We start from the raw sequence: 72089 nt of genomic DNA, 5'->3' as shown, positions 1-72089 counted from the left end.
TTGAGAAAGAAGCATTCAAAGAAATAAGACAAAACCATCATGTTTCTGAATCAGTGAAGCAAATCTGGCCTCTGAGCACAGCTGCTTTTTGTTTTTTCTAATCTTGGGTCATTCAGATTACCACATTTACCACTTGATCCACATGTGAAGGAAGTGCTTGGATTTAAGTTGATTTAGCCCAATTGAAGCCGATGGGATTAAACTGACAGAGTGCCAAGCACTAGTTTAATTGGGCTGTGGACTGTGTAGAAATCACTCATTCTGACTGCAGATAGAAAATCTATTGTATTAATAGGCGCAGTTTACTTGAAGAACCCTTATGTTGTTCAGCAGCAAGACGGATATGCCCTTGCAAGTTCAATCAAGGATTCTTATTACGTCAAAATGTGTAGACCCTGAGTTCATTGGGTATGATTCATGGCTTATAAGTGAGACTGATAAATGAAGTGCAAAATTAATGTCTGACATGCTTTCTTGGGAAACACAATGTTCTTCCAGAGTGGGATGAGGCTGGTAATGAAATAAATCTTTTACAGGACCAATTGTTGAGCTTCACTGTTTCTATTCATTTTGCGGCTTACAACTCCTGCAGAAACAGCAATGCAAATAATGGCGGTTTTACAGCGACAGTGCTCTCTATACCCCCAACTTGTGTCTTGCATAAAATCGTGAAATCAAGGAACAGTGTAAAAAAATGTCAGAGGTACAAAGTTGCAGTCTTCCCGGACAACATTAATGACTCCACCAGCATGATATTTACTAAAGTACTTTACAACTGAAATAATTTTCTCCCCGGATGCGTAAGAAGAAAGGGCAACTCCTCCTGAATAAGAACAGGGCTACATCTAGGCCTGCATCTTAATAGTCAGTTAAATGTGTCCAGCAAGTCCCCAAACAGGGCTCAAAGATAACGGCCCTCCCCTGAGGTTTCCCCTCCAGCAATGGGCAGCAACGGGGTGGGGGGAGCCCCCCTCCAGTTGAACCATAATCCCCATATCCTCAGCTTTCATCAAACCATTCTACTTTTCAGCAGTTCAGATTTATGATACGGAGCCAGTCCTATGGTACAGATGCAAATTGCTGCAGCCCACTTTTTGCACCCTTGCAGATAGGGCTGCTTCCTCCAACTATTGCTCCAACTATCTGAGAATTATATGGGCTATTGAGGCCCATGGGTCCTTGCCAGTGTCCAGTTTATACATTGTTGACAAATGATGGGAAGGATTGCTAATTCCACGTTGGGCGCAGATGTGTGGTGGAATGTGGGGTATACAAGCCCATCTGTATGGATTCCATGACTTGATTCTATTTCACGATCGCAATGCTCTGATTAACTTGGATGTTAGTTAATGTTGCCCTCCATGTTGCTTTCATGCATAATTCAGCTTTCTAATTTTGATGCCCGCCTAACCTCCACCCTCCCCCCCCCCCCGGCTCTTTTATTGAAGCAGGAGAGAAACAAATCTTTAATTAAAATTGCGATTGGAAGAGCTGCCGAGCTTGGCAGAGGCAAAAGCCCCTCGATTTCAGGTTGATGGTATCACATTAAAAACAAAGCAGGTCATGCGTGCCACAGCTGAAGCCACAGCTAGTCTTCGGCAAAAACTGCTGTGAGTCATGTTTGTACTGACAGTGAGCAGTGTAATGTATTAATTGAATCTCTCACCAATTTAACTTTCAATTGACAAGCTAGTCTGCTTGAATAAAATTATGTAATAGGAAGGGGAGGGCAAAAAACGGCTGACATTAACACTTCACTGATAATCTACCACACACACATACACGAGAAAAATCTTGCCCATTTTGGCTAATAATAAACCTGCATCATGGCTGTTGACAGGAGTGAGATCCTGTCAGCTCAGAGATCTGCAATGGCTGCTGATTTGTTATCAGGCCAAGTTCAAGATGTTACTGTTAGGATAGAAAGCCCTTAACGGCTTGGGCTGATTACCTGAAGTTTACCAGCTTACCCCATTCCTGCAGCTCCTACACACTGGAACTCACTACCCAGGTGCTTTCACTGTATTCTTTTCGACGCCAACTAAAAACATTTTTACATGTCTTTTAACCTGTAATGGTAGCTCATAATGTATCTTTCTTAACTGTTGATTTTATTCATATTTTGATTATTTTTTTGAAAATCTGTTTTTAACTTGGATTTTTATTGACAATTTGTATCTTACATTACTTGCAAACTGCTTAGAGGTTTTATTTACAATTAAGCAGTGTATAGTTGTTGTTGTGTTGTTAAATGCAACAAATCAACCAAATAGTCACAGAAGGCTGAGAACTTGAGCCACGAAGAAGAAGAAGAAGAAGAAGAAGAAGAAGAAGAAGAAGAAGAAGAAGAAGAGGAGGAGGAGGAGGAGGAGGAGGAGGAAGAGGAGTTTGGATTTGATATCCCACTTTATCACTACCCGATGGAGTCTCAAAGTGGCTAACATTCTCCTTTTCCTTCCTCCCCCACAACAAACACTCTGTGAGGTGAGTGGGACTGAGAGACTTCAGAGAAGTGTGACTAGCCCAAGGTCACCCAGCAGCTGCATGTGGAGGAGCGGGGAATCGAACCTGGTTCACCAGATTACGAGTCTACCACTCTTAACCACTACACCACACTGGCTCGAGACTTTGAAGCGGAGGACATGGATGGAGCAGATCCAATGGTCCTCTCCCTTAACATTAGAAATGGAGATCTATGCACCACGGCTCTCGGTGTGGGCTCCACACTTTGCAGAACTTCACGAGCTAGACAGGGGACCAAGTAGGGAATGTGGATGCCAGCTTTTGCCCTTTTGTAGTTTTTCTGCACATCTGCGAAGTCTCAATTATGAAATCATGTAGAAACAGATCAAAGCCCTGGTGGGCATAGGGGTGGCGATTAGTCGGCTCCCTACTCTACCTCCAGCTTAGAACTTGGACACAGGATGTCTGTGTGCACATACAGAGTCAAAACTGTTATGTACAGCAATCACCAGCAGGGCTTGGACTAGATAAACTTCAAGGACCCTATTAGTCTAATGCTTGCGTGTGTGTGGAAAATCGCCACATATTTTAATACAGTGACCCTGGCCGAAGTGAATCAGCTCTTTACTGACCCTTGCCCCACCCCCAGCTTGTAGCCAGGTAAGCCCGCCCACCCTCAATGCACGTAAGGAAAAAAATTAATGTTGATTTTTTTCCCATTTACAATACTGTCATATTTATTTTATAGTACAGTACAGTACATTGATTATTGCCTTCATTTTATGGATCTATGGTCTTGTTAGTAAAATCCGTGTTAAATTGCTGTTTTAGGGGGTGTTTTTCATTGCCTATAACGGATCAATTCACTTTTCCATTACTTTCTATGGAAATGTGTGCCTCTACTTATGTACGTTTCTAGTTATGACCTGACCTCCGGAACAGATTATGGTTGTAAGTAGAGGTTCCACTGTATAGCCAAAATGGTGCCCTATAGATGTTGTGAACTACAACTCCCATCACCCCTGACCTTTGTCGATGCGAGTTGAGCCTGATGGGAATTGTGGTCTGCAGCTTCTTGGGGTCACCATGCTGGCTACCCCTATCTTTGAGGGATATCATCTTCCAGAGCCCCCTGGAAACAAACGACTCCAAAGCCCTCTTAATACATCACACTCCTGTTGGGCACTCACATGTTAAAAGGAGGAATGGGGTGGCTACTACCCTTTCTCTCACTATCCATGCATCAAATGCAGCTGCTTTTGTGTACAGAATCCTTTGAGCACATCCACACTTGGCAGGCTTTGAGTTGACAGTTGACTCACTTTTTCCTGTGCTTTCTGTGCAGACAAGCAGCAAATGCAGAGAAGGAAGGAAGAATACATGACAAGATGTGGCAGAAAGAAACTTATCGGGCTGCAGTAATTTACCCGTGTGCCTGTAAACAACTGAGGCGGTCGCCCCCTGCTTTTAATCCAGCCTTGTGTGCAACTGTCAGATGTCAGAAAATTGAAATTTGCAGAGAATGTGAGATGGTATTGAATGCATGATTATATCAACAATCTGGAAATCTTAACAGAATTTCAACTCTGATACTAGTTGCATTCTTTTTAATTTTCCTAAAATTCTTGCATCTTTAACACAGGAGCGCAACTTGAGATGTGGTGGTGGTGGCACATTATATAACAAAATTATTCCATCCAAGTTACAGCAAAGCAGCTGCATGCTAAATTGATTTAGGCTTGAGGATGTCACTGATCCTGGTTTTTTTAGTCACATAAAAATTATTCGGCTGTAAAAGACCCTTCAGCTTTTGACATTTACAGCATCTATCTGTATGTCCAGTATATTTCTTATAAATTTCCTTAGGTCATAATGACTTGCAGCCCAATTCTATGCTTGTCTGCTCAAAAGTAGCTCCTGTATTGTTCAATAGTGTTTACTCCTGGGTATACGTGTATGTTGAGGAGTGAACCCTTAGAACCCTTTAATGGCATCCAAGTGCAATCCATGGTTATCCCATAATTTTATATAGCACATGTTAAAGCTATTAATTCTCCCAGCGCAAATACCATGCCACTTAGCTCAAAGCGACGAGCCAAATATTTGTGCAACCATTTGTAAGTAATATATGCACAACACGTAACATATTGACTCTCTTTTATTTAACAAGGGCAATTTTAAAAGGAACAATGTCAATCCCGCTAAGGTTTTAATGTACATTAACTTGTTTCATTTAACTGGAATTAGCCCTAAGGATTCTATGCTGTTTATACGGATATCAGAAGAGCTAGACCAAATAACATAATTTTTTTTATCAACCTCCAGTCTTGTGACTGTGTACAGGAAATAGTCAAGTGTTTTCACACCCACAAGAAGTGTGACTTGGCTCTGCTGTAAAACTGAACTGTGAGGAGTGAGGTGTGGCTTCTTGCGCTGAGAACTCCACCCCAGAAACCTCTGGGCAGCATTTCAGTGGCCTGAACAAGGCAGCCCAAATCAACAGCGGAATTATATCACCAGGACAAATTGCCATTGCTAAAACATACCCCGAAGGGCACAAGGAAGTCACGTCAAGGATGATAACTTTAAACTTAACCCTTTGGGCATGGCACAAAGAAAGTTGTACTGCCTTCTAGCTAGTGTCAAGCAAATCTGCAAAGTAAACAGGTGTGTCTGTGGAAGAAAAGGTTGCTAAAGCTGGTGGCCAGTCTCACCAGAGGCTATGTGGCAGTTAGCAGTCCTTGGGTGTTTCAGACAAAGGAAGAATGCAACACAAGTCTTCAAATATTGGGGTGGGGGGAGTGGAACTTGCCCATTAATACATTGACGTGGCTTGATGTACCAGGTTCTTGTCCCTAGTCTTTAGTCTTCCTGTTCTCTTACAGTGCTGTCCTATACTAAGTCTCACTGAGTTCATTTTGGCTTTCTCCCAGGTAGGTGGCTATAGGATAAAAACGATCCCCTCCATTTCTTGTACCTGTATCTGCGACTGTCAGCAGGTTCTCTGCAACTCCCTGCGTTTCTCGTTTTCTTCATTTAAACACTGGGAACAAACAATAAAGTCATTAATAAAGATCATAAAGAACTTCTGTTTTAAGAAGATACCCCCACCCCACCGCCATGACGATGTTTAACTGGGACCAAAAGATCAATGCTGAACCCATACACATCCCTAAGCAACATGGCAGAATGTCTGGCAGTGGTAAAATGTGCGGCTCCAAAGCAGATTTAAATCAAGCAGTCTGAGTGGAAGGCTGAAACGGGAAAGCACAAAGCCCACTTAGTAGCCCCCCTCCTCACCTTGCAATCAGCATGGTCTGGAAAGGCCTTTGGAGTTTGTCTGCCCAGTTTTTTAAAGCGTATGGCCACTTTTTACATTTCAGCCACCAGGTGGAGATGCTTTTCATTCATTCTCTGTGCCACCTGGCAGGCCCTTCAGATCAATAATGCACAGGAAGTTATATTATTAAAAGCAGTTGAAAGCTGTGCTTTCGTTTCAGCATTGCATTTTTTAAATATTTTGCTTTTAAGTTGTATGCTGAAAGTTTTGTGCATGCATATTGTGCTAAATGTCAGGACATTTACTTTTGAGTGAGATGTGGGATGGTATGAAAGTTCACTATCAGCCCTGCTGCAGTGGTCCGAATGGAATAGTCTTGGGGATAAGGAAAATAGCCAGTGGGGGGAAGAGTTGGAGGCTGCAAGCATGGAAGTTGTCTTGTTTTACTGGGTGCTCTCTCTGTACCCATTTTTAAAACCTCCACATCATGAGCTTCCTACGTGGAATGATTGAGGCTTCTTTTACTATGCAGCTCCAAATTGCCATAAGGAAAGACATACGGAGGAATTGTGAGTGCCACTCAACCTGCACAGTGTAAGCTCTATTAGCAATACAGTAGTACCTCGGGTTACGAACTTAATTGTTCCAGAGGTCTGTTCTTAACCTGAGGTGCGCTTTTGCTAATGGGGCTTCCTGCTGCCGCTGTGCCACTAGCGCACAAATTCCGTTCTCATACTGGGGCAAAGTTTGTAACCTGAGGTACAACTTCTGGGTTAGCAGAGTTTGTAACCTGCAGTGTTTGTAACCCGAGGTACCACTGTAATGCTCACTACAGTGTACCTCGGTTTATGAACACAATTAGTTCCAGAAGTCTGTTCATAAACTGAAGCGTTCATAAACAGAAGCGAACTGTCCCATTGAAAGTAATGGAAAGTGGATTAACCTGTTCCAGACGGTCCGCGGAGTACTTAAACTGAAGCGTTCATAAACTGAAGCGAACTTTCCCATTGAAAGTAATGGAAAGTGGATTAATCCGTTCCAGACGGGTCCGCGGAGTACTCAACCTGAAGCGTACTTAACCCGAAGCATGGGTGTAATTGGTTCCGGAAGTCTGTTCATAAACTGAAGCGTTCATAAACTGAAGCGAACTTTCCCATTGAAAGTAATGGAAAGTGGATTAACCTGTTCCAGACGGTCCGTGGAGTACTTAAACTGAAGTGTTCATAAACTGAAGCGAACTTTCCCATTGAAAGTAATGGAAAGTGGATTAATCTGTTCCAGATGGGTCCGCAGCATTTGTAAACCGAAAATTCATAAACCGAGGTGTTCATAAACCGAGGTTCCACTGTACATAGAGCCATCTAAAGTTGTCTTTTTAATATAATGTGGCAGCTATAATGTGTAAACCAAAACCAAGACTCTCCAAAGATGCCTAAACGATTGCCTCAGAAGCTACATGAAGCATGTTGGAGTACCTGCATACCCCCCAACATACCCCCCAACATTTATCCAATGAAAATAGGGATGGATATCCTATTCCTTAACAACAACACATATGAAAACAGTAAAACATTTAAAAACTTCCCTATACAGGGCTGCCTTCAGATGTCTTCTAAAAGTTGTATAGTCACTTAGTTTTGTGTTTTGTTTTGTTTTTTGCTTGGGGGTCACATAGCTCCATACCCTCCAACATTTCTCCAATGAAAATAGAGAAGTCCTAGGGAAAATTGGGACAAATATCGACATCCTGGGCATCAGTGAACTAAAATGGAAGGGAATGGGCGAATTCAGTTCGGATGACTATCATATCTACTACTGTGGGCAAGAATCCTGTAGCAGAAATGGAGTGGCCCTCATAGTCAACAAAAGAGTGGCAAAAGCTGTAATGGGATGCAATCTCAAAAATGACAGAATGATCTCGATACGAATCCAAGGCAGACCTTTTAACATCACAGTAATCCAAGTTTATGCACCAACTACCGGTGCTGAAGAAAGTGAAATTGACCAATTCTATGAAGACCTACAACACCTTCTAGAAATGACACCAAAGAAGGATGTTCTTCTCATTACAGGGGACTGGAATGCTAAAGTAGGGAATCAAGAGATAAAAGGAACAACTGGCAAGTTTGGCCTTGGAGTTCAAAATGAAGCAGGGCAAAGGCTAATAGAGTTCTGTCAAGAGAACAAGCTGGTCATCACAAACACTCTATTCCAACAACACAAGAGACGACTCTACACATGGATATCACCAAATGGACAGCATCGAAATCAGATTGATTATATTCTCTGCAGCCAAAGATGGAGAAGCTCCATACAGTCAGCAAAAACAAGACCTGGAGCTGACTGTAACTCAGATCATCAGCTTCTTATAGCAAAATTCCAGCTTAAACTGAAGAAAGTAGGAAAAACCACTGGGCCAGTAAGATACAATCTGAATCAAATCCCTTATGAATACACAGTGGAAGTGAGGAACAGGTTTAAGGATTTAGATTTGGTGGACAGAGTGCCTGAAGAACTATGGATGGAGGCTCGTAACATTATACAGGAGGCAGCAATGAAAACCATCCCAAGGAAAAGGAAATGCAAGAAAGCAAAATGGCTGTCCAACGAGGCCTTACAAATAGCGGAGGAGAGGAGGCAAGCAAAATGCAAGGGAGATAGGGAAAGATACAGGAAACTGAATGCAGATTTCCAAAAAACAGCAAGGAGAGACAAGAGGGTCTTCTTAAATGAGCAATGCAAAGAAATAGAGGAAAACAATAGAATGGGGAAAACCAGAGATCTGTTCAAGAAAATTGGAGATATGAAAGGAACATTTCGTACAAAGATTACCATAATCAAGGACAAAAGTGGTAAGGACCTAACAGAAGCAGAAGACATCAAGAAGAGGTGGCAAGAATACACAGAGGAATTATACCAGAAAGATATGGAGGTCTCGTACACCTCAGGTAGTGTGGTTGCTGACCTTGAGCCAGACATCTTGGAGAGTGAAGTCAAATGGGCCTTAGAAAGCATTGCTAATAACAAGGCCAGTGGAAGTGATGATATTCCAGCTGAACTGTTTAAAATTTTAAAAGATGATGCTGTTAAGGTGCTACACCCAATATGCCAGCAAGTTTGGAAAACTCAGCAATGGCCAGAGGATTGGAGAAGATCAGTCTACATCCCAATTCCAAAGAAGGGCAGTGCCAAAGAATGCTGCAACTACCGCACAATTGCGCTCATTTCACACGCTAGCAAGGTTATGCTTAAAATTCTACAAGGCAGGCTTAGGCAGTATGTGGACCGAGAACTCCCAGAAGTGCAAGCTGGATTTCGAAAGGGCAGAGGAACCAGAGACCAAATAGCAAACATGCGCTGGATTATGGAGAAAGCTAGAGAGTTCCAGAAAAACGTCTACTTCTGCTTCATTGACTATGCAAAAGCCTTTGACTGTGTCGACCACAGCAAACTATGGCAAGTTCTTAAAGAAATGGGAGTGCCTGATCACCTCATCTGTCTCCTGAGAAATCTCTATGTGGGACAAGAAGCTACAGTTAGAACTGGATATGGAACAACTGATTGGTTCAAAATTGGGAAAGGAGTACGACAAGGTTGTATATTGTCTCCCTGCTTATTTAACTTATATGCAGAATTCATCATGCGAAAGGCTGGACTAGATGAATCCCAAGCCGGAATTAAGATTGCTGGAAGAAATATCAACAACCTCAGATATGCAGATGACACAACCTTGATGGCAGAAAGCGAGGAGGAATTAAAGAACCTTTTAATGAGGGTGAAAGAGGAGAGCGCAAAATATGGTCTGAAGCTCAACATCAAAAAAACCAAGATCATGGCCACTGGTCCCATCACCTCCTGGCAAATAGAAGGGGAAGAAATGGAGGCAGTGAGAGATTTTACTTTCTTGGGCTCCTTGATCACTGCAGATGGTGACAGCAGTCACGAAATTAAAAGACGCCTGCTTCTTGGGAGAAAAGCAATGACAAACCTAGACAGCATCTTAAAAAGCAGAGACATCACCTTGCCGACAAAGGTCCGTATAGTTAAAGCTATGGTTTTCCCAGTAGTGATGTATGGAAGTGAGAGTTGGACCATAAAGAAGGCTGATCGCCGAAGAATTGATGCTTTTGAATTATGGTGCTGGAGGAGACTCTTGAGAGTCCCATGGACTGCAAGAAGATCAAACCTATCCATTCTTAAGGGAATCAGCCCTGAGTGCTCCCTGGAAGGACGGATCGTGAAGCTGAGGCTCCAATACTTTGGCCACCTCATGAGAAGAGAAGAATCCTTGGAAAAGACCCTGATGTTGGGAAAGATTGAGGGCACTAGGAGAAGGGGACGACAGAGGACAAGATGGTTGGACAGTGTTCTCGAAGCTACGAACATGAGTTTGACCAAACTGCGGGAGGCAGTGCAAGACAGGAGTGCCTGGCGTGCTATGGTCCATGGGGTCACGAAGAGTCGGACACGACTAAACGACTAAACAACAACAACAATCCAGGGCTCAGCAAACTTTTTCAGCAAGGGGCTGGTCCACTGTCTCTCAGACCTTGTGGGGGGATGGACTATAATTTGAAGGGGGGGGAATGAACAAATTCCTATGCCCCACAAATAACCCAGAGATGCATTTTAAATAAAAGCACACATTCTACTCATGTAAAAACATGCTGATTCCCGGACCATCTGTGGGCCGGATTTAGAAGGCGATTGGGCCGGATCCGGCCCCCGGGCCTTAGTTTGCCGATCCATGTGCTAATCTATATGTAATAATAATAATTTGTTGTTGTTTAGTCATTTAGTCGTGTCCGACTCTTCGTGACCCCATGGACCATAGCACGCCAGGCACTCCTGTCTTGCACTGCCTCCCGCAGTTTGGTCAAACTCATGTTCGTAGCTTCGAGAACACTGTCCAACCATCTTGTCCTCTGTCGTCCCCTTCTCCTAGTGCCCTCAATCTTTCCCAACATCAGGGTCTTTTCCAAGGATTCTTCTCTTCTCATGAGGTGGCCAAAGTATTGGAGCCTCAGCTTCACGATCTGTCCTTCCAGGGAGCACTCAGGGCTGATTTCCTTAAGAATGGATAGGTTTGATCTTCTAGCAGTCCATGGGACTCTCAAGAGTCTCCTCCAGCACCATAATTCAAAAGCATCAATTCTTCGGCGATCAGCCTTCTTTATGGTCCAGCTCTCACTTCCATACATCACTACTGGGAAAACCATAGCTTTAACTATACGGACCTTTGTCGGCAAGGTGATGTCTCTGCTTTTTAAGATGCTGTCTAGGTTTGTCATTGCTTTTCTCCCAAGAAGCAGGTGTCTTTTAATTTCGTGACTGCTGTCACCATCTGCAGTGATCAAGGAGCCCAAGAAAGTAAAATCTCTCACTGCCTCCATTTCTTCCCCTTCTATTTGCCAGGAGGTGATGGGACCGGTGGCCATGATCTTGGTTTTTTTGATGTTGAGCTTCAGACCATATTTTGCGCTCTCCTCTTTCACCCTCATTAAAAGGTTCTTTAATTCCTCCTCGCTTTCTGCCATCAAGGTTGTGTCATCTGCATATCTGAGGTTGTTGATATTTCTTCCGGCAATCTTAATTCCGGCTTGGGATTCATCTAGTCCAGCCTTTCGCATGATGAATTCTGCATATAAGTTAAATAAGCAGGGAGACAATATACAACCTTGTCGTACTCCTTTCCCAATTTTGAACCAATCAGTTGTTCCATATCCAGTTCTAACTGTAGCTTCTTGTCCCACATAGAGATTTCTCAGGAGACAGATGAGGTGATCAGGCACTCCCATTTCTTTAAGAACTTGCCATAGTTTGCTAATAATAATAATAATAATAATAATAATAATAATAATAATAATAGTATTTATACCCTGCCCATCTGCAAGGCAGTAAATGTTATCATTTAAATATGAGAAATACAATAAATTTCATCACATTGGGGAAGACTGTGACCAGTGTGCTGTCCTCGTGCTAATTTTCAGTGGGCAGCTTCAAGGTCTCTGGTCCCCTTCTAGTTCAGCTTCTTTATCTTTAAACTGAATTTGGAAGGGACAGCGCTTGAAACAGAGGAGCTGAAGAAAATAAAGTACAGCTCTTCAAATGCAGAACCTTTGGCCCTCCAGATGCTGCTGAACTAAACTCCCATCATTGCTGGCTATTAGCTATGCTTCCTCGGGTGAAAAAGAGTTATAGTTCAGTAATATCTGGAGGCCAGAGGTTTCCCATACCTGAAACATGACAATCCTCTGTAGTACACACGACTGCCCCCCACACATCTGAACAGAAAACAAAGTCACCAAGTATCTGTCACTGCTTCGTAGTCAGGGGTTGTCAACTTGAATAAAATATTGGGGGGCCCACTATTTGAACGGCAATGCCCATCAACTGGGGGGGGGGCTCATATAATTTATGGGAGGGGCTGGATCCTATGACACCAGGGTTGATTCGGCTGATAGAGGAAGATTTTGTTCCTCATTTTACCAGCTGCCATTTGATGTGATGTTTTACCTTACTTGTTGAACTTTACCGATACAAAATTAAATCAACTCTTGTGTAGGATACATTCTTTAGTATCCTTGCTAAGCTTGTACTGCTTACAAAGCAATCCATTTAAATTTAACAATTGGGGGGGATATTCACATCTTTTTCAATAACAATCATTTGTGAACTGGAATTTGCTTTCATTCTGTTATCACCTGTCTATAAAGAATCAAGCCCCCAAGGAAATAGACTATACAGGCGGTGGTGTGAAAAGAGACTTATTTGAGTTGGATTGCATCTGAAAGGAAATGATTACTGAACTCTGGTTTGGAAATGACGCTGATATCTGAGGGCAGTTTTTTCACCTAGACATTGTGCGAAGATGCTGAACAAGGAATAATGGCTTCACCGGCTGCAAAGGCTGGACATGAAATAAGTCCGATTGTGCTGAAAAGGTAGCGAGTGAGGAGGGAGTGCGGAAAAATAAAGCTAGTAGCTCAGTATGAACTAAAGTTGTTCCCTGCTTCATTGTCACTGAACAGGAATCCGTATCCTTCTAGCTGCTTTTCACGAGGCTCAGCTAGTTCAATAGTGCCTTTTTTCTGACAATGTAATACAGTCAGATTCTTAGACATTGGTTTAGTCTGGTGAAATACCAATGCAAGTAAAGTGGTTGTTATTGCAAAAAATAAATAAAAAATCACTTCACACATGCACACATCTGATTTCAAATCAATGATTTCAAAATCAAGTGATGAAACAGGCTTCCCAGATAGAGACATAAAGGGTCCATTTTTTTTAATATGTTGAGGGGTTGAATCTGATAATGCTTGATGTGTATTACGCATGTATGTCAATCATCTGCTAGTCTTTTCAGTCTTTGCATTCGTTGTATAAAACTGAGGCCTGGATTTTGTCTATTACTTCCTCTTCACTAGGGTGAGCAACAAACATATTTCTAATATTGCCAGAAGAACTGATAAAGAAAAAATGATTGTTCTGATATGGTTTATGATTCATCTTCTTCTTTGGTGATCACTCGTAGCTGAGTAACATTGTATTCTATGAACACGGTCATAACCGTGAGTCTATAAGTGACTGGGGAGGCCAATTCTGGATCCACACATCCTTCCACAGTGGGGACATAAGTTTCTGGGCGGGAGTTTATCATGGTGAGGGTTTGCGAAATGTGTCTTCCTCTTAGCACATTTCTCTCTTTCGTCCTGAGTTCGAGTGTCTTCAAAGTCCATGACACCTTTGGTAAAGGCTGTTCTCCGACTGGAATGCTCACAGGCCAGTGTTTCCCAATTGTTGGTGTTGGGGACATTTAAAAGTACCAGAAGGCATGCCTTCCATTCCAGGCCATTTTGTTGGCTTGTTTGCTACAAAGGTGTTTTTTAAAAAAATTCAACAAAAAATGGCAACCAATAAAAATGAGCACAAACTATGGTTAGCACTTGGTCAACTAGTGGTAAAGTTAGATCCTGTACAGCTGATCCATCCTAGGAACAAAACTGCTGAGCAGTCCTGAATTACCAAATAGGCAGATTAAGCACAGGCTTAGTAAAGCAGGGGCACAAAAAGAAAAAAATTCTTTAAAAAAAGGTATTTAACAAAACGCACTGAAGGAGTCATCATGCGGAAAATCAGAATTTTGATAAACTTCCTTACACTCCGCTCCAGCTCTTCTGCCATTTCCCTTTTCTGTCTTTATTTCTCCCCACCTGAAGCAGAGGGCACCCTACTAATGTAGATCAAAATAATGTGAGAAAATCAGAGTCTGTCATTTGTTGCACATGGCATACATGAACCTACATTTCAGCATACATGTAAGTCTTGTGTCATTTTGAAAAATAAAAAATTATTTTTCGATTTAGCATTGTTTTTATTTTGAATTACATATATTTTCAGTGCTTAGGGGCCTCAAAAGGTCTTGATCCAGCCCTGCTGCTGACTCATAATTCACATTGCAATGTCCTAGCATTATGTTCTGTCATGACCTACTTTTCTGGTAAAAAGCAAGCCTGAAGAGGCAGGGGGTTGGGAGTTGAGGAGGGAGAGGAGAAGTCCTTTACATAGCCTGAGATCCTTTGGGATTCTGCACTCCCTTTCCGTATATCAATACAGAGAGAAAAGAACCATATGGGCCCAAGCAAACAACATGTTTTTGCAGAATGCTAATTGTTGCAATGATGGCTTCTACAATCTCACTTGCAATTTACTTAATAAGATGCTGACAAAAGTATATGTTATTTCTGTTTCCTGACAGATGAAAGCACACATTTTTCAAGTTGTTAGGAGGAAACTGATTTTTGTAAAAGCAAAAGGTTTTTTTTAAAAGTAATTTGACAATTTGCAATTATTAAGTGATGGATGTTATTGCAAAAAAGAGAAGTATGTATGCAAACTTCATCTATAGTCTAGGTTGCTTCAGAACTGTGGATATTTGAGAAAGTACTTTTTTAAAAAAATGTTCAAATTCTGACAGAATTACTGTCTATCTAGACATTAAATTCACTCCTTTAGGCATGTTATAGTCTCTACAAAACTAGTTTTGTAGCACAAACAAGAAAGAGGCTTGTGACATCTTCCAGGGATCAGAAACCTGCGGCCTTCCAGATCTTGCTCGACTGCAACTTTCATCACCATTGGCTATGGCAGCTGAGGCTGATGTGAGTTCTAGTCCAACATCTGGAGGGCTTAGGTACCTCACCCTTGTTATTGCCAAACAAATTTCATTAGGGCATAAGGTTTTGTGGATTAGAGTCCACTTCCTTCAGATGAGGTGCCGGTTGGGTTAAAGCTTACATGATGTAAAGTTTACACGGTAAAAGCAGCACAGCCACCATTTACAGCAGCAGCATTAATTGCTGACAATGCAGACGTGTTAGGATTCCTAAATTAATTAACACCTGTAGCGAGGTGTGTATGTGTGTGCGTGTTGTTGTAGTTGTTTTAGGAAAACCCCAACCGCTGTTACCATGATTCACTTCAGAGGTGACAGAACTTGTGGCACAGAAGACAAATGTGTCTTGATCATAGTAATCAACTAGTGAAGGTCTAACTTTGGGGGTTCTAAGGTCATGTCAAAACAGCTCAGGGCATATCGCAGCTTGGATGACGACGAGAGATCAAGTGATGCATAAGAACATAAGAAGAGCCTGCTGGATCAGGCCTAAAGTCCGTCTAGAGCAGTATCCTGTTCTTACAGTGGCCAACCAGATGCATCTGGGAGCCTGCAGGCAGGACAAGAGCACGACAGCCCTCTCCTCCCTTGTGTTCCCCACCCACTAGTATTCAGGGCTATCCTGCCTCTAACAATGGAGGAAAAGTATCAACATAGAGAACCTTTTATTCTGCACATATGTCTAATTCTCTTCTGAAAACATCCAGGTGCGTGACTATTATTGAATTTTCTGGAAGCAAGTCCCATAGTTTAATGACACATTATGTGTCTTTATCCTGGCTTTCGACAGTTGAGATGTATTTAATTTTTTTAAAAAAATTATTTTGATGATTGTAAGTTGTTTTACAAGGCAGAGGGCCTTTTCAGTAGTGGCGCCTGCCTTGTGGACCGCCTTCCCATCAGATGTCAAGGAAATAAACAATGATCTGACTTTTAGAAGACTTCTGAAGGCAGCCCTGTATTGGGAAGTTTTTAATGTTTGATGTTTTATCGTGTTTTTAATATTTTGTTAGGAGCTGCCCAGAGTGGCTGGGGAAACCCAGCCAGATGGGCAGGGTAGAAATAATAAATTAATTCTTATTAATTGTTTTTTAACTGTTTTTCAATACTATAACCCACCCTGGGACCTTAAGAGTGAAGGTTGGGGGATAAATAAATGACGAATAACGACAATAACAAACTCATTTGTACAAAGGAAACCCTGGCCACTTGGCCTGGACTGCATTGTGCTCTGACTGCCTGAGTCTCTGAGGTAGCTTTGGCAATACGTATTTAACGCGCGGAAGAGAGAGACTTGTTTCGAAGCATAGCTGCCAAGTTATCCCTTTTTTACAGGGATTTTCCCTTATGCTGAATAGGCTTCCTCGCGAGAAAAGTGAAAACTTGGCAGCTATGTTTCGAAGTCGCGGGTGGGACCTAAGCTTCCCAACTGGAAGCTGTTGCTGCGAGGAGCGGAGCAAAGCAGCCGTCGTCCTCTATGGCTGCGAGGTGATGGGGGCAAAGGCTCCCCCGCGTGACGAGCTTGCAGCAAGCGGCGTGCGACTGCAGGGGGCGGCAGAGAGCAAGGGCGGAGCGAGCGGCGGCGCCCTTCCCGGCCGCCCTCTGTGACGTCAAAGGGGGGTCTCCAGGCAACCGGACTCCAAACAGCGCGCCGGCGCTTGCTCCGGCCTTGGGCAGCGCGGAGGGCGACCGGCCGGGCTCGGGCAGCAACACCAGCCCGAGGCGGCGGGCGGGACCGGGGCAGCCATGGCGCTACCGCTCCTGCCCGGGAACTCCTTCAACAAGAATGTAAGTGGGGGTCGGCACTCGGCGGCTCCCCAAGTTCATGTCTCCTGCGCCGCCCCCCGAAACGCTCATTGCCTTCCTCCTCGTGGGCGCCGCGCCTCCACGTGCTCGCGCTGATCTCCTCCCGAAATCCGTCTCAGGAGGACCCGCCACGGATGAAACCCGAGACATGATAACGACACCCACCCCCGCCCCCGCTGCACTTCATGGCAGAGCCGCTTTTCTTGTACTGTATTTCCTTTCTCGCATCATGAAGCTGGACCGGGAATGCCCCCCTCCCCTAAGCTCAAGTTTGGGGGCTTGTCATTTCAGCAGATAGGGTGGGGCTGGGTGGGGGCAGCACCAGGAGGTGAAAAGGATTGTGTGGTGGGGAGGAAGAGATATGAATCACTTACTTATCCCCTTCTCCTTTCACCCTCCCTGTGTGATTTGTGACATCACTTTTACATACGACCTCTACTTTCATACAGTATCTTTTATATGAGGAAATGGCTTATGTTGAGATAGATCTCCGTAGTTCATCTCCTGCTGTCTGTATTTGCTGGCTGCCTGTGGCTGTGCAGAGAGGTCTTTCCTTATCTCTTATACTTTATAACAGCTTTGGCTGCATAGGCAACACGCACTTTCAGCACTTGTTCACATCAAAGGAATGGTCATTTAAGGGCGCTGGAAATTGTGCCTTAGTGAGGGATAAACTGCAGCTCCTGATATTCTTTGGTGGGGAGTCATCTGCTTTAAATGCATGGCGGGTTTGCAGCCTTTTGCAAGCTCAGTCTTCAATATACCCCAAGCATCACCGGCCACTCTCACACTTCTGTATTCAACACAAAGGTACAGTACATGTATCAAAGGAACACTTCAGCAGGGGAAGCAGGTCCATTAGAGTGAATGAGGCACTGCCCCACCAACCTCAGCCTCCCTCCCTTTGTCTTCCTTTTTACTCAAAGCCAATCCAGGGGGTAGCACTGGCTCTCATGTTCCTCCTCCTTAGTACCAGTGTTTCCTCTGTAGAACTAACCAGGGAAAATGATGGGGGCAAAGCTATAATTTGTTGACTCTGTCACTGGCTCTGGCTCCACTCACTTTTTGTCTCCCGGCCTTCTGCCCTATCAGTCCCAATGGGTACCCGTTACTATTGGATAAATGTAAGGATTTTTGTGTCTCGAAAGCAGCATCGTTTGCATGGTCATAGAATCATAGAATTGTAGAGTTGGAAGGTATCCAGAGGGTCATCTAGTCCAACCCCCTGCAATGCTGGAATCTCAACTAAAACACCAATGACAGATGGCCATCCAACTTCTGCTTAAAAATCTCCAAAGAAGGAGAGTCCATCACATTCCAAGGCCATCTGTTCCACTGTCAAACAGCTCTTACTATCAGAAAGTTCTTTCTGATGTTTAGTCAGAATCTCTTTTCTTGTAACTTTAAGCCATTGGTTTGGGTCTTACCGCCTGAAGCAGGAGAAAACAAGCTTGCTTCATCTTCCATGTGACAGTCCTTTAGATATTTGAAGATGGCTATCATATCTATCACATTCTACCAGCTTCTCCACAATCATGGGGACTGTGTCAAAAGCCTTATCAAGATACAGTATATCCACAGCATTGCCCTGATCCACCAAGCTTGTAACCCTATAAAAAAAGAAAGAAATGAGATTCATCTGGCATGACTTGTTTTTTTGAAGCCCAATCTGGGTCTTAATAATGACAAAATCCTGTTGATTTCAGGGATCGCTGAAGTCAAAATCTTAGATATATTTAGGTGTGTTCCAAGAACATATTTATGAATGGATTTGTACTATTATTGGAAGAAGCATAAATCTGCAGGGACAATTTATCTGCAGGGATAATTTGTTAAATGACAGGTTCAGGAGTGAATCTTGCAGAATATGGGCTCAGCCACAATAAAATTATTTCAAGGGTTATCCAGTACAGTAGGGGCTGGATTAAAACCAGGCTTCTGCTTTGTTCTTTATTGAAGTGTATTCTATCACTCTGTTCTTGAAGTTCTTTGGAAGAAGTTTTAAAGGAAATGTTGCTTTTCTAGACTTTTTGTGAATACTGTAGTTTGTCTTGGTTATTAAAAATACTTGGTTTGCTCAGCAGAATGCAGAATGCATTGTAAGGAACTGTTAAGTGTTTACTTGTGTTTCCACAGGCACCTTGGTGATGGATTGTGCGCTAGGCAGCCACTTAACATTATTCCCTGCTGAATAGAAACTTCTTACGTCTTCTGTTTAGGCCAGGTTTGGGGCACTTTTAGATCCTGCCCCTTTGTACAGTAGCAACAAACACATCTGAGTATCGGATGCCTAAGCCAGACAAAACAGGACGATTGTCTTTGTGTTTTGTTAGTGAGTGCCCAGACTCAGAGACATCTGGCTAGCTTCTTTCTGTTGGAAGCAAAAGAGGAGGCTAAGCCTTAAAATGACCCTGAAAAATGATTCTTTATCAAATAATAATGTTTCTTCCCCCTGAGGAAGATTACCATTTACCAAAATGTGTCAGAGCATTTTATTGTTTCCCAAGGGGTATTATTATTTGATAGAGATTTATTTTCCAGGACCATTTTGAAGCTTTGCCTCTTCTTTTGTTGCCTCATGTCACTACTCCTTTAGTATCTGTTAGAAACAGAATGGTCTTGGGTCAGATCCCACAAAGCAATTCTTACATTTTCATAATAAACCAAAATTACTAGCAGTCTGTTAGACCAAAAGCTGATTTTGGCCAGTTTCATTGAGCATGAGAGCACTTATTCTTTTACAGTTCATTTTACAGCAGCCATTGACCTTGGTGGCCGCTTAGTGGCTGTTGGCCAGGCTGGCTGAGGCTGAGGGAAGATGGAGTCCAACAATGTGTGGAAGAAAGACGTATCTTTCCCCAAGGAGCAATGAATGCTGTATGACAACTCCATAGGTTTCTAATCAGAAGAGCACTAGCTTCATTTTCATAAGACACAACTCTACACCACTTCAACAACAAAGTGGTGGTAGATCTCATTTTAAGATTGCTACTTTCCTCAGTGAGTGTATTGCTTTTGTGAGTAGCGGGCATGCTGGTATGATAACATGATCAACTTGTGTCTCTGGATGTGCCAGTCTTTGTGCTGATTGTTGCTAATCCAGATGTAACAGCCAGGATCAGCACTGTTTAAAAATTCTGCCCCATGACGTTGCAACCATGATCTACACATTAAATCATTTTTGTTATTGGATGCTGCAGCTTGGTGTATGATGGCCATGTGTAAATGAAACAGCTTGTGCACACCCACTATCAGGATGGGGGGGTGATATGATGGGGGTGAGATTCTCATCCTCCTCACCTGCTGTCACCAGTCACTACTATCCATCTGTTACTACTTTCAAAAACAGAAGGCATAAGCTGCCCTTTCCTTCCTGATACTATCAGTTCCTTGCTTAGTTCTAGCCATTGGGGTAAGGTCAAGTGCCTGCTTAAGTCCCATTGTTTAAATGTGGCCCAGAGCTTTGTCAGGCTGGGCTGCCTGTATGCAGTACTAGCCTTCTTATGGGAAAGCATTGTGATGGATGTGATAGCTTTCAGAAATCATGAAGCATTATGCTGTCACAAACTTGAACCGAAAATTGGTTACTGAATCTGAGGAAAATTCCCATGTTCCAGAAGGAGGTGCATCGGCATTGTGACATCAAAACCAACATGCTTTATTTTGAGTGTTGTCTGTGCTGGCACTACAGCAAGACCAAGCTGAAAATAAAGCATGTTGGTTTTGATGGCACAAAACGCAAGCATCTCCTTATGGAGCATGGACACACGGCTCCTGCTCTTCTGCAATGCTCTTCTTTTCCTTTGTTTGTTATTCTGTCAGTATGTCTCCAAAAATATAAGCACACAGCTCTTTTTGATTTAACCCAGGCATAGGCAAACTCGGCCCTCCAGATGTTTTGGGACTACAACTCCCACCATCCCTAGCTAACAGGACCAGTGGTCAGGGATGATGGGAGTTGTAGTCCCAAAACATCTGGAGGGCTGAGTTTGCCTATACTGTACCTGATTTAACCCATCTCCACCCTGAGCTGCCCAACAAGCCTAACCTGCTGATGCATGTTCTGAAAAAAATAGCATTGATCATACTTCTCTGTAGTATTTAAGGTAAGGTAACAGCAAAATTTGGGGAGGCCCTTTGTCAATTTTAATAGTTCAGCTAAAGTCTGAAGGGAAAGTCTTAAGACTCCCTGCTGGAAACAGTGGTGGCGGTGGTGAAACTGACAAATAACTACTGTATGTTGTACTTTGAGGCTACATCCATCCATCATTTTATTTGTATGCTGCCATTCCATAGTTCAAACCATGCTCAAGGTGGCTTACAACATGAAAAAGATTACATAATTACGAACATAACCAAAGTAGTCAAACAATAAACAAAACATCAGAAAATACACAATCAAATTGAACAATTTCCACACAAATCATAAGAAGATTTAAAATAAATATACGGAAAGTTAAGATCAATAACAGGAACAACAACCCCCAAGGACTCGGCCTAAACAATATCCGTGTCCAAGAGTCTGTTCAGCAGCCTCAGCTTTTGCAGCTGGAGTTAGTCAGGGCCCTGCTCTCCTAGGCTAGGTGGAAAAGACTGCAAGGCAAGAAGCAGGTCTTCCAGGGCTCACAGCCAAAATGGCTAGCCAGATTCAGCTCTGGTACAAATCCCCCATTTGCAGTCATAAATAAGATGCCACTACTTTTTCCAGTTGTGATTTAGTTTTTGATGTCATGCAATTGTGCCCTACCCCATACACCCGATAATATGGAAGACTTTAATAATAGAGCTGAGTGCTTGTGTTTTGCTATCTTTGCTTTACTCAGAGGTATAGATTCCACGGCACTCCTGTTATTTCAGACCTACAAGCACAACAACACTCAGTGGTTCCATTCAATTCATTTCCACAGTTTTTCCTAAAGAGGGAAATCCCATTCATTTCATGGCATTCCATCTCAGTGCCACAGAAATCAGTGGAATTGTTTCGGCAGATATGCCCAGAAAAACTACTTCCAAGATGGACTCATTCTGTGTGTCACATCTGAGTCAAGAAAATGACCAAAAATTTAGATTGAAATTAAAATAGATTTAAAGCCATTTAATGATTATTTTATCATGATTAACATTGCTTCATGGATTCTGAATTGTGTAATTCAGAATCCATAGGCTTTTATTCTTGTAACTGCAATCTAAAAATGCCCTTTTGTGTTTTCTGAAAATATTATTTATTTCCTCTTGGTTGCAGCTAGGGAAAGACAAGTTCCATAAATCTCAACACTGGAGTTACTGCAATAAGGTTTCTATGTTGGTGGGAGAAGACAAACCTGGAATAGGAGGCGAACCTTTGCCTGGACAAAAGCTGAAACCAAAGTACAGTGTGTTTCCTAGAGGGGTTGGATGTGATGCGCCTTCGTGGGTAGCATTTGATAAACAGGTACAGTGAGACAGATTTGTTGGCTCACATTATTTGTATGTTTCCAGTGGCTTGTGTGTTCCTTCATCCCAGCATCCTTAGGTGAAATCTGAAATATGCATAGCACTTGGAAGGGTGATGTTCTGTACTATTGACATCTGACAGTTTCATGCTCTTGGATTGCACACACAAGGGACATTTTAGGGAACAGGGGACCTTTATTTCAAATTATTTATTTGATAAGATTTATATACTGCTTAATTGACTAAAACCTCTAAGCAGTTTACTCTCTTGAGCCAGGGATTCTATAGAATCATAGAACTGTAGAGTTGGAAGGGACCCTGAGGGTCATTTAGTCCAACCTCCTGCAATGCAGGAATCATTTGCCCAACGTGCAGCTTTGAACCCACAACCCTGAGATTAAGAGTCTCATGCTCTACTGGCTGAGCTATCCCAGCAAAGAGATGGGCTGCAGGTAGAGGGGTCTGGATTGCAATTTACCTGCCAGATCTTGTGCTGCAGGCTTCTAGCATCTTTGAACCACCAGAATGCCATTCCTGAAATTCATTTCGTCTCTGATACTGTGGCTTATTTTCAGAATTCAGAGGTTGCTTTTCATCTCATAATTGTCACCTTCAGAGAGAGGCATCTGTCTACGTAGAAAAACAATTCCAGAGAGTATTTGCCATATTATTGGCTGCTGTTTTATGTCATTCCCTGGGCACTTGCCTAATTCCAAAGAGCCCTGTACACCTCACCCTGCCTTGCAATATTTTACACAATAATTTATTCCAAGGAAAACAGAAAAATGAATGAATTCCATTTTTTCCAAAAGTTCTTTTTGTTCCATTTAATTCACTTCAGCCCTGAATTTACCCCTCCAGTTTGTAAAGAAATCAGAAGTTGAAGAGAATTAAGCATTTGCAATTTCAGATAAACTGATTATGTAAACACGGTGGCATAAATTTGCTGTAACACTGACCCTATGCTTTGTGAATGTGAAGCGCAGCAGCTGCTGGGCCACCCCATCTTGTGTACTAATATTAAGACACCACTAGTCTTGGAAACAGTCTGTAATGAATAACTGCACTGGGGTAGTGGAGCAGTCAAGAGCCTCAACTATGAACCTCACTTTAGTGTGAATGAATTTAGTGGATTTAGGCAAGCCACAGCCTCTCAGCCTCAGCCCATCTCCAGAATGAGGGCCATAATAGCGATATCCATTCCTATAGTATTTTTGAGGGGATTACTTAACAACAACTACTAAGACATCATATTCATGGTTTGAAGGAGGATTGGGAATGAGCTCTATGCTCATCTTCTCCCTGTGGTTTGTGCAAGTGCCCCAGTCCAGGATTGCTAACCAGGATCCAACTGGTTTGCAATGCTGGCTTTGAGGGCTCACTTAGACAACCATGATTTACTGTTACATCCAAGCCAGGGACACCACCACCACCACCACCACCACCATTTATTATGCTTCCCCAGCCACTCTGGGCGGCTTCCAACAAAATATTAAAATACAGTAATCCATCAAACATTAAAAGCTTCCCTAAACAGGGCTGCCTTCAGATGTCTTCTAAAAGTCTGGTAGTTGTTTTTCTCTTTGACATTTGGTGGGAGGGCGTTCCACAGGGCGGGTGCCACCACCGAAAAGGCCCTCTGCCTGGTTCCCTATAACTTGGCCCTCGGCTCTGGACCTCAGTGTCCGGGTAGAACGATGCGGGTGGAGACGCTCCTTCAGGTATACTGGACTGAAGGAAGGCTTCTGTGCTTCTGTTAAGCTATGCATACAAGGGGAGAAGGGAATGGGGAAAGGGAGATCACATGAGGAAAGTGCAAGACCTTGGGTTGAGTGCATGAACATGAGCGCATGAAGACTTATTTCTTATCCTCCAAATAATAGAGATGAAAGGCTTTGAACACTGAAAAAAATGTAATATGAGTGATGAATGTATTAGTATTATTTATTTATTGAATTTATATACTACCCTATACCTGGAGGTATGTAAATTGTTACATTTATTAAATATTGTTATTAATAACGTGTTTTCAAAAAACAAAAAAGGTTAAGTACTATAGGCATTGTGCTGTTATTCTTATGCCATCTAAAGGTACTTTCACTTCTAGGCTTGGTATTTCAGCATTATAAATTTGTGGTTTATGAAGTGGTTATGCATTGAAAGATTTGTATCTCTTTGTCCCTCTTTTGTAGACTTCCTGAAAATTTAAAATGAAGCTGAAGGAGAAGCATGTGCTCATATTTCATTTTAATAATACATAAAATGGTGTGTTTAGTTTTTCCATTGTGTAATGCTTGCTACAAGGCTATAATGCTTGCAGCGTGATCTACAAGGCAGTTCAGCCAACGTGCTTTGGATTTAAATCATATCCTATCCTGTGAAAACCAGTGAGGCACAATCAGCATAAATCCAAATACAATTACTTAACTGGGCTTGGGATTAGGATGTTAAATAGTTAAGTTGCATATGGGACAATTCATGCTTGAAAATGTTCCTCGTAAAATTTGTTCATCAAATTATACTGTCCAAGCAAGCCAAACATAATGCATTTTCCAGAGTGCCCCACAGGACTTGGCTAATTTCCATTCTCTCTCCCCGCCACCCAACATCTCTTCTTGATATACAACTTCTGTTAATTTTATTTAAAGAGAGAGAATAAACATTAACACAGAGACACTCCAAACACCAGGCAGCTGGTGATATTTTGTCACAAAAGTTATATGCGTACATGAAATAGGAATATTGCAGAAGTTCAGAGATCGGAATCGGAAGGTATAATCCGCAACATTCAGTTCTTTGCTAATTTGAAAATTCTTCTTGCCGAGGCTTATGGTTGTTCCCTTTTGATATTTGTAATGTTAGCCATATAATCAGTGTTTAATTATCTATGCACAGTCTATCTAATTAGGAGATTAAATCTGCTCATTAAGTGCAAATTCAGACGAGGCTTTACTCTGCATTAATAGCTTCTCTCACCCCCACAGCTGCTGTCACTCTATCTTGCTAGCAAGGCATACTTTGGCATTTTTTGCAGTAAGCCATGCTACAGGATTTCATCTTTCCTGCAACATGGATATGTTTACTCAGAAGTAAATACCTCTGTGTTTAAAGGGATTTACTCGCCAATAGGTGTCCATGGTTGGGGTCCCCTGTCTTAGGAGTATTTTAATAGATTTTCCAATGCACATTTTCAAAGCTGGAAAATAATCAGAGCTACACATCTCTGCAGTATCAGAGGAATCAGGCCTCACTGTGAAATTAACATCCCATAAACCTCCTGGGGAATTGCCAGAGTTCATACAGCACTATACTTCTATATCTCTGTCTTTTAGAAAGTTACTTTCCTACATTTATTTTTCAAAGCACAAATAGGAAGATGTAATGTTGATCACCATCCTTGGAGAGAATCACCCACTCTTCTGTACCCTGATGCTCTCCTTTATGGTCTGGATTCAGGAGTATGGCCCTGCCACACGTTGCTGTGGCTCAGTCTGTTAAATGGAGCCTCAGAGTCCCCCTTCAGACCCCCCTCACCTTCAGAGTCCTCCTGTTTTACGCATGTTATGTTTACACAGACGCATCCCTGTGACTTGCCCCACCCTGTTCCGACCCATTACCTATCCCGCCCCCTCCTCCCCCCACCCCCGGCTCATCCTTGTGATTGGGCCCACCCTGTCCCAACCCATGACCTATCCTGCCCCCTCCCCCCCACTCCCCAGCTCATCCCTGTGATTGGGCCCACCCTGTCCCAACCCATGACCTATCCTGCCCCCTCCCCCCCACTCCCCAGCTCATCCCTGTGATTGGGCCCACCCTGTCCTGACCCATGACCTAGCCCGCCCCCTCCCCCCGGGAAGCCCCCACCTCCACTCACTATTTTGTAATTTCTGTACAACTTTCACATACTTGCCAATCTTTTTCACAATATGTGTTAGCTTGCAACTGTTGTAATCCCATTGTAAGCTCCATTGAGTTCACTGGGACTTATGCCAGGTAATGTAAGAATGTGGCATTGAGGCTAGGGATAGGAGAATCTGTGGCTCACCAGATGCTGTTGGATTCCCAGCTGCCTCAGCCGGCCTCTGAACAGTTGCGGGTTCCCCATCCCTTGTTTCGACTATTTTCTCAAGTGATATTCTCAGGTCGTTGGTGCCATGTGTGAATGCTGTCAACGAGAAAAGCTGGGATACAGTACTTGATTGTACTTACAGGGATGTTGCAGAAATTGTCCAGATTTGCATTCATACACAAATGTGGGGCTTCTACCCTGTAACTACCCACCTCCCCAATCTCATATGCTCAATCATGGTGAATTAATGAGTGGTTTTTGGCTCAACGAAACATACACACACACAACATAATTAGTGCATGTTATGTTGATATTGTTGTTTCCAAATAACATCACTGACTATGACAACAAATCACCCATACTCAGCCAACTCTTTAATTATGCAAAGTTAACAAAAGAAACTGGTTTGTAACCCTCCTCTTTTTGAGTGGTAAATATAAGGCCTGATTAAATGTGATTTCTTATGTAATGAAAGCGTGATGAAGATGTGTAAATGTAAGTATGATGAGCAGTACAAAAACATAGCATAATTCGTTGCGGGGGGAGGGGGATAAGGACCAGCAAAGCCCTGCTTTCACATGCAGCATGGGAAAATAGAAGGGAAAAAATGAGTCTACACATTGGATGATGAGGTAGGGATTAGCACATCGCTACACCCTAATCAATGCAAGTTTTACAAATGTATTGGACTTCTCTAAGTAGAAAGCAATTCAAATCACATGTGCGACAGGATGACTCATACTGCAGTCCTATACGCAGAATTTAATTGGACTCACTTCTGATTAGACATATATAGGATTGCACTATCGTGGAAAGTTCAGATGTTGAAATCCAAATCTCTGTGCTTACATTTGCTCAATGCACTGCTTTGTTTAATTTACAGCTTTACATTACTTGTTTACAACCAGTGCTTGTTGATTTTAATTTGTGTTTTTGTATAGGTATTGTCTTTTGATGCTTATTTTGATGAAGAAGTTCCTGACAAAAATCAAGAGCTGTACAGAATAAGACATTGTAAAATATATTTTTATCTGGAAGATGACACAATTCAGGTGGTTGAGCCCCAAGTGATGAACAGTGGAATTCCACAAGGTATTTTTTTAGTTACAAACGCTCTCCTTGAAGCATCCCTCTTCATAAACTGTAATATTTGCCTGTCTGATACAGTTTGTTCTTTACATAGTATTATTATTGCTTACAAGCAAGAAACAGCTAAATGTTAAGAAGGTCAAGTTTAGGTTCAGCTACAACACAAGTTCCAGGGACTCAGGTTGAGGCCAGCTGTGAATCAGTAACCAGTTTGGTGTCTCCTAAACTTATTTGAATGAGATAGCATGGGCCACACATTTCATTTGCTTTTTGGGGGATCTTACCCAATCAGAACTGAGGCTCTTGATTGAAACTTTGCCAAAACCAGTGAGAGATTTATTTTTGTGTGTCTTTCCCAGTGGAGATATAAGGCTGCAATGTAGCACTATGGTTCTGTCAGTGTAAGGATTTTCCATGAGTGATAGAACCTTCTCTTCCCTCTCTGCACCCTCTACATTTGTTCCTGGGGTTTTCCCAACCCACCACAAAAGATTTTGGGGATGGTGCAGTGGGAGGAGGGGCGAATTTTTGTCACACTAATGGGAATCCTTGTACTGGCTTCCACTAGCGTAGGGGTTTAGATGAATACGGCCCCTTGTGGTGTGGTTTGGCCTCAACTCTAGGTGAGAGAGGTATGTCACCTTCAGCCTCTCTTTGTTTTTGTAGGAAACATTTGGGCAAAAAATAAAATATAAGCATATGAAGTAAGCTAGTTCAAACTGCAAAGTCAGCGTGGGACAGAAATGTATGTAACCTTGATCAAGAAGACTAAACCACCGGGCAGAATAAAAGCTTCAAGTACTAGTTCAAAACAACCGAGGATGCAGTTGTTTTGGGGAGAATGATCACATTGAAAGATAAATTCAAATCTCTGTTTGACACAATGCATTAACATAGTGGTAATAAGAAAGCTTCTGTGTTCAGGGATTTGACTGAATGGAGAAATTTTTGCATACGTATACTGTTTATTCTTGTTAACTGAACACTGGCCGGCTGATGTTTTCTGATATGGAAGGGTTATGTTTGTCCCTTAGGGTTAACGTTAGTTTCTGTTGTAGTCCAGATCCCACAATCCAGAGCACAGCTCAGAAGGGGCTGGCCAAGTTCTCCAAGGTCAGCCAGTGGAACAGGAGAAAGACGCTGCCTGCTGGCGGACTTCCCCAAGGCCAGCTGGACGGGAAAGGAAAGTGCAGTCAGGCACATAAGGCCTCAGTCACATCCTCCAGCTTCAATGAATCACTGATTGTCTCAAGGCATCGGATGTTCCCAAATGCTTTAGAAACTTGGCACTGTGTATACTCATGGTCTGGTTATCCTAGCTGGAAGAGGACGATAGGGCATAAAGGCTGTTGGGTGAACAGGAAACATGTTCTCAAAGACATTGTTGTTCCACTCTTTAGGAACTACTACTTCTCAGTGAATTTAGGTAGGGAATATAGCCTTCACTGACCTTGAGCTAGATGTTCTCTGCAAAATGTTCCGTGGTTTATTGTCAGGATGTATCTAAAGCCACAGATTGAAAACTGTGTTTGTGGTGTAGTGGGTTAAGAGTTTAGGGTTGTAACTTTTGGCCTAATTTGGCACTGAGAGCACTGAAAATTGCTGGAGGAGATACAGATGTAATGAAATAATTAATGGAAGAATTGTGAAAAGATGCAGACTTAATCTGTATAACAAGCATTAAAAGTAAGGTTTTCCCTAATGCTCAGATTTTGCTTATGGATGAAATTGTTTATGGAGCCCAGAGTTTTGTTCATCTGCTGCATATTATACACCAGGTTTTCCCCTGTTTGACCTGCTGTCAGTACTGTATAGTTATCAGTCACGTCTCTATTTAGATCATGTTTCTGGGTCAAAACATTGCCCTTTTCCATCTTTGCCTATTAGCACCAGTATATTTCTTTCCAGATTCAAGTGTATGCAATTTAATAGAGAAGAAATGCATGAGTATTTTATTATGTTTTAAAGTTTTATCCTTGTAAGATCCACCATTGATAATTGGTTCTGTTAAGGCTGTGATTTTATATTTTTCTATTTAATATTTTGTACATTGTTTGTTGGACAGCCTACCATAATAAGTACTTTGCTTTGATTTACTAACTGGTTCATCCATCCGTGTATATATAGTGGCAGCTGTAGAACTGCAGTCCTTTATTCATCCAGTTATTGTGGAGAGTCTAGGCAATGCCATCACTGTTAATTTCTGAATTCTTTTCTCATTCTTTTCTGATTTTTGTTGATTTTTCTGATGATTGCTACTTTAGCCCATCCTGTGGAAGAGCACTGTTGAGGTACCTTGTGGGAGGAGTGGCTTGTTGATTGCACAGTTGGTAATGCTCCAGCGCTTCTGCTTGCAGTACTGCTACCTGTTCTGTAACAGTCTTCCCCTGTTACCTTTTAATAAAGAGTTTTGCCAGTTAATGTGATCCTGTGCCGCCATGGTATCTTTGGGCACTGCTGAATACAGTGGGACTTACTTACGCACACACATGCATAGGAATGGGCTGTAAAAGCGGCTGGAAGGAGCGTTAGTCAGACACAACAGGAAAGGAGAGATCCATCCAGTGCCAAGGGAGACAACCCCACATGTGTACTATTGCTTATTTGAGAACGGAGGTACAATGGGATGGTAAGAAGACAGTATTGCTTACTAGACAGTTATTTTATAATCCATGGGACTTAGTTCCAAGTAAACATAGGGAAAGCTAGCCAGAACACCAGTGATTTTAATTGGTGTTTAGCTAAATTTGGAGGAAGAACATCTGCTTCAGAAATTTATAGGTTACACAAAGTACAGTGTACCTTCTTAAAAAAAATGTTCATCCAAAGGAAAAGTATTGATTTGTAGTCTTGCAGCAAGGACATCGCAAAGCAATTGGGTCTGAGTTGTGTTGAGTCCCCTGCTCTTCTCTGGAGCCAGGAGAGCCAGAATGATCCCCTTTGCTTATCCTGGCTCCTTTGTTGCAAAGCAATTCTTGGAAAAATGTGATGCAGATTGTAGAAGTGTAGAACAGCATTCTGCTACTAAATGTTAAAAATAGTTTAAAAGAATACAGTACTCAGAAAGTGCTTCCTTCATCTATTCCTTTTTAGCAGAAGGCATTTTCTCCTTCCTTTGCTATGTGGCTGGCCACTTCAGGTTTTAATACCACTTGAATTCCACTTCCAGATGATTGCATACTCACAACACCCCAACAGTGTTAAATGGAGTAGTAGGGATGGAACCATAGTGTACCCAGTCATAAGACAAGAATTATGATATCATGAACTTGATAGTTGAAAGACGCAGTCTGCAATCAGATCTATGCATTTCTCTGAGAAACAGCAGACAGATTTTAATCATGTTGATTGAGACACAGTAGAAAGATAGCATTTTGTACTAGATTCAGTTTTCTTGTTTTTATATTTTATGATCTCGCGGTACTAAGTATGTCAGTTGTAAAGATCTTGGGAAACCTTTGAATTTCAGGTGTGAATTCAGATGTGAATTCTATTGATATGGTGATATTCAGAACATAATTCATTGGTCTTGGGCAATAGTTTCTGATTTATGCAAGGTAAAATGTAAAATGTTAATTGGTTTCCCCCTGGTTCAGAGTAGGGAGTAAAGTTTGCAATAAATCTCACAGTCTCAGATGCAGAGCAAAGATACAGTCTGCAAGCTGTGAGTGGGAGGGGAGAGGGTTGCCCCCTCCCCAAAGTTCCTCCTGTTTTAATTGTGTATATAATGTATACTATTTAAATATGTTTTCCTTATGGAGTTCTTTCGAAATAGAGGGCAAAACTTTTCAGGAGTTCACAACTGAAAAGTGGTGTCTGATATTGCTGAGGCGTGTTTGGCAGGGCTATATTACCGGTACGCGTTTTTCTGCTTTGAAATGCAGAGTTGCCTTGAACAACTAGCTCAGGCTGAGTTTTATTTTGGTGTGTGATAGGCAGAAGCAGAAGAGGGGGCTTGCTTTCCCCACAGGCTCACAATCTGGAAGTTTGCTTGTTTTAGTCTGTGTCTGCATCTAGGGAGGAGATCTGTAAGGCCTTCAACAAGGCACCAACCTCACTCTAATGGGACTGATGATGACTGGCTAGAATTGGGCCAGATTCAACTACCAGATGTTTCTGGACTGGCTAGTTCCAGGTAACAGCTCAAATGGTTTCAGTTTCAGACCATGTCATCATCCACACTCTGCTCAGCAAGCAGCGGGTGCTACTCCCACTCCCAGAGGGGAGAGGTGTTGCCCTGAGGGGTATTGCAGTCTGATTAGTTGGTGATGTTGTCGGTGATTGACAATGCTTATTTAAAGCCTGTACAGTACCAAGTAGATCTTGGGGTACCCAACGGGGGGGGGGGAGCTTGTACAAGGTGTGTTTTCTGGGCTTAAGTTGGATGCTTAGTGTTTCCCATTTCCTGAGATGAATTTCAGGAGGAGCCGACTTGTGTTTTGCATAACTAGTTGGTCAGTGGTTTTTGCTGCCCTATGTGGTGGTGTTTATAGTCTAGTGGCAGTGAGTTCCACAGATGCTGTGCAGATGGTAGCTGGTTTGCTACAACAGCAGTCTAGTAATGCTGGTTAGCCTGAAGTCAACTTCCTGCAGAGTTAAAGGCAGGAGTGTTTCATATCCCTCTGGAGCAGTACAGTATAGGATGCAAGTGCGCAAGCTGTGCAGTCAAGTTTGAGTACAGTGCCCATAGCTGTTAAATCTCCAGGAACATAGGGAGTGATGTTTGTTATTTACAGAAGGGGATCTTGCTCTGTGCCAGTAGAGTGGACTCGGTATTCTGGGAGGAGAATTTCCAGAAGGGGAGCAAATTTCTTCATGATCATTCTTCTCACGCTAGTGAAGAAGCCAAGAGGTGTTCATCTCTTTTTCCCAAAAGGCAGAGTCCCTTTTCCCCAAAACATGAAGGGAGGAGGGAAGTCAGAGAGAAAGAGATGGAAAGATGGTGTTCTGTGTATCACAAGTTTCCATGTTTGCCTCACTAGGAAGAGAAGCTAGCAATTCTAACGTAACAGTTAGGAAAAGTAGCTGTGAAAAGGTTGTGCAGGTGTTTTCCTTGTTCTTTGACCATGGGCTGTGAACAGGTGTCTTTGGAGGTGGCTCTGAGGTTCTTTGGAGCCAGGTAGTTGTTCCACGTTGTCAGTGTCAGGAAGTTTGACCTGCAACTGTGTGTGCAGCCAGTGGTGTCAAGACCGAGGTGGATAGCTCAGAGCCACTGGATTTTGAGCTGTATCATTCTGGTATTGGAAGTTTCTCAATAGAGTAGACCAGATTAAGTTACTTTGTTAGGGTCTTGCGTAGGGTTTGTAAGTACTCGTATTGTAGTAGCCTGGAGGGGGCTGGAACATGTTTTTGTTATTTGTAGTGGTCATCCTCAAGACCAGAGGAGCTGAAGTGTTTCGTATATAGTGACTGGTCCAACTTGCCTGACTGGGAGTCAGTGTCTAGTATGGTGTTTCAGTTTGGCGATTCCTTGGTGTGGTGGAAGTCCAGGAAGCAAACTGATTGCTGCTGGTGTGTAACCAAATCTTAGTTTTTCAGAGACATGCTCAATTGGTTAAAATGCTGGGGTTTTGCAGTGCTTGATGTGTAAGTACTCCTTGCATGGTCATGGTCCCTACTGTTTCTGTAAAAATGAGAGCGGGTGTTGATATTCTCTCTCTGTGTGTGAGAATCATTTGTTCCAGAAACAGAGAAGGACAAAGGAGAAGTTTCAAGAAGCAGTAGAAGACTGAGATTGTTTTGTCTATGCAAGGACATTTTCTGTGGGAACTGTTCTTTGGACAGGTGCAGTGTGACAGGAACTGCTGATAACAATGATTCTGTGTAACTTGTTGTGAGTCTTGTGCCGCCTTGCGGTGAGAAAAGCAGAGATAGAGTCTTGGACTCTTGTTGGACTCTAAGCATGCCTTGACCACGGCAGTGGTGAATGTCTGTATCAACACACCTTTATGCCTGTCAGGTAAACCTTCTACACTTGACTGAATCTTTATGTCGCCCCTGAGTGTTCATTGCCTACTGTGTGTGCCTTCAACCCCAAAGACGCTTCCAAGGAAGGAGCTGCGTTGAGATGTAACTCTGCTGAGTATGGATACTGGCACACACAGGCAGTGAAAGTGATGCCAGACCCAATCCTTCTAAATCATCCAACAGAGCTTGATGAACTGATCCAACAATCACTAAGTCTAGCATCCCCAAACCCTTTTTCCAAGCACATGTAAAAGAAACAAAGAAGTGTGGAATTCACCAATAAATGCTATCAAATGTCTTGTATAGTGTCTGCCCCATGACAAACTGTTCTAAGGCATAGTCATTTAATGTCTCTAGAATATTTACCACTTTGTCCTGACTGGAACACACATGTACCCAATCTATGTGAGGGTAATTGAAGCCACCCATTACTGCAGCATTTTCCTCTTTTGGATGCCTCCCTTATTTCATTGTCCAGCTCAATATCACTCCGAGCATTTTGGTCAAGGGATGATAGCACACCACCAGGACTAAATTAATCTTGGGGCCCTGCATCACCAACCACAGTGATTTTATGGAGCAGTCTTCCCTTTTGGGGATTTCTAGCTTGTTGGATTCTATATTGTCTTTTGATGTACAGAACAACACTTACCGCCTGTATGCCCTCTTAGAATCATAGAATCATAGAGTTGGAAGAGACCACAAGGGCCATCCAGTCCAACCCCCTGCCAAGCAGGAAACTCTTCCTGTAGAGTTTGTATCCAGAGACAAGATGTCCCACCATTCTCTTCATTCCACCACCATATAAAAACTGTATTCTAAGACCAAGCATTCCAGTTCATCCATCTTGGCTTGGAGGCTTCTAGCATTAGCATATATACACTTACATATAGTATACTCTCCAAATGTCTTCGGTGCTTGCGTTTTCGGCTATTGAGCTTTGGCCTCTCCGAATTGCTAACACATGCCCTGTAATCTGAATGCCTAGCTCTACCCCTCTGCCATTTAAACTATCATAAAGTTTTCCACCTTCATCTTCATTCTAAACCACACCCTCCTCAGCTCCTGTTGGCTTTTCCCCTGCAAGCAGTTTAAAAGTTTCTCTGCAGCCTTTGTGCATATTTTCTCATTATTCTGAAACCTTTGTCTCATTGGCAAAAACCATGAAAGCTTTGTTTTGATATTTTTTATCAATTTTAAGTGTTGGAGGTTTATTAAAAAACAACAACCTTAATGGATAGTTCTCCCTAACAAGCAAGAGGGCCTTTTCAGTTAAGCTCCCCATCTGTAGAATGCTCTTCCCAGCGAGGTCCACCCAGCACCTTGGCTGACATATTTTTGGTGCCAGATTTTTTTAAAAATCACATTTTCCTCTGTGGTTTTTGATGGACTGTGATGATGACGTTGTAGTCAGTATGCTGTGAAAGCTTCCAGCGGCTTTTACAGAGTGGGATTGCTTTGTATATTTTTTTCTGAATTGTCATGTGTCAACAGTACAGTAATGTATTTATGTTTGTGGTTTTTAAATATGCTGTATGTTGTTGGAGACCAAATAAATAAATAAATAAATAAATAAATGCTCCCAAATACTCTTTAAAAATTATAACTTTCATAATCATTACGATGACTTATTCTCCATGTTGACTCCCTTCTCCACCCCTGCCCTGAATCTCCTCCCCTGCAATGTTAATATTTCAGACATAGGGCCATTTTTTCAGGGGTTGCAGTTATTCAAACATCAAGCTGTTCAAGTTGCATGTGGACGGTTGCATTTTATCTATGTGTGGTTTTAGTTATTGGATTTATATCACACCTTTTTACTCTTAAAAGGCAGCTTACAATACTATCTGAAAAAATCAGTTTAAATGCAGTTTAAAACCAAACTATACCTTTACAAGCTAAACTAAAAACATAGCACAGCATCGCAGTACATCAGCTACAGAGAATGTCAAAGGAATACTCTGCACAAAGAAAAACAGCATGTTAATAATGAACCTAGGCTAAATCCTCTCATATGCTAATTTTGTATGTTTTTTTCTTTTTTTAAGATGGAGAAGTTTTCAAATATGTGATTCTATACTTACTGTTTGAATTTTCTGGTGTAGCCTGAAAGAGATTCAGCAATTGATTCTGTCAAACTGCTCCTGTGATTTTGGCAGTTAGGATTAATTTCTTTTATTTGGCTGTGACTGCTGTTAGCTTTTGGTTCACAGTTCATTTCTTAGGAATGCACTGATGGATTTAAGTAAAAGTATATATTTATATTGCAGTATGTTGGAACACAAGTATTAAGAGAATGTTGTTTTTTCTTATCTTTTAAAAGTGCTATAACTTAATGATTTTTTAAAAAACGGTTTTGTTTTCTCATTTTAAAATTATTATTATTATTATTATTTTGGGGTCTCAATTTTTTCATATCAGTAACAGTATTTTCTGTATCAAGTAACTTTAGTGTAATGTTAGAGGTTGGAATATATGATATTAACTGCATTTCCTCTTCAATACAGGAACAATTCTTCGGCGCCATCGGGTTCCACTTCCGCCTCCTAATGAAGATCAGTTCTATACTATAGATAATTTCAACATCGATACAGATCTAATCTTTTATGGTCGAAGATATAGGATTATAGACTGTGATCAGTTCACCAAAAACTTTTTGAGGAAAATGGGAGTCAGATTGAACCCTTCAGTAAACTGTCCAGATGATCCCTATACCAAAGAACGTCAGAAGGTTAGCTGTAGCAGTGCTGGTTAAGTACATGCTTGGTTGCATTGTCCAAATAATCAGAATGTTTCTTTATAGCATGCATATGATAAAACCCTTTCTCGTACAGGCGACAGGATGCTGTCAGTGGCTCCCAGCTGGTTGCCCAGGAAAGTATAAAGACAATGAAAAGTTTCTTACCATCCTTTTTTATTTCAATCTTTACAGAGAGAGGCTATAGAACCCAGTTTCTTGGATAATGTCGTTGTCCTGAGTGAATCTCTACCCCCCCCGTCTCTCCCACTTCCTCATCCATCATTCTCATCGTCTCCTCTACGAGTCCTGCTACATGCCCTCTGTCTTTGAGCTCTTTGCTTTCCTACTTTTAAGGCTTGCCAGGTACTGGGAGATGGAGGATCTGGAATGCTTTCTAATGGCAACATGTCAGCTGGGTGTTGTTCTGGCTCTCCCGTGATTTCCCAGCTTCCCCCCTCATCTGCCTCTGTGTACGTACCTGGGGAAAAACTCCATTGAACACAATGAGGCTTCCTTCTGAGTTGAACTTCACAATCTTGTACATGTTATGGGAAATTGTTTTTCTTTGAATTTATTTATTTAAAATGTATATACGATATTCCCTGCTATGAACTTGTCATCCAAAATGGTGTTTAATGAACAGTAAACCCAAAGTTCCCTGAAAAAGCAATATGATTTGTTACTGTAATCAATTTATTCCTCTGGTCAAAGGCCACACACAAACAGAACCTATTCCCCATCTTTTTGAGACCTTTCAACTGATGATCAAAAAGGTTTTTGCAGTTTATTATTTAAGCTCCCCAGAGCCTTGCAGAACTGGTTATGTATACAGATCAGTGCTATTTGAGCTGAAAATCTTGATTAATTCAATAATAAATGTGACTAGTTGACATATAGGTACCCCATCTCATGTTTGCATAAATACCATTTGCAGAAAAGAAGGAGAGCAGACACAGGGATGTGCTCTCTTTCTGGTAGAGATGAATTCTAAAAAGATATAATCTTGAATGTTTACTGATGTCTAATGCCTGCTTGTCTATAATACCATTATATGGCAAGGGTAGCCTTGTCAGATAATCATTTAGATGATACCGTAGTAACCCATATGGTTGAACTGATGGAGATTTAATGTGGGCTCATAAGATCTGGATTCATTGGCCTTAAGTGCTGGAGAAATAATGGGCTGTTGGCAAGATGGTGGGGCAAAGAGACGAGAGCTCTGGGTAGGCAAAGAGGCTAAGGGGAGGGGGACACTGAATAAGGAGGGGACACAGGAGGTAGGGAACTGAAAGACAGTCCAGTGGCAGAGTGGGTAAAGGGATGAGGACCTAGTAGGCGACCCTTGGCCTTAGAAGCAGAAGCCTAAGGGAAAAATGGATGGAGGCAAGAGGGGGTTGCAGTAATGGGGGCCCCAAGGAAATGAGGTTGCTGAAATATCCCATCTTGTTCCCAGGGATAGGAATTGTTGTGTTCTGTTCACATGAAATAGAGTAGGGATTGATGAATAAGAAATCTAGGGAGGTGAGTGAGAATAAAGGTACAAGTCAAGTAGCTGAAGGAGGAATGGGCTGATAAGCACAATATGAAAAAAGGAGAGAAGAGGAAAGGAAAAGTCCCATGTCATGGCTGAAAACCACTCATTTCACAAACACGCTAGTTTATCTCGCAGGGTACCAGTGAGGAATCAGAGGGCCTGTGAAACTGAAGGAAAGGATACCTAAGTTTCTTGAACCTGAGGGAAAACTAGGGAAAGACGTTGGAAAATAAAGCACTGAATTGGAGTATGGGACTAAAGATGGAGCCTGAAGGGGAAATAAAAATGAATTTAGCAAGCAGAGACCAAAGGAAGAACAGTGATGATGAAAAGGGTGAAGAGGGACATAGGAAATGGGTGTCAAGGGAAGAGTAGTAAGAGATAATGGAGTGGAGGAAAGAGGAGATTGGAAGAGGAGAAAGTTCAGAATACAGAGCTGAAGTAATGGGAAGTGAGATATTGTTGAGAGGAGGAGGGAAAGAGATTCTTTGGAAACAGCTAGACAACACATGGTTGGGGAAATTGAACAATTTATGAAGAGGTACATATAGAAGCAGAGAGCTAAGGAAATAATTGTAGGGAGGTGGGTTGTAGAGACGTGGGCAAGAAGCAGCTGGAATTTTTCCTACTGTTTCTGCAACTCCCTTTTGACCAAAGGTTGAGTAGCTTTGATGTCAGAGAATATTCTCATATATTCTTATCCCTGAGTGGGCAGATTAAGTCATGAAATGTTGAAAATCAGGGTAGCATCCATCAGGAAAAGCAGATAGTCATTTAGTGTTGCGGGGAAAGCATACCTAGGTTCTAGGATGCAAAAACCAGACAGGCAGTGTAAAGTTGTTATGAATGTGTCACAGGAAGATGTGAGCTAGATTTTACTTACTGATGCAAAATTAGCTTCTGAGTCTTCAGGTCTCTAAAATAAAAAAATTGCAAAAAAGCCCCCAGTATATGAAACTTTTGCTTTGTCCATCTATATATCCCTTGTACAATTCCAATTCAATTGTTTTCCTGCTGATCCCACTGAATGTTTTGGTAGACATTTTGCTTTGCTGAATGAGAGTGTAATGTATTCATAGCAAGTATGTTTTAAAGCCTGGGAGAGAAACATAGTGATAAATAAATACTCCAGAGAGAGATTAAGTAGAATAAATCTCCTGATCTGTCATATATTGGCCAACCTTAACCTGCCTTCTACATTTTACTGATCACCTTCAAGGTCATTTGTCAGAAATCTAGCTGTAGTCTAAAACATTAGCATGACCATGCAAAATTATTATAGTTCCAATTTGTAATATATTTTGGGATGACAACTGTGGCGAATTTGAAACTGTTATGTTATGTTTTTGTTTCGCAACCGACCTATCGAAGGGTTAACCCAGACTCCTGGTTAACTGACAGCAACATTCCATGGGAGGCGTGGCCTGCATGGGGTTTAAATGGAAAGGGGAACCGTTATGTCAGTTGGCGGTTGAGGGTTTTTCGTGTGGGAGCTTGGGTGGTCGTGAAGAAGGTAGACTTATAATAGATGAAGTAGTTGATAGGTATTCTGTTATTTGATTACCAAGAACGTTACCTGTGAAAAAATCCCTGTTAGTGCTTTTAATAATTGAGAGGTCAAAGTTATAAGACGAAAGGAAGGGACCTTTCGTCGCAATAACAATCTAACTTTTGAATGGCAAACTTTTGAATGGCAAATTTTATTGTGATCCTAGTTTAAGCATATTGATACTAGTAACATTTATATGCATTTAATGCCACTTTCTATGGTATTGTTTGTCCTGTCTTATGCCAGCATTACAGTTCTTTTGCAGGATGACAGGAGGCAAAAGAAATCAGAAACTGTAGAAAAGGGTGGTGATCCTTTGTCCTTTGCGAAGTGCAAATTTTGATAAATAAATAAAAATCCATTGCACTGCCAATTGATGACAATAAGTCACAGGACATAATTTTATATTGCCTTAATTGGATTACAGTGCAATCTCCTGTATGTCTGTTTACTTCTGAGTAAGACATGTAGGTAGTTATTAGTAGACATGTATGGAATTGCGTTGTTAATCTTCCTCCCTTACCCGTTCCTCTGTCTCTAAAAGGAATTGTGATGGAACTGTTTTTAGTTGAACTGCATATAACAACTGTTGGGGAAGCTATATTTCTATTTATATTGCCATTGTTATTTATTTACCATACTTGGTGTTTTAGCTGGCATGTAAAATAACTGACTGGGAATGTATATTTTAAGCCCGGCTAAATCGGGCAAATCTGACTGTGATCTATTCTCCAGGAGGACTGCTGCGTCAGTTCATGGCAGATTTAGAGAATTGTTCATCTCTCTGTTGTTATAATAATGCACTGTAGAATATAACTCCTTCAACAGTATATTTCACTGATAAGTGAGTGGAGCCTGTAGTATCTTTTAGCTCTGTGTGTTGGCATCTACACTCCACTTTTCTTGAAAACTAAACTTAAAGCTGTTATCAATAAAACAGGCAAGTTACAAAGAGCAATCCCCCTGAAAGACAACATAAAATTAGCCACAGAAGAAAGACATGAAAAGTATAGTAGTAGTCAACACTAATTTGGTGTCATGTTTAGAGTGTTAGATTAGGATCTGGGAGGCTCAGATTCAAATCCCCATTTCACCATGATGCTCACTGGGCGAACTTGTCCCAGTGATAATCTCTCAGCCTAAACTACTTCACAGAGTTGTTGGGAGGATGAAATGAGGTGGGGGTGAAAACCATGCATGCCATCTTGAAGGGAAAAGTGGAGGTGTACATGTAACAATGAACAACGAAATAAATAAACACAAGCAATCTATAAACCCCATATAATGGGAAACTTGCTCTATGTGTCCCCACCAAATGAAGTGAGGGAAAGGGCCTTCTCAATGGTGGCACCCTAGACCTTCTTTATGGGTTGTTTTGTTTTGTTTTGTTGCACCAAGTGAACACCTACCATATTGTTACTTTTTATGTCTTCATCTCTTTGTACCTTGCGAAATATCTGTTTAACAACAGCAATATCTATTTGTTATGGTCATCTATAACACAAGGTATATTATGATTCATTGTCTGTCTGTGAAATTCAAAGTCCCTGCACTCTGTATACTCATTCCCTTTAGCAGCAGCACGTACTTTCAGGCCCTGTGAGAAACTTTCCTCAGGGTACTGACATCTTCTAGGTTATTACTTGCATCATGCTTTTATTCCATCTTAATTTGTCCCACTTTTGCTTCACGACAACTTTGTGCAATGGGTTAGACAGAGAGATAGTGACTTGTCCAAGGCCACCCACTAAGTTTCATGGCTGAGCAAAAAGATTTCAGTTCAGCTCCTCCTGGCCAAAGTCCAGAGCTCTTATTTACTACACTGCTTTGGCTATTAGCCTGCTATATCCACGGCTCTCCTACCACATATGTCCTTCCCAGCTAAACTAAATTCTCCCTTTCTCACAGCTGTTGCATTAGTTTTTAATGTTTTATGATGATTACTTTTCGAGTTTGCAACAACAAGGCAGATTAACCAGTGGCTGGGACCCGTGTGTTGATAGGGAGGCAAAAAGATCTCCTTTTCCATCCCTTCTTATCTTGGATCCCTGCTTCCTCCTCGACTCCTTTCCCAGTCTTCCTCTTTGCCCCTTCTGCCTTTTGCTTCTGTGATGTCACAATATCAGCAGTAAGTGTTCTGAAGAAATTAGAAGGTGGAGGTAGTTCTCTTTGCTCTGTGCTTCCTTCATTCTTCCTTTCCTCTGTCCCCAATTCACCCAGGTTTATTTCATTGTAATTTGAAGGTAAAAGTTCAGCCTTCTGAAAGTACACAAGCTTATTCTGATGCTACTAGTACAATGCCTAGGGCAGGGGTAGGCAATGTGGTAAGCTTCAGGTGTTTTGGATTACAACTCACATCCCTGGTGTTGACCATGCTGGCTGAGGCTGATGGGAGTTGTAGTCCACAACTTCTGGAGGGCACCACATGGACTTCCTATAGGCTGTTTTGTCTCATCACTAGGATGTTCCAGCTCTGGACATGAACAATTTCTTCTTCACATATTTTCTTTCCCAGTCCCTCCACCCATCACTCCTGACTCTCCTTTTCCTTATCTCTGCCATCTCCATTTCATGCCCTCCCTGATCTAACAAGTCAAGTTGCCGGTAATAATTTTAAAGAATACTAACAGGTCCCCTTTGATAACAGAAACAACCCCCAGTTGATTAATAAGGACTGCACAGTTTAGTTTATTGTTTAGTATTGTTTTATATGGGGAGGACAAACTTCAGGAAGAAAAAAAGGCATACCTTTTACCCCTTCCACAGGTGATTACATAGATAAAAATAAAATGTCGCCTGATGGTAAGGTAGTCATAGAAGTATTGCTATTTACTGAGGGTTTTCAGTTTTATAAGTTGGTGTTAAAAGTTATAATCCTTGAAATCCAAGCACCTCACTTTAGGGAAACTATTTTAATGGTGAAAGTGCTATTCATATGCTTGTTTACATTGAGCATATATCCCACCTGCTCTAACCCAATTGACATATACCCCAGCATTGTGAAAATCCTGAATGACTCATCACAAGGGGCAACAGAGAGTGGGTGTTCCTGCCTCTAACCCTTGTGGCTCCTGTAAGGAATACATTTTTAAAAGCTGCTGAAATGTTTAGAAATGATGCTTATCATGAAAACCAGATGTTTCTGTACATAAGAAAAGCTTTCACTTCTTCTCTCCTGACCTGCAGTTGATAGATAGTATGAAACCTTTACGTCCATATGAGCGCTTTGATACGCTTAAACAATTTCTGGAGCACGACGGACACGTTTTACGTTTTTACGGCGTTTGGGATGACACTGAAAGCATGTTTGGGGATGTCCGAGAAGTGGTGCTACATTATTTTTTGTCTGATGACACCATTGAAATAAAAGAAGTGATACCACTGAATTCAGGTCGGGATGCCGTGCCTTTATTCCTCAATAGGAAGAAGCTACCCAAGGTAAATTTGGTATATATGAAAACTATGGGTGGTAGTCATTATTCTTTTATTTCCTAAGATGACTGGGATGTATTAGATGCCAACTACCCACCAGTGGTCCATGTTCTATTCATTTCCATGGGAGAAGAACATGATTCAGTGGTGCTGAATCAGGCCAAAGGTCCATTGAGTCCAGCACCCTGCTATCCATAGTGACTAATAAGCTGCCCTGAGTAAAATTCAAGGCCACTTTTGCAGGGAGGCTAAGAGTTCCTAAAAGTTCTGCTTTAGGAAGGGCCATAGCTCAGTGGTAGAGCATTTACTTTACATGCAGAAAGTCCTAGGTTCAATCCCCAGCATCTCTGAGTAGGCCTGGTAGGCAGAGCAACTGCTAGTCACTGTTTATAGTACTGAGGTGAGTGGACCAATGATTTGACTCAGTATAAGGTAGTATAAGTATACAAGTATACATATTTAAGGTTGTATAAGTACGCGGGTGGTGCTGTGGTCTAAACCACTGAGCCTAGGGCTTGCCGATCGGAAGGTCGGCAGTTCGAATCCCCGTGACGGGGTGAGCTCCCATTGTTTGTTCCCAGCTCCTGCCCACCTAGCAGTTCGAAAGCATGTCGAAGTGCAAGTAGATAAATAGGTACCGCTCCGGCAGGAAGGTAAACGGCATTTTTGTGCGCTGCCCTGGTTCTGCTGGCCACATGACCTGGAAGCTGTCTGTGGACAAATGCCTGCTCCCTCGCCCTATAGAGCAAGATGAGCATGCAACCCCAGAGTCGTCTGCAACGACCTAATGGTCGGGGTACCTTTACCTTTAAGGTAGTTTCTAATCTGTTCCCAGAGGTAGACTTAGGGGAGCAAGACTGGTTTGGTTGCACTGGGTGCAGAGCCCTGGGGGCACTGCAGGAGGAGCCTCTACTATGATGTAGAATGGGATGCAAGCGGACACACTGAATTTTGGCTTTGCACAAAACTCTTAGTGGCTTAATTCATAATTCAGAAATATCCTTTATGACCTGTTAGTTCTGTTGCCTGCATAGCAACAGCCGCAGATTTCACCCATCTCTTCCTTGGCCTCTGATGTCTGTAGTAACACCAGAGTGGATTCAGAAGTATATCATTAAATTCAGCATGACCAGGGCATGGTCTGAAGGCACTTGAGGCTCACACCTTGCTGATTTTAAGCAGGTTTAGCTCTATTCAGTACCTGGATGGATAAGGTAAAGGTTAGGACCCCTGGGCTATGGGGTTGCAGCGCGCATCTTGCTTTTCAGGCCAAGGGAGCTGGTGTTAGTCCGCAGACAGCTTCCTGGGTCATGTGGCCAGCATGACTAAACCGCTTCTGGCGCAATGGAAACCAAAGCACACGGAAACGCCATTTACCTTCCCACTGCAGTGGTACCTATTTATCTACTTGTTCTGGCATGCTTTTGAACTGCTAGGTTGGCAGGAGCTGGGACAGAGCAACGGGAGCTCACCCCATCACAGGGATTTGAACCGCAAACCTTCTGATTGGCAAGCCCAAGAGGCTCAGTGGTTTAGAAAGGGAAACCACATTATGCCACCTTAGGTTGTAAGAGAAAGCAGAAATGTAAGAAAATAAATAAGATAATATAAATATAAGAAATTTTCTATATTATCTTATGTATAATGTATAATATGAATATATAAAAATAAAAATATATAGAAATATAAGAAATACATAGAAATATAAGGAAATAAATAAGATAATAGTGATATGGAATAAGAGTGCAGATAATAATAATAATAATAATAATAATAATAATAATAATAATAATACCACCACCACTCTGGGCAGCTTCCAACAAAATATTAAAATACAATGGTCTGTTAAACATTAAAAGCTTCCTTAAACTTAGCTCAGTGGTATATGCATTGCAGGCAGAAGTTTTCAAGTTACTTTATTGCATCTCCAGCTGAAAGTATCAGTGGCAGGTGATGCAAAAGACCTCTGCTTGAGTAGGCAATGCCACACCAGGTGGAAAGGTAGCATTAGGTGGCCTCTTTGTATTTTGTAGAACCTCAGATACCAGGTAATGCAGGATATTCTCTTATGTTGCCCTGATAGTTACAGATATTAACAGCCTATTCCTCTCCCCCTCCGGCCCCCAGTATGGTCCAATAGGACTGTACCAGCCTGGTACAATCACAGATCGGACAGTCCTGAACGTGTTTGGAGGATTAGTAGGAAATAAAGGCCGTTACATTCTGGACAATCGTAAGGTAAGCCAGTTTCTGTAATTATACTTTACAGAATGCAACTTCATTTGCTTCTGATCTCCATGTATGTGCTATGTGAAGCAAGCAAGATTCCTTTTTTTAAAAAATGCACACCACAAAACCCAATGTTTCTGTTTCTGTATCATAGCATTTGTTGGAATGAAGGTGGTGGTAGTGGTGAAATAAAACATTTTGTTACACTCACCTCTTTTATGTCATGCCAAGTTTCCACTTCCAAAAAAGTTTTCATTTGAGATTCATATAGATTTTTGTATTTTTCCTTCCCATTGCTAGACAGGAGCAGTGCACCAGGAATTTTATAAAGACTGTGACCTGAGCATAGGGTCAGTAATCAATGTTTGGGGAAGAAAGATAGTTCTCTGCGATTGTGATGAATTTACCAAAGAATATTATAGGACAAAGTATGGAGTCCGTAAGTAACAGTACTGATACTTTAATATACTAATTTTGAACTGTGGATTTAACGTACGGTGTCTATTTGGGGGGGTCTTCTTTTTTTGAGTAGTTTTGTATTCCTAGGACAGGTTTAGGTTTGAAATCTATGTAAACAATATACATTAGTACCTCAGGTTAAGTACTTAATTGGTTCCAGAAGTCCGTACTTAACCTGAAGCGAACTTTCCCATTGAAACAAAATGTAGATATGTTCTTCAGTAGCACCTTAAAGACCAACTAAGTTTATATTTTGGTATGAGCTTTCGTGTGCATGCACACTTCTTCAGATACACTAGAAACAGAAGTGTCAGACCCTATATATATACAGAGGGTGGTGGGGGTGGGTGGGAATGGGTGATGGGCTGATGGGAGTGGTCAGGTGGAATGTAACGTAGGGCCTGGCTGTATACGATGGATTGTTTGGTACAGCCAGGCCCTACGTTACAACCGTATCTGTTCCAACTCTACAGACAGAGAATCTCACCTAAGAGATCTACAGCAACTAAAATATCCACCTGACCACTCCCATCAGCCCATCACCCATTCCCATTAATTGGTTCTGGAAGTCCATACTTAACCTGAAGCGTACTTAACCTGAAGCGAACTTTCCCATTGAAAGTAATGGAAAGTGGATTCATCCGTTCCAGACGGGTCTGCGGAGTACTTAACTTGAAAGTACTCAACCTAAAGCGTGTACTTAACCCGAGGTATGACTGTAGTAAGAAACAAAGAGGTAGATTAAGCCCAGTGAAGGAATAATGGAATTCCTGCAATTTTGGCTGCCTTAGTCACTTCAGCAAATGTAACAGCTTCACTTGTACAATGCAGATATGGGCCCACCATTTAAATGGATGGAGAAGGCCTTACTAGTCTTACTACTAATGATACCAACTGCTAGATTAGAACAGAAGGATGCTATCCAGAACCATTAAAAGCAGTGGGTGGTTTTCAACAACATTTTACTCAGAGTAGACATATGGAAATGAATGGACCTAACTTGGTCATGTCCATTCATTTCAGCGGGTCTACTTTGTGTAAAACTTAGTTGAATTCCACTCAGTGGTATTACATTTCTTTCATTGGAATCCTTGTATTGAGGCACTGTATTGTCTAATAGCATACACAGAGAGAAATCGGACCAACAAAGCTTTTTAAAACATGCTGAGGAGAAAATATTAATTATGTTGAACTGACTGTGTGTTTTAGGGATCATTGCCACCTCATACATTATTTCCTGTGGTGACCAAGTTTTTAACAGCTCACATGAGGGCTCTGTTTGTTTGAGCAGAGTAACAGGCGGAAAGAAGAGAGCTTGAAAGATGGACTTTCTTGGTCTCACAAGCACCGGCCAGAGTTTCTTGCTCTGAAGATCAGTTGTACATATATGACCTCTTTTTCATCCCCCCCCCCCTGGCAATTCCCTAACCTGATTGCTACTCTCAACCATCTCTTTACACCAGGCATTTGTGACTGATCTGAGCAAGCTTACATATTTATGACTTCTGTTCTGAATGAAGCCTTTTTATGGGCAGGCAGCAGTTCTTGTGCCGGGCGGGACAATCTGTGCCCTTCACACTTGCTGTCGGCCGCACCAAACACATAGGGGCTGCCCTGATCAATAGCTTTGAAACAACATAAAACTTAGTTTTAATGCTATGTGTACATTCCTGCCCTGGGCGGGCCTTTTGGCGAAGGGTAGATCATAAATATATGCAACAAGAAATAAATAACTCATTGGGGACAGGAGGAAGAGCAGAATCTGCGCTGTGCTCACCTCTGGACAGATTATGTCAGGGTATAAAAGATATTATGTAAATAGCTGATTACATTATCAGCCCACCACGGGGCTATGGGAAGGGGCCATAGCTTAGTTGTAGAGCACCTGGTATGCATGCGGAAGGTTCCAGGTTTAACCTCTGTCATCTCTAGTTAAAAGGTCAGTTAGAAGGCGATGGGAAAGTCCTTTGCCAGTCAAAGAAGACAATACTATGCTAGATTGCAAATAGCGTAAGGCAGCTTCCTAGGCACCCTCATGATTAGAGGGTTCTAGTGAATTCCAGGTGACAGGGAAAACCTCTCAAACACAACTGAACTCTAGGCAGATGTTATTACATTTCCCCACAAAATCCGGGGCTGCGTGGATTCCCCTCGAGGCATAATTTCCCAACAACTCTATTTTTAATGCACTATAAATTGGAGTAATCTTTTAAAGCCAATGTTTATATATTTGCGTGTGATGGATATATTGGAAGTTTTGCTTTGTTTTTTTTGGCAAAATGCCATGCATTATCTCTCTGACAAGAAATTACTTGAGTTCAAAAATGAAAATTTCTCCACTCACCAAAAGACGACAGATGTGTTCAGCACAGAGATATATATTAACTAATCTTTTTAAAGCTGTTCTCTGTCACATTCTTTTAAAAACATCACTGCTTAGAGAAAATAACAAGTTGATTGTACTATTGTGAAATCCTAATTATCACAGATTGCACTAAATCTACTGGCATTTCTGTTGTCATTTGCTGTTATATTTTCATTACTTTAGAAAATGTCAGGATAACTTTATAGTTTGAGTAAAATAATATTTATTTCTCTACTGACTTCACCCCTAATCAGTTTCTGAATATATTGCTGATTGGAACTACAGTTCTAAACATAATTCCTTGAATGTAAGTCTCATTTAAATCAATTGAACTTACTTCCAAGTAAAAACACTTAAATCTGCATATAATGCAGTTTTTCTTATGCAGTATAAATTACTTTTCCCTAGATTGCTCCTATCTATGTGTGGTAAATTATTTACATAAATAAACCCAGCAATTATTTCAGGATCAGATTGACATAAATTTCAACATTGATTACTTAGGTGAGGAAGCAGATGGAATACTGGACCACATCAGTCTTGTCATCTGGGCAGCCCCAGACCTCCATACATACTGCACAGGCTTGTGCCCCAGAGAGATAACTTCAGTGCAGCAAAAACTATGTGGGAGGCAACAGTTATGAGTTACTGGTCTCTGCAGCTGCAGTGGGTGCTTTGCTACTCCAGCGGTTTGACTTCGCCCCTGGAGGTGCACTGCATTGTCTTTTGAGACAGATGGATGCCAACAAGTGTAAATAAGTACCTCATGATATCTGCTCTGAATCTTCCAACACTAAATTTCCACTGCCCACGAGTTCTAATATTATGAGTGAGGGAGAAAATCTGTCTCTGTAACCACACCGTGCATGATTTTATGCATCTCTATATTAGGAGAAATATTCACTAAAATGCATATGAAGTTTGGGGAATTTAAAAAAAGCATAAACTGATGTGGAAGTGTGGGCAAACTGCACATAAGACAGAGAAATGAAAATAGCAGATTCATCCTGTTAAAGTTCAACCCTTTTAATCATCATTGAATGCAGTTGGAGATTTAAGCATCACCCTAAATAATTCAGATAGGTGGTACTAAAAGATTGTTGACTTTTGCTAGGGTTTATACCTCCTTGTCTCTAACATTGCCTCGGTGTTTCTACCTGGCATCCTTCAGCTGAAGGCAATCTACAGCTGCTTTTGGGGAAGGCTTTTGTCACTACCCACCACCTGAGCAACCCAAGTGGCAAAATGTTCCTGGGGGAGGGAAGCAGCTTCTCTTATTCAGGGCCCATTGAACAATATATTCCTGTTGATCTCAGACTGAAGCCAGTGTAGTCTGTGAACTGCCCGGTAGGAGGAAAGCAAGCAGTTCCCCAGCCCATCCGCTTTTTGGCCTCTTTTGGGACGCCATTTCAACATGCAAGTTCTCCTTAGTGCATCTGCTAGCATTGCACTAGATGGCACTGTTGGTATGCAAGAGAGATTGTAATCAGAGTCTTATTTGTTATGCAAGCCCTGAAACCCAGATGCACCAGGCTGCCCATACATTGGAAGACGCTACATTTCTTTCTTCTCAAAGGACACATGCCCACCATTACTTTCTAATTCTGCACACACATCCTTCTCAGATCTGGTTGTTTGTTTGTTTTTCAACCGCCATGTGTGGATGTCTGTCCATGATTATTATTTTTAAACAGCAAAAATGTACTGATATAAACCAAGTGAACTCAATGGAAATGAATTGGCTTAACCCCCAAATAGTTTTATTTAACCCGGCTGTCACTATGTAAAAGGTTGGGTGCTCCCATGCAAGTTGCACATTGTTGACTATGGTAATGATGTCGACGAGTAAATTATGTTTATGAGATGAGTGCAGATAAATTCACCGGGATTAAGGCAGCATTTAAGAAAAGAACAGAGAGTGGAAAAGACAGGTTTGAAAAGGCTGAGCCCATTGCAAAGATAAGAAGGACTTTTGTTTGTTGGCAGTCTCCCAAGGTTCACGGAAACATTTTGGCTTTTCCCATCCATAGAGAGAAGTTGACAGAAAGCAGAGAAAAATATCAATCACAGTATGCTCCCAGAGGAAACAACTTGAAAAATATTTTCAAAATTGGGCTTTCCTGTTTAGGAGAAACATTTGCTTTTCTAAAATGCACACATTATTCTTCAGTAATATATCTGCCAAAAGGGGAGAACAATTTTGTTTCCTTAGATTGAGACCTCATATCTTGAAATGCAGAGCCATTCTTAACATATTCAGGAACTGAACTTTAAATTGTCAGTTGCCAATTTTGTGTTACAGAGGACTTTACTCCAATCCCGTACAAGGCGCCACCTCCTCCGAAAGTAGAAAGAAAGTTTCCACCGTATCATGGATTTGGCTCTGAAGAGGACTCTCTTTGCTCCTGCTCGGGCTTGCTTCCCAAACCACCCCAAAAAGACTTCAAGAAATTCATGGAAAAAGACAGGTATCTGAGCAAAAGCAATATTTGGAACCTACCCCTCCCCTCGATTCCTGAAATGGAAAGTGAGAGGGGGAGGGAAATTACCATTAAACGTTTTATGTAAACCGATTTTACAAATGGGCTTTGTAATATTCATAATTCTAATGTGCCAAGCAGACAATAGATTTTCAGAATTTAGAGTCTGAGTTCCTGCCATACCGGTACATGTCTGTTTTCATTAATCTCAAAGGCTTAGCTCTGAAAGAGACAACAAGAACTACAATAGTGACACACTGGTGTCCAGTATGTAATGGGGGAGGGATGCTATCCTCTCCTTCCTTTGTTTTCCCATTTACTTTTCCTGTTTCCACTGTCTAATCACATGTTGTGCTGCCTAGTGATGCTTTATCAGTTTTGTAAGGGATTCTGGGTTTTGTTAAACTTTTTTTGGAATCAGTGCTTCTGTGTTACTATGGTTTGCTTGGGAATTTTTATTAGTAGAATGGTGGAGAGAGAGCCCAGGCATGTCTGCATACCCCCTTTTTGGTGGCACGGCGGCTTTGCGCCTCCCCTCCTATTGATGATGCAGGTCTGAGCGTCGGGGTCTGATCCCTGTCGGAGCACGAGCTTCGGCTCCCACTGCCGGCTTGAAATCCTGTTCTGCATCAGTCTGCCGAATTGGCCAGTGGTGCAGAGGGCTGGGGTCTCGGGGGGCAGGCTCTCGGGAACAATCAGGCTTCCCTCAGGCCCACTCCCGAGGGATTTAAAATAGCTCACACCAGCCCAGCTCTTCTTTCTGGGATCACAATTGCCGGGCTTTGTTAGCTCAAGCTCAGCGCAAGACCTCTGGGGGATTTTCAGCCTTGGTTGGAGGGGGGCTTGTACCCTCACCTTCCCCTCCAGAAATAGGGTATCCCGTTAAAGGGATCCATGATGGAGTTGCTTCTGACCATTTGCCCAGACTGGGGGCTTGGCCTCAGCACTCTTAGAGGCAGGGATCCCCCTATTTGATGTAAGTCATAGGAATCCCTGCTGCCGGGTTGAACCTGATGTCATTTCCAATAGGCAGCCCAGAAACAAATGCTTATCCAATGCCTATGCAAAACTACTTCATCTGAAAGTTGTGGCCTGATTTGATCCCATTCAACTGTATGGTCTCCTTGACTGGTAGCTCACCTAAGCGGAGGAGGGGGGTAGTGTGCGACCTGGGCCTGCAAGTAAGCATTCTGTACAGTCGTGTCCTGCCAAGTAACTCCAGATCCATAAAATCATGTGTTTTTTGTCTGGTGTGTTATAGAATACATTGTTATTGGAGTGCCATTTACAATTTATTGCTTTAGTTTGTAAAATTGTATGCTGCTTTTTTAATCGGATACCTCACAGAGTAAACAATTTTTAGAATGTAAACAGCTTCTGATTTTTTACTACTACTTAAGCTTAGGTTGGTTATTCCGCCCCACCCCCAAACAAAAATGTGTTTGGAAACACAAAAACCAAACTCGTTAAAGGCAAAACCTGGGCATGGGTAATGACAATCTTCTCAGTGGCTCAAACTGATGTAAAAGTTGACCGAAGACTGTTAACTTTTTATTCGTTTTACTGAACAAATGGCAGGACTTCTCCATGTAAAGGAAAAGGAGACAAATCTTGAATTTGTGCCTCTTCTGCTATTACAGGCAAGGCCTCGAAAGTAATATACTGCGATTTCTTGCACAATTTATTACTACTGATCCCATTGACAAAGACCGGAAGTTCATTGTTTCTTATTATCTGAGTGATGACACCATCCAAGTGTTTGAGCCTCCCCAGCGAAATACAGGTGAGAGAGGCAGATTAAGTTCCAGGTATTTCTAGTAAAACGGGCAAAGGGCCTTATTTATTTATTTATTTATTTTAAAGGATCATAACCTTCGTCAATTGGGTGGAAATAAATGCAAGAAATAACTTTGTGAGAAAGACACTGTTCATCTTCCAGGATTGAACTTTGCTTCTGTGCAAAGAGTTGCTCCAGGCTTGCATTTCCCAAGGTGCTGTGGGGCTGTGCCATTGATAGTGTAAAGGTGTCTTTACTTCCCATGCTTTCATTTGTGGGGGTGGGGGTTGGGGTGGGACGGGACACCTGAAGTACCCTTTGCTCAAATGCCTGGGAAAAGGCTTCATTTTTAGTGTCAGTAAGCAAAATCGGCTTGCTCACAGAAACATCAGCCTCCATGTTTTTCATGAACTACAGTTCAGAGAGTGCCTGCAGAACAGTGACTCGTGCAGGGACACACAAGGCACACTCATTTGAGGGCAGGCAAACCTGTTGCATTAGAAATGGTGGCACCATCCCAGGATTACCTACCCCTAGCAAAGCTGGATTGGAAAAACTTGGTGCCAGCGTAACAATGGATCATGCAGAGATGCAGTGGCTGGCCAAACTCCTCTGAGGGTGAAGACTTGAATGTGCAGGAATCTTTAAACATTTGCTTATTTCTAAAATACCAAATTGTTGTAGCGTGTTTGTATGCCCCGGACACATAGGTTGCTATTCAGTCTCGTCTACAAGTCCACAAAAGTCCCTGCCCTGCAGAATAATGTTTTGCTAGTCTGTTGGGGGCTAGCAGAGGAAGAAAGGAGGGCGTTTCTATGATGGGGAGAGATCCTATGGCAAACTAAGGCCCGGGGGCCAGAACTGGCTCAATCGCCTTCTAAATCCGTCCCATGGATGGTCTGGGAATCTCTGTGTTTTTACATGAGTAGAATGTGTCCTTTTATTTAAAATGCATCTCTGGGTTATTTGTGGGGCCTGCCTGGTGTATTTACATGAGTTGAATGTGTGCTTTTATTTAAAATGCATTTCTGGGTTATTTGAGGGGCATAGGAATTCGTTCATTTTTTCCCTCCAAAATATAGTCCGGCCCCCCACAAGGTCTGAGGGACAGTGGACCAGCCCCCTGCTGAAAACATTTGCTGATCCCTGTCCTATGGCTACCAGGCAAATCCTTAAATACAAGGCTATGTAAAATCACGACCTCAGAGGCTGCATGTCCTCTGGCTGGTTAGTATCTGGGTGGTATGGTAGCTGCCTCCTCCAATATGGTCAGCCCCCCCCATTTGTTCTGATTCAGGTGTTAATCACCAATAAAAGCTATTGCTGTCTCTGGTCATAAACTGCATAACTGGATTGAGATGTCTAAACGGAAATCCACCATTTTCCATGGTAGCAAAAGAGTGCTTGATTTTGTATGGGCATTTAACATGCAGTACGATGTATTGGGGGTAGGGGCGGGGAGGGAAAAGCAAATTTAGGTGCACTTTCCTGATGCTTCAGTAATGTATTGGAGGTCTGAGAATTTAATGCAGTTTAGCTTTTAAAAGGAGATTACGCAATGCAGCTGCAATTCCCAGACCTAAATGGATCGCAGGTGGTAGAGTCTGTTAGATTTGGATGATGGTTCATTGTTGGTGGGTGGGGCAGGGGTAATGGAAGGGGATTATACCCTTTTCTCTCCCAGTGTTTGTGATAATTATCTGGTGCATTTTGTTGCCCCTGTTGCCCCAGAGGCAGTTGTGCATATCTTTCGGGATGGGGGTACTGCCAGCGGGTTGGGAGACTTGCCAATAGGTTGGGTAGTTTGCTGGTGTGTGAAGGCTAGGGTGAAGGCTCCATTGGCAATGAAAATGGCAATCCTAAGGGATGTGTGAGCTGGCTTCTGGATTTTTTAAGACTTCTCTGTGCTTGGCTGACCAGATCCTTCTAGGAAGGCCTGAAAGTGGGACCTGAACACAACACTTCTCTCCCCAACTTGTGATTCCCAGCAGTTGGTGTTCAGATACATTTACTGCCATCGGATAGCCTGGGGATTGGAAGCCAGTGCCCCTCCAGATGTCATTGGACTCCAACTCCCATCAGCCCCAGGCAGCATGGCCATTGGTTGGGGATGATGGGAGTTCAAGACCAACATATGGAAGGCCACAAATTCCCCATCTGTGATACAGCTGGTAAGACTAGTAGCCATTCTTTCTTCAGCTAGCGGTGATAGGAATTGGGACAGACTTGTTTATCATCACCCTCAAAATTCATACAAGAAGGTTGGGTCTGGTGTACTCCATCATTCTGGGGAATTGCAACAAGAGGAAGTGGCAGGGACTCTTTCCTAGGTGCTGTTTGTGCTCGGGTAAACAAGATGGTACACTTTGTGTTGTGCTGTATTTCTGAAAACAAAATACTGCGCCTTCTCCAACCTCCCAGATCCTTACACTAAAGGGAGAGAGAGAGAAAGAAAGAAAGTAAGAGAGAGAGAGAGAGAAGTTTGGGCTGTGCTGTCTTTGTCAGTACCTTCTGAATAATTGGTTTTATTTTTCCACATATTTTTTCATTGCAAAAATTATTTTATAGTTCCTAGAAAGTAAATGTCTTTAAGTGAAGAAACCCAGAACCAATAATGGCATTAAAAGCTTTTGTTGACTAGATAATGCAGCTGTCTGCTCAAACCGATGGTCTTATATGTATCAGTAACTAGATGGGAGGAAGCTGTTGTGACCTGGCTTCTATTCTTGACTCTTAAATTTTCATGCTTTTACAGGCTTAAGTCAGATCCTGAATTTTACCTTAATGGATTTTTCACCTTTTCAATTTTATTGTGAAAGAAAGGTTTCTGAACCAAACTCAGGTTGAACAAAGCATTACAGGTTCTGCATTTACTTATAATTTGGACTCTAAATGGCATTTCATTGTATTGCCCATCCGTTTTTACGACACTTATATCACCAAATAATACATACCGTATGAAACATTTTATGATGCCTAATGCATGCTTTGGGGCTTTTGGTTGGGAATGCAGATATAAGCAGGAAATGAACCACAGGCATACCAGAGTTCATGTACTGCTTGTTCAGCCCAAAGTATTATATGTCCATGGGAATGATCTAAGGGTACATGCTACAGCAGCCACTTAGTTGAAGCTAAGAGGGTCTCTGGTTGGGTTGGTGCCTGGATAGTGGACTCCCTGAGAGCATAAAGACTTCCATTCCACAATGGAAAATGGCAGAATATAAAAGTACTAAGTAAATCTGGGGTTGACCAGGTGGTACCTGCACATGTTATTCAGCTGAGCTTTCATCAGCCCAGCCTGCATCGCCCAAAGGTCAGGGATAACTAACTTTTCTCATTGATTTCAATGACTTGGATTCTAGGATAAACTAACTCAGGGAAGTTTATGCATGGAAAGTTTTCCATCTCCTTTCAGCCACAGGAGCCCCTTGAAAAACCTCTCCTGAGGGCCGGAGATCCACTCCTGAACAATGTGTGATGGTGTGTGGGAGACTGATGGGAATCACCCTAGGCTTGGATGATAAGATAACTTAAGGAAATTGATGGAAGGAAAGTTTCCCATTCCCCTACTTCCAGGAATTCCTTAAGTTAACATAACGTGGAATCCAACCCATTGGAATCAGTGGGTCACATTCATCTTCCTCCCTGGCAGGCTCCTGCACTGCATCCCACACCATTCCCAACCCACAGGAGAAACTTAGCTGTTGTGGGTGGGAGGAAGGATGAGGAACTCTGTTGTCAGACACTGAAATGGCCATATCAAGGAATCTGCATTTAAAGGTGGAAATAAATATTGTGGTATGGCCAGTTGGCTGCTGGGAAATTTGAGGGTGCAGTTTCTTTGGTTTCTTTCTGAAATATACAACTTGTTATTTATTGTTCTCTTGTTACAGGGATAGTTGGTGGGAAATTCCTGGAAAGAGGTCGTATTAAGAAGCCTGGGCAAGAGCAATATAAGGCTGAGCTGTCTGAGTACTACACAGCAAAGGATCTGTATGTCGGAGCTAAAGTGTGTTTCCATGGACACGTCTTTCTTTTGGTGGATGCTGATGAGTATGCTTTCAACTACATGGAGAAACATGCAAATGAGGCAAGCTGTGCTTTCCAATCCTTATTTGGCCTTTAAAGCATATGGAGTTTTATTATCTTGCTTAAATAATGGTGGCTCTGAAAACCACTGTTTATTCACCCCCAAGATCAACACAGAGCCACCGTTGTCTCATTTGAAAACGACCCGGTGAGAAAAACGGGTCCATGTTCTCAACCTGTTCTCTGCGAGATACATACCAAATAATGTCTTTGGTAAATGTCATGGAGTGCACTTTGTGCCTGATGATTCAGGCTCGCAGATTGACTTTCATAATGTCCTAATCCCGCCTTTGTTCCTGGAAGAATAAATCAGCAAAAGCAAAAAAAAAGAGAACTGCTGATACAGTCTGCACTGTACCAGTTAATTTTCCCGTGCAAAAGATAAAGGAGTTGAAGCTAACCAAACAAAATCCATAAGAACATCTGATAGTTGTTATGGTTCCTTCTCCGCAAAGGAGTTGTGCAAGAGCCCTTGGGAGAAAGAACAACCAAATAGGGATAAAATTAGGATCCTGAAAAAGATAGTACAGCGCTAGGGGCACTATTTTTTAAAAGTCGTATGTTATGGGTAACTACGTAACATATTCCAATGAAATAACCATGTTTCAATAAAGTTGCATTAGGGTCACTTCCAGACAACCTGCTATTGAACGTTCATCCTGATGTGCTTGAGCAAAGTTTACAGGGAGATTAGATGCCAACCACTATTTATTGAATATTTGTTCTGATTTGTTGTGCAAGATCCCCAAATGGTGAATGCTGTTCCATTTTCGGCGCTGAAGTAAGATTCTGCAACAAATCCAATTGGCTTCTGTATGTGGAGGGGATGCCACATCTTATGCAGCACAATGCCTTTGACTGGCACTGATTTTCTCAGCTTGAACTTGGCATCACTTTGCAAACTTTTAATAAAAGCTACTTTGGGATTCATTGCTGGTGTTTTAAAAATAATGCAAATATAATGCAACTAATGCATGTGTTTGTCATAAAGGATATGAATAACTCGCTACTGTAGTTTTCAAGCTGCTGTGCATAAGTACTTTGTATGTATTAAATATATGTTCCGTTATTCTCACCTGGACCCTTTCTTTACAGTATCCTGTGGCCAATATCTGCGTAGTTTTGGACAAACTGAAGGCGATAGGAGAACCTCGATCAAGAGAGATTAAGCAGATTTTTGCAGCTGCTGATCCTCAACACACCACCACTATTGATTATGATGAATTTAGGTAAGACTCTGAAAGCCTTGACAAAAGGCAGTTTAAGTTTACGGTATCTTCTGTGAGGTTCCTATCATCAATAATAGAGAGAGAAAATCTACTAGGATGTTGGATATTGGCTTTCTCTATTACACAGAGCACAAACAGGTCCTTAGCAGTGGTACCTGTGGATTACCTATGGAGTCTTGTTCTGACCTGAATTTGTATCTTTTGGTAGGATGGACATATTGTGTGGAATTTTGGCAGTCTCGTTGCTATAAATGATAGGTGCAACGAATAGACACAGGCTGCTTACACACCCTACACTTAAAGTACATTTTCACCCCACCTCCTGCACATTTAATAAACTACAGTTCCCAGTAGTCTATGGGGAGGGCTGATGTGCTTTAAATGTAAGGTGTGTATACTGCCTCAGACGTGTGAATCTGCCTTACACTGAGTCACACTTTTGGACCATCCAGTTCATCAGCGTTTCCCACTCTGATTTAGAGCTGCTCTCTAAAGATTCAGACAGAAGGTTTTCCAGCTGCCTGAGATCCATTTTTAAAAAAGAGGTGTGAGGTAACAAGCCTAGGTCCACATACCTGACTTTGGTTGCTGGCATGCGCACCTCACTCTGTTCCTAAGGCTCTTGTTGGAATTTACACAAAAGCCTCACTGACGAGTGCAAAACTGAAACACATGACAAACCCACTTTATTGTTTCTACATTCTATTTCTGATTTCCAGTCCTGTTCATTCATTATATGACAATTTCTGTCATTTGAATCCTTAAGGCTGCAGTCTATGCACACTTACATAAATGCCACCGAACGCATTTAATTGTCACTAAACATGCATACATGTTTGCGTTTTTCTTGATACGTGCAACAGTTACAGATCTGTGCAGAAACATTGTCAAAGTAAACACGAAACCTCCCCGTGGAAACACAAACAAATGTTTTCTTCATTTCTTTTCACTTTCTCCTTGTCTTTTAATTAAAGGTATTTTCCTGCAAATCTGTGATTTGCAGGACACTGGCCTGAAACAGTGGAAATGTTTAAACTAGGACCCTCAAACTCCACTTCTAGGTCATCTTCATCCGGGCAGAAAATATGCAAAAATTATACTCTGCTCTGAAGCTTCCAGTTACTGTGCTCCCCCCCCCCTTATCTTATTTTGCATCTAGCCTGGAAGCGGATGATTTGTTTGTTATTTCCTTGAAAGCTAAAGTGCAATCCCAAATTTTGTTCTCGTAACGCCGGTTGATGATTTGGCATTATGTTTTAATGGCCTGGTTTGATCCATTTTCTACAAACATATTTTATAACTGGGCACTGTGTTGTAAGCACAGATGGGTTTTTTAAAATCATATCCAGGGACTCAATTTAGATGTTTAAAGTAATGTGCATGATTGTTGTGTCTTTGTATTGAAATGAAAATCAAACGGCAAAGTACCATGCACATATTGAGGTTCTATATTTCTGAGAATTTCTTCTATCAGGAAAAGTCTTACAGATTCTGAGCAAGCATCCATACATCTCTTTGAACAACATGATAGCTTTAAGAAAATCTTGCTGCCTTGACACAGATTGAGTTTACTTTTTGTTCTTAATGCAAAGCCACTTCAGAACACACTGGACAGCAAAAGAAAAATAACAAAAAATAATAATATTGTTACCAAATCAGTAGATTGTGCATCACCTAAATATAACGGCTTTTGAAGAAGGTTTTTTTTTTGGGAGGGGGGGTTTGGAAAATTAATATATTTGTTTCCATGTTATATGAATTAATCATTATTTCTACATGCTGCTATTCAAAAAAGTGTTTATGCTGGATGAGTAGATAAAACAGCTGCAAAAAGCACAATTATTAGCACAGTTACATTTTGGAGTTGGGGTATTGTTTAGGGAATTTTTTTTGCTAGAGGGGTTGTTGCTGTTATTGATATTAATTGTTTAGATCTTTATTTTTAGATCTTACGATTTATGTGGAAATTGTTCAATTTGGTTGTGTACTTTTCGATGTGTTTCATTTATTGCTTATGACTACCTTTGATATTTTTGTAATTATGTCTTTTTCATGTCGTAAGTCGCCTTGAGCATGGTTTTAACTATGGAAAGGCAGCATACAAATAAAATGATGTATGCCTGTATTTTTCCATTTCATTTTTAAATTTCCATTCCATTTCATTGTGTTGAAGCTCAACAAAAATATGATTTAATGTAGATGCTAGTTAAAAATTAGTGGTATGTTTTGTGCCAACACAGTTTTGTATTAACGCACGGCCACTTCAGAAAATGCTGTATATATTTGTTGCTCTTTTCAGGTGCACTTCATGCAAGCAATTATAATATACTATTTTTTTCTTCCTCAGAAATTTGCTGTTGAATATCTCAGATAGAAATTTATCAGAACATGAAATTATGACCCTTGGGCGATACTATAGCTTGAGAGATAAGAATGAAATAGATACCACCTATCTTCTAGCAGTGGCCCAGGAACAACTTAAGAAATATAGCTTTGAGAATTTTGGTCAACTCTTGGCAGTGCTTGCGTACAACGACCGGAGCAAGTAAGGAATGACTGTGTACATAGCTAAGTACTTAAAGGGTGCAAGACGGTAACAGGGAAGTTATATTTACAGAAGGTCTATGTTGTGAGTAGGATACAACTTCTGAACATTCAAAACAGTTCTTATTCAGCTTCTACATTTCTGATGCTAATGGCTTGTAGGCAGCTAGATGCAGATGTTTCCATGAAATAGCTGATTTTTCTATCAATGAAGCCCCTCCTGGAAATGTGGTGGCCTCACCTAGTGAGGAAGGTCATCTATGTTCGTGTTGATTTTTCCATTGAAATGAGTGAGAATCACACTCTGATCCTAATCACATTTACTTGGAAGTAAGTTCAGTACTTCCTCTGCTTTGGATCGTAGCCTTAAAGTCCTTTGCTTTGCCTATGGTGGTTTGGGAGTGTCCTTCTGCTTTAAGTGATCGGAGAGCTTTGCTTCTTCCCTTACATTGAACATAGGCAAACTGTGATGTCTGTTTCAAAGTCCTTTGCAGCATTTTGAAAAGGCCCAGTGTATCTTCTTTGCCTCCCTTCTTTGTCTGGCAGGGCTTGTCCTTTTTGCTGCTCTGAGAATCCAGTGTCGGTGTTATGGTCTGAATCTGATTACCTACAGGGAAACAATTTTTTAAATCCCATTGACTTAATTATTTTGGTCTGCAATTTGTTAATTCAAAGCTCCAGGTTTGGAAGAGAATATATCAATCTGTCTCTCACTGGCCTTCAGCACATTTTAGCATCCTGGAGGCAAAGTGCTTCAGCAAGCGGGATTTCTGGGGGGTGAGGTAGGTGTCATTTGGGTGGACAGACAAGCCTGGTGCCTAGTGGTGGTTTCTTCTTTTACATTTCTCTCATTTGCCAAGCAGCTGATCAGAAGAGCCAGAGAGCTGCAATCCTTCTCTTGAGGGTGCATGAGGGGGAGGGCCCTGGCAGAAGCACTGAGATGGACAGGTTAGCTCAGGCATCCCCAAACTTCGGCCCTCCAGATTTTTTGGACTACAATTCCCATCTTCCCCAACCACTGGTCCTGTTAGCTAGGGATCATGGGAGTTTGGGATTAGGCCAAAACATCTGGAGGGCCGCAGTTTGGGGATGCCTGGGTTAGCTGGTGGCTCAGGAAAAAGGAACAGGAAGTCAGACTAATGGCCCATCTAGCTTTTTATTGTCTATACAGGCTGGCAATGGCTTTTGGGGAGTTTGAACAGGATCTGGAGGCATTGGGGAGTGTCCTGGGGCCTTCTGCAGCCAAAGCAGATGTCCTACTTCTGAGCTGCAGCCCTTGACCCTAATATGTAGGCACGAGTATTAGCCTTCCCTGATACTCAAAGCTCCACACAATGGAGCAGCTTGAAGGCAAGGAACAGTCACTGGACTGCATTTTAAGGAGCTTTGCTTTCCAAAAGCTTTTCCACCATCTTTTTCAGGTTACTATTTTTTAAATGCAGATATTGACACCTCTTAAACCAGGCATTTTCCATTTTTCCATTTCCATTTAAAAAAATTGAATTCCATGAGAAACATTTCTGTTTGTGCAGATGCGGACTGCTGGCCAGCGACAAGTGCAGGACTATATGCAAGTCCTTCAGGCTACCGGTAGCAGACGATCTTTTGCGAGCAATATTGACTGCGTAAGTCTCAATCTAAGATTATATGAATTTATGTAAATGGTGTGTTGAGTCAGGAATGCTGGAAACCAGGAACAGTTAGTTTTTAAGCAAGTTGAGGATGGTTTGAAGGAGGCATAGCCTCCCGGAGCATACCTTTCTTTTGTCTGACTGCTGCGGCTGGATTTGCTGATATCCAGAAGTAGAACAAGGGGTGCCTCAACAATCGTGCAGGGTTCCCAAAAGCAGCTTTCGTTGGGTCCAACAAGTGAAATGTGCTGTTCCCTCTTAAAATTCCAACTATACTGCAAAAGGGAGCCTGCTGCAAGGAGCAGTCAGTCCAGATCTTTACCTTTTCTACCTCTCTCCTGAAGTCCAGCTTTGACAGGTGGGCAGGGCCACCCACCAGCCAATCACCTGACATCATGGTGACATCAGGTGACAGCTAGCTGGGTGGCCCTGCCCATCTGTCAAGAGTTGGCTTGTGAAGTCAACTTCACCAGCCTGTTTCCTGCTGGGGACAAACACTGGTGAAGCAGCACCCAACAGGATTGAACTCTCTGTTCACCAGCTGATGAATAGTGACTTCAGTCTTGCTCTCTGCTAGGCTCTTAGCCAGATTTAACCCACCACCCACTCATCTGAGGGGGAGTAGGGTGCAATTCTGTGTGGGCTGTGCTTGCCAGTTCTCTCATCAGCTGCTGAGTGGGCGGGGTGTTAAATCCTGATGCTTTGGCTGCACGCACCAGTAATATGTTATTGAACCCCAGTCCCCCATCAGCTGATGTCACCCACCCATCAGAGTCATGTCAGCTGATTAACAGATGGGTGTGGTTTGGGGAAAATGGCGTTGTGGGCCAAATTGGCCCTGCTGGTGGGCCAATAGGTTCCTCACCCCTATGTCAAAGGGTTGAATGAGACAGCTGAGGAGGAGGCATGCCTGGTGCAACTTCAAAGCATTCCTACATGACTAGGGATTGAGGAGAAGCTCACTCAGGCTGAAGCAAAAAGCCTTCTCTCTCCATCTGAGGCTGTTGGGGAATACAGAGGGAATTGCCTCTTGTTGCAAACTTTTGAAACAGTTGGGAAAACCTGGAAAACCTGTTTATCTGAGGTGAAAATGAGATGAGTGTACTCACATCAAACAGCAGTCCCTACCTTCAAATTGTCACCAGAATCTTTAGCCTGACTTGTATAAAATGACAAGCTGTCAGTAGTTTCCCAAGTCGTGCTTCTCCCCGTTGATGGCTTCACATATTCACGAGAGTTTCATTTTTGCCTTCATTGCAAACAACCTTTCTGTGCATCCCTTCTTAACTTTTTATTAACAAGGTGGATCACATGAGCTGTGTGTGTGTACATTGCACTCTTGATTCAATGTCTTAGAGATGCCAAAACAGCCTGGGTTATTGTTTAGGAACTGTGCTGTTTCAATAATGGCGGTTTAAATATATATATAATACACAGATTGCAAATGCGGTCTGAATCTGACAACGTTCAATGAAAAGAAGGGCCTTTGTTACTGATGTGTGCGGCTGCACAGATTGAAAACGACACGGCACAGATGTCAGAGTTCCGCTGGGCATCTATTCTACTGAGCAACCTGCTTGCAAAATGAGAGTGTAGGGTTATTGCTTTAACGTGTAACTTTAGGAACATTACAAGGTTTATAGCTCCCATATTTGCATTGAGGTGGGGGAGAATGAACCTGCAGTTTTACTGTGTTTTGGCATGGGTTTCTCAAGATGTGCTGTGAAACTCACAAGGGAAGCCTCTGTGTAAGGAAGGGTCAAAGCAGTACACTGGTGGAGAAGCATGCCGTCTTTTGGCCCAAGGCCACCCAAGTTGTCATCCCTTGAGATGCCCAGATTTCCCTCCTCCCAACTAACCCATCTTGAGCTCTCAGGAGCTATGAGGCTTCTTGCTCAGGTCACTTCCTCCTTACCAAACAACCCCTCCCCCTACCTCCTGTTTTGCTAAGGGCTTTGATATTGAATTAAAAGACAATATGGTATAATGCCAGACTTGCCTTGTATTGCATTGTTAAAAGTGAAACCTCTCAGAACGTGAAATGATTCCTCACCTTTTAAAGCTCTTTGTGGCCCGTCATAGGACAGCAGTAGGTAACCCTTTGTCTTATCCCTCTTTTCTGAAATGCCTAATAAAAATAAGGCACAGTTATTAAAAAATCTGGTGCCTCCATAAAACAAGAGCTTTTCAGGGAGTTCCCTGCGGTAGGCAGATGGATGACTTTTGCAATTTGCTGCACATTCATCATTTCTGACACCTGCTCATGAGCATTAGTCAAAGGGAGTAAAATAATTCATTTTTAGAACTCCCACTAACCTGAACTGCCAAAAGTTGTTCTGGGACAGCTAGAATCCAGGAGTGAAATGAAGAATTCTCTCCTACTTCTGGAAAGCAGTAATTAAATAGATGCAACCAGAAAAGAGAGTTATGTTCTATCACTTGTGATAAATGCAGTAAGTATTAAAGATGGGGCCTTTTTATCTATAAACCATGGAAGAATAATATGAAACTATTTGTGATGTGTACCCTGATCCTAAATGTATTTAATGAAGTGAACTAAATTGCACCAGTTATCTGAAAGTGAAGCCCATCCTAACTTTCTCTGAACAGTGTGTTTAGAATCAGTGTATTAATCTGAAAATAAACTACAGGGTTTCATATCGCAAAATATGAAATGGGCCAAAGGAATGCATTACTTATCTAAAATACAGATATTAATTGAATTTGCTGTGGTTATTTGATAGCAACGAAGGCTAAGGGCTTGAATAGTTTCCCATGTTGCTGTGCCACACTTGTTAGAATATTCTTTGAAAACTTGATCCAACAAATTTGAAAACTGGAGCATGTCCCCAGCTATTTCTTGAGTTATACAGTACTAGTTTTACAGGGTTAGAAAAAAGCATGCACTGTTTTTTTTCCACAAGCACATTAACACACAACTCAGGCTTTGATAGGAACAGTGAAAAAGGAGGTAGATAACTTGTGTTCAACCTCATCTTCAAGGGGCTGCATTTCCTGTGAAAGATTAGGAACACAGCCAGGAGGTACAGTTTGAGGTAGCTTTGACACTAGAGGCCCAACTGGTCCCTGTGGCCCATGGCTGCTTTTGTTCTCCCCTCCTCATTTCACTTATTTCAAATATTTTTATGCTGTCTCTTAGGCACAACCCCATTCTGCACAGAGCGAGCCTGGCCACAGTTACCTATGCTCTAATAACCTTCTCTCTAGACCAGACATCCCCAAACCTCAGCCCTCCAGATGTTTTGAACTACAATTCCCATCTTCCCTGTTAGCTAGGGATCATGGGAGTTGTAGGCCAAAACACCTGGAGGACCGCAGTTTGGGGATGCCTGGTCTAGACTATTGAAGTGTGTTGTGGGGAGTTTCCTTTGAAGAGTGCTCAGAAACTTAGGTTCAGAACCCAGCAGCTAGATTGCTACTTTTCTGGGAGCAAATCCCATTGAACGTAGTTAGACATACTTCTGAGTAGACATGTATAGATCATATTGCAAATCAGTTACGAGGAAAGGAAGTGTGGGTGGAGAAGAAGAAACTTGATGGGCATGCAAAAGCACGTGAAGTTAACAGAAGGGGTAATCTGGAGTTCTGTTTGGAAAGGCATGCATGGAGCAACAATTTAATGTAGTTAAGAGAAACATAGGGTCAAAAATACTGCCTTCTGTTTTTGTTTTTTAATAAATAAATAAATAAATAAATATAATAATCATAATCATAATTTATTATTTGTACTCCGCCCATCCGGCTGGGTTTCCCCAGCCGCCCTGGGCGGCTTCCAACAAGATTAAAATACATTAAAAAGTCACACATTAAAAACTTCCCTAAACAGGGCTGCCTTCAGATGTTTTCTAAATGACAGGTAGTTGTTCATCTCTTTGACCTCTGGTGGGAGGGCATACCCTCCGGTGGAAAATAATAAACAATTGGGTATATATGTATCCAAAAATTGCCTTCTCTTCAAAAACCTATGACACAAATTAAGCAAATCTGCATATGGCTGCTTTGCGTAATAGATTCTGCTTCTGAGATCCAGGTAGCCAGGTTAACTTGGACTGACTGATTAATTTTGGGGTGATGATTAGGAAATGGAAGGCGAGAAGGGTCTGGAAAATGGAGACAGGTGGACTGTGGGACAGAGGCTGGAGAAAGGTAGCAATTTGAGAAGAACAAGGTTTTTTCAGGCCATTGGGCCATTACTTCTGCTTAACCACCAGAAATCCCTTTCTGAGTTCTGAAGTTTTTCATTAGACACTGTGCATGCATTGCAAGCGTTTCTTCCTTAGAACCGTGTAGCTCTTCCATTTTTCCTTGGTCTTTTCCAAGCCAGCCAAAAGAATCATACTGTGAGCAGAGAATGGCAAAAACCTATTAATAAAATTGCAGGAGGTTAGCATAGTGTAGCCATCTAGTGTTTTCCCAAAAGATACTTTTGTGATGAAAGCTTGTAGTAGTAACTGTAAAAAAACCGCACACAAAATATATTACAAGGGCCATAGAGCTTAGTGAAAGAATACACTTTATTCTTAGTCTGAAGTGTAAATCAGGTTTAATGCCTGTTGACTTTTATTGGGTGTGTTTGCTATTTAAACATAAGGGATTGGGAATAATTATTATCCAGGATTTTGGATATAATCTCTAAAATTCTGGCTATTTAGTGGTTCAATATTTTTATGTGATAAGTGATTACTTGTCCCAAACCAGAAGAAAAAATAATAATGTAAAACATATTTGTGGCAATTGTCCAAATTCCCCATCAGCAAGCAAACACAGGGACATAATTACCATCCCTAAACCAGTTGCATACTGCAGATAAACAAAGGTTTTTATAATTTTCACATAGGACGGTCAGACCTCATGGAATTCAGCTTCTAAATTCAGAAATGAGCCCCATAGGAATCAGCCTATAAGAAATATTCCCTTATGATAGATAAACCATGGGAGCTACAGGGACCACGACCTCCCTGCCATTAAATTGTGCTAGCTGATAGTAGCATCAAGGCATGAATTGCCTGGGGAAGAAAAAGCAAACATAAGCAGGCCAGCACAACATTAAGAGAATACTCCTGCCACATCCCTCCTCACTGAGTACCCTCCCAGACAGAGGAGAAGGGAACATGAACACCAGTTCAAACCAGGTGTTCATCCTTCTTTCATAGGATAATTCTAGATATAATTCAGTGTCTACTCCAAGCATATGAAATCAAAATAAATGAACAGTTTAATTTTCCTTTATTCTACATCATTTGTTAATTCTTATAACAGCAGGTTGCTCAAACTAGACTCACCTAAACATTTTCATTTGGCACTCCCACTTCTTTTGGAATTTTCATTTGGTACTCCCACAGTGGTAAGGTTCCGCCTCCTTCCATATGAACCTACCCGGACCCTGAGATCATCTTCTGAGGCCCTCCTTCGTGTGCCTCCTCCTCGAGAGGTCTGGAGGGTGGCAACACAGGAACGGGCCTCCTCTGCAGTGGCTCCCCATCTGTGGAATGCTCTCCCCAGGGAAGGTTGCATGGCGTCTTCATTATACACATTTAGGCGTCAGGCAAAAACGTTCCTTTTTAGCCAGGCCTTTGGTTGACCTGATCAACATCCCATACCCTTTTAAAATGTGGCTCTTTTGGGGGGTATTATTGGGTTATTGGTTTTATTTTAATTTTATATACTGTGATCCTTTTATGTGAACCAGCTTGAGACCTCTGGGCATAGGGCGGTATATAAATTCTAATAATAATAATAATAATAATAATAATAATAATAATAATAATAATTGGAATAATAATAAATATATTTCATGCATTGCATTTGAGGTAAAAAGCAGAAATAGTTAACTATTGTAATAAATCACCATAAAATAATTTTTAAACAATGTTTTATATAAAAATATTATATATTGGAGGGATAAGGGCCCACCTCAAACTCCATGACAAACTTATATGCAAGTCGCGAGATCACAATATAATCTGTAACACTGCCTTCATGCTTTGTAAAGTGGGCATATTCCCCAGGGCTATCTCCCTCTGTCATACTGTTAAAAATTAGCAAGTCTATCCGCCTACAACTTGGGCTAAACAAAGCCCTGAATAAGGGAGGTACTCCGGCTAAGTAGATATCTGGTTCCAGAATCTGATTGTAATGGGTGTACAAATTTACATCGTTGGCTCCCATACGTGCATTAAAATCTCCTGCAATGCTAAATACTGTAGGATATTGGGATTCCAGGGATTCTATATAATTCTCTAGTTCTGTGCATTTAGTATTCACAGTAGGTTTTGTTTTTACAAGGTGGTATGTAGACGTTAGTCAGCATTAAACATATTTTCAAAACTATAACCAAGACAGCAGTTGCAAACAGGTTCCATGGAATCATGGCTGTTGCAGTTGCATTCAACTGAGCGGAGATGAAACATGCTAGACCCCCACTGGCCCTACCACCTTTCGTCAAGGGAATGGCTGTTAATGAGTGACAAAGGGTATGTTTCCCCCCTCTGCACACACACACATCATGAATTCATGTCCATTTAGTTCTTATGGGTTTAAAAAGATCATTTCTAGGTAAAGGATGAAAAGTCATTGCTGTGTTAAGCAAAGTAATAGCCAGTCACTTACTGAATATGTGCATTCCCAATCTGATTTTAGGTGTGAAGATTGCAAAGAGCAAGTAAATTATAAGAAACTAGTCGATGGGCTCAACTGGAGAGATCATCCAATTCCAGTTTTCCAAACCGTCTTGATACCTTTACAGGTAAGCCAAAAGTATTTCAGACTAATGGACCTGCACAAACAAGAACCTCCTACTGTAGCTTTCAAAGGAGTCAAAAAAAATATTGCAGTCAAATAATTAAAAATGTACTTAGTAATGAATGAGAACTAAACATCCAAAACATTTTGTAGATTCTGAAACTTCACTATGCTTATATTCATATTCTGACTGTTGAGGTTGAAATTCTTCTAATGAGGCATAAGCCACATGTTAGGTGCCTTGGTACATCAAATTTCCAACCTATTTCCTGCTGTTGCATGGCATCTGGATTGAAAGTAAAAAATCTATGGCCAGTTTGCCTCAAAGTATTTTTGGTGTACTACCCCCCCCCCATTTTTAATTGTTTAAATCGCTGAAGATAATTTTGATGAGTACATTTTAATGAAAAGGAGTCCTGAGGGAAACTAAAGGAAGGAATGGAATTTGAATCCCCCTGTTGGATTTTTGAACTTTATCCATTATATCTTCATCTCACTTGTGATTTAGGATTGAGTATTTCTGGAGTGCTTGATGATTATATCTGACACACAGAAACCTCATGCTGCGCTCTCATTGACTAACTGAATCCAGAGAGTTTTATTTAATCTGTCTACCAGTTTCTAAGCTAACAGGTCCCAGGAAATAAATCTTCTCCTCGCGGGTCCCATGGCTTCATAGATGCCGTTTACTGCCCTAATACCTTCTCCAAGAATGCTGTACTGAAGATCACTATTCCCCAGCTAGCTTAATCTCTAGCAAAAACTAAACAATTTATGTCCCAAAATTCCAAAGCCTGGTTTAAAGATGAGGTCTTCTCCCATCCCTGACAGCCATCAAACTGTCAACTGGGTCATATTATATTGTTAGTGGAGTATATGAATGTATTCTGTTTTTATAGCACTGATTCTCAAATGGAAAGAGAGATAGTGCAGGGAGCTTCTGGAGCAACAGAGACCTCATCCTTAAGACGGGCCCGGGTCATGCCTCTCGAGCATTATACGCTGCCTGGGAAAGGGGAGTTTTCTGTGAGGCACTGGGAAATTATGCACATCCAGGTCTGGTTTAAAGATGAGGCTTCTGCCACTGCTGAGCTCAGCTGTTTTTCGCACCAGCACCCTTTTATCATGGTAAGTTTTAGGAAAGCATGGAGGGAAGAAGCACTGGGGAGAGCTTCTTTGGCTTTGGTCTTTCTGAGTTTTCTCGGAAACCTCATGGAAAGCTCAAGCTTTTCCTGCAGGTTCTCTAAGAAAGTATGGAAACCCAAGTTGATTACAAGGTGGGCTGAGGAGAGCAAGCTCCTCACTAGTTGCACGTAACCAGTGGATTCTTGTGGTGGTGTATTTTGATGGTTGGGCATGGGAATCAATATTCAGTCCCACCTTCAGAGTAGCCTCTAAGATTTTGCTAGTCTCCTGTTGTGACTTTCCTCAAATTAAGGCTAATTAGAGCGATTTTGCATTCCCCAGGTGAGTGTTACTGCTGCTGAGGTTTTTCCTTGTCTCCACCTCTAGTTTAAGGCCATTTGTCATGTTCTAGAAACATTAACATATTCTTGTTAATGTTGATCTAATAACATAGTTCCGTTTGTTGAACGAGTTGTGGACGGAAATGAGGGCAGCGCTGCTTCATTGTGTTTTGTGCCATTTCTGGTTGCTTTCCATGTCAGCCCTAAATGTGTCTTGACCACTTATTCCATTATTTTTAGTGTGAAGATGAATGGAGAGGGGAACCACCGGCCCTTCCAGTGAAGAAGATTCAATACTTACCTCTCATGGTGGATCTCTTTGGTAATGAAGAATGTTAGCACCTCTTGCAGATAAATGTTGCGACTTCCTTTCTCTGGAGACTTACTGTACATGCTTTTTTAAATAAAAGAATCACAGTTGTAGATTTTTGGGGCAATGTAAGTTTGATTTTTTTACTTTATTGTAGAAATATAATTTAGATACTTTTGTAATCCTTTCAAACTTCAATAGACTGTACTGTACATGCACTTTCACAATTAAAATCATTTAAATTTACCTTCACTCTCAGTTGTTATATGTGCAACGAGCACTGGGTAACTCAGGAGTTTCCAAGTGTTTTTGTGAAGTTTCTAGCTAAGGACCATGTCCCCCAGCACCACATGCACACAGCCAGACTTTGCTGTCCTTCTGTTTTCTTACAAGTTGCTTGAGGATAGTGGCCATGCTGATCCAGACCCTGACATGACTCCTGACCCTTTAAAAGCTGTATAGAATAAACAATTTGACCAGCCTCCCATCACTGCATATCTTCACTCAGAAAAGATGTGCCTGGCAAAACTCTTGCCTTTTATGCAACTTGGAAAAGATACGGACACTTTTGCAGCATGATGGCATTATGGTCAAAGTATATCTGCCTTAAGTAGGATGGCTTTCATAATAAAACCATGATACATTGCTTTGAGCTTGAACACAGGCCTAGTCCTCTCTCAGATGGCAAACTTGTGCCTTGCAGTATCATCTCAGATCTGCAAGTAGCGGCTTACAGATCTGAGTGTTCCTTAGTATCATTTTTAAAAATGCAATCACCCCCTCTGCACATTAAAAGCAACAAGCTAAGAAAAAGATTAGGCTGGAACCCATCTCCCCGATATAGTGTTATGTGCACAGTGTGTGTGTCTGTGAGTTGCATGGAGTATTCAGTCATGTGAACCCCAATTCTGAAGTGGTATAGTTCAGAGTTGAGCTATACCACCTCAGTGAGAATTGGGCCACAGTACTGTAGAGGTGAACTTTTGTCCATAGCTCCACCCCATTTTACTCTCATTTGTGGTTGCAAGGGCTGTGAATTGCCCCATTATGATCTACTTTTAGCAAATGCCAGATGAAGTGAAAGCACACTTCTTGGTTCTGCAACTTCAGATATTGGTAAGGGCTTGTGTGCTTGAGTTCTTCCCTGTGAAAAGTTCTTGCGAACAGACTTCTTTCAAAGTGGATCTAGCATAATGCTCTCTCAGTATTAATATCTGTATGGTAATAAAAAAAATCTAAAACATAATTTCAAAGGCATTTGAAACTGTATCTAACTTGGAGATGTGGTAACACTGTGGCAGATAAGATACACATTTATGGTATTATCCAAAAACAAAGAAATGCCGGGGGGGGGGGGATGATAGAAAGTAGAAAGGATATTGCAGATTATAAGTTTTCTTTTGACCTACTGGCCAACTTCTTGTCTGGTTTATTGGGGGTGGAAAACTGCAATTTGGTCATTTTTCATATATACTTTGTGCAGCCAGGAAAGGGTCGTGATAGCTCCTAACTGGAAAAGCACTTCTGTTCAAAACATTTATGAATATACAACTGGAATTTGGAATGTGGGCAAATTTTTGAAGACCGCTAATTACAAGTGAATTAAAGAAAAGTTTCCATTATTCAAGAAATTCAGAGAATTTTGCTTTTTTATTCATTATTGGAAGCATAAAATTGACAATGTACCTTTATACTTTGCTTTCTTTACCCTGCATTAAGAATCATCTGGTACTGTTTGTGTTTCTTTTTGCCTTGCTTTGTATCCCTTGCATTTGAGTTCTTGTATCTGCTCTCTTCAAAGTTTTATTGATTGCGACTGTTTTGCCAACATGGAATTTTGCTTGGAAATAAAGTTACAAGTCCAGGCAACTAAAAGGAAGAGCACAAATAGCAATAAAACAATATCACAAAAACTCACGGATTACAGTCCTTGGTTTATCATCTGCAAACTTGTGGAACAATTAGAGTAAAACAGCCTAAGGAGAAGCTCACAAATGTTTGTGTGCATTTGGTCGAGCAGGTTTCAAATTCAGAAACACTATATTCATCTCTAGTTGATTGCACTGTGATCAGAAGCATGAAGGGCTTCAAACCAGGGGATAAACACAAACCATTATACCATTGTTTTGTAGGGATGGGACTTGCTTTCTTTTTCTTTTCTTTTCATTGTAGATGTATTGTTTTTCAATATGCCACCTTGAGCGCATT

At 41.7% G+C, this 72089-nt stretch overlaps 1 protein-coding gene across 1 annotated transcript; it reads left to right on the top strand.

Moving 5' to 3' along the window:
* The first annotated feature begins 16544 nt into the window (after nt 1-16544).
* On the top strand, nt 16545-70127 carry EFHC2 (EF-hand domain containing 2). The gene is made up of 15 exons (XM_035116174.2): nt 16545-16706; nt 21967-22155; nt 27168-27318; nt 35790-36013; nt 42292-42543; nt 44665-44775; nt 45067-45205; nt 49893-50058; nt 51711-51853; nt 55744-55940; nt 57035-57168; nt 59516-59713; nt 61245-61337; nt 68004-68109; nt 69812-70127. Exons 1-15 carry the CDS (start codon nt 16665-16667, stop codon nt 69908-69910), a joined length of 2244 nt encoding a protein of 747 aa, XP_034972065.1. The 5' UTR covers nt 16545-16664; the 3' UTR covers nt 69911-70127.
* The last annotated feature ends 1962 nt before the right edge of the window (nt 70128-72089 follow it).

The sequence above is a fragment of the Zootoca vivipara genome, chromosome 4 (genome assembly GCF_963506605.1).
Source record: "Zootoca vivipara chromosome 4, rZooViv1.1, whole genome shotgun sequence".
Lineage (NCBI taxonomy): Eukaryota > Metazoa > Chordata > Lepidosauria > Squamata > Lacertidae > Zootoca > Zootoca vivipara.
Note: the sequence above shows the minus strand (reverse complement) of the source record. Positions and strands in the feature narration are given on the sequence as shown.

Coding starts and splice junctions, on each gene's coding strand:
- EFHC2 (XM_035116174.2), top strand. CDS start 16,665: ATGGCGCTACCGCTCCTGCCCGGGAACTCCTTCAACAAGAAT. Junction 16,707..21,966: donor GGAACTCCTTCAACAAGAAT/GTAAGTGGGGGT, acceptor TCTTGGTTGCAG/CTAGGGAAAGACAAGTTCCA. Junction 36,014..42,291: donor ATACCAAAGAACGTCAGAAG/GTTAGCTGTAGC, acceptor CCTGACCTGCAG/TTGATAGATAGTATGAAACC.